Source organism: Eleutherodactylus coqui, chromosome 3 (genome assembly GCF_035609145.1).
Source record: "Eleutherodactylus coqui strain aEleCoq1 chromosome 3, aEleCoq1.hap1, whole genome shotgun sequence".
Classification (NCBI taxonomy): Eukaryota; Metazoa; Chordata; class Amphibia; order Anura; family Eleutherodactylidae; genus Eleutherodactylus; species Eleutherodactylus coqui.
Window position 1 is genome coordinate 18,210,280 of NC_089839.1, and position 63,059 is coordinate 18,273,338.

The following is a 63,059-nucleotide window of genomic DNA, read 5'->3' on the forward strand; positions in this document are numbered from 1 at the left end:
ACACACTATACATTATACCCTCATATCACCTCTACCTCCAGGGGGCGACACACTGTACATTATACCCCCATATCACCTCTACCTGCAGGGGGCGACACACTGTACATTATACCCCTATATGACCACTGCTTGGTGGCACGTACATAGTACACTGTTTATTATACCCCTATATCACCACTGCATGGGGGGCGCATACATAGTACACGGTACATTATATCCTTATATCATCACTGTATGAGGCACATATATAATACACTGTACATTATACCCCTATATTACCTGTACATGCAGGGGGCGACACATAGTACACTGCACATTATACCCCTATATCGCCACGGCATGGGGGGCACATACATAGTAGACTGTATATTATACCCTTATATCATCACTATATGGGGAAGATACAGAAAATAAACTGCACTGTACATTATACCCCTACATCATCACTGTATTGGCGGGCGCACACATAATACGCAATATATTTGCACTGCATGAAAGCGCACATAATGTGCCGTGCTTTATAACCACTAACCTCACTGTACAGGGCTATACATTATAACATTATCACTGCATACATAATCTAGTGTCTTTTATACCCCTATATCATAAGTGTATGGGGGACATTATACCCCTATGACATCTCTGAACCCTATAACTATAACTTTATTATTACTACACGCTGTATATTATATCCCTACATCATCATTATACAGGATTCCCTTTTCTCACCGCTGTACATTATATCATGGCGGTGTATTATAGATGCTGTATATTATATCATGGCGGTGTATTATAGATGCTGTACATTATATCACGGCGGTGTATTATAGATGCTGTATATTATATCATGGTGGTGTATTATAGATACTGTACATTATATCATGGTGGTGTATTATAGATGCTGTATATTATATCATGGCGGTGTATTATAGATGCTGTACATTATATCACGGCGGTGTATTATAGATGCTGTATATTATATCATTGCGGTGTATTATAGATGCTGTACATTATATCATGGCGTTGTATTATAGATGCTGTATATTATATCATAGTGGTGTATTATAGATGCTGTACATTATATCATGGCGGTGTATAATAGATGCTGTATATTATATCACGGCGGTGTATTATAGCTGCTGTATATTATATCACGGCGGTGCATTGTAGATGCTGTACATTATATCATGGCGGTGTATTATAGATGCTGTATATTATATCATGGCAGTGTATTATAGATGCTGTGCATTATATAATGGCGGTGTATCATAGATGCTGTATATTATATAATGGCGGTGTATCATAGATGCTGTATATTATATCATGGCGGGGTATTATAGATGCTGTACATTATATCATAGTGGTGTATTATGGATGCTGTACATTATATCATGGCGGTGTATTATAGATGCTGTATATTATATCATGGCGGTGTATTATAGATGCTGTATATTATATCATGGCGGTGTATTATAGATGCTGTACATTATATAATGGCGGTGTATCATAGATGCTGTATATTATATCATGGCGGTGTATTATAGATGCTGTACATTATATCATGGCGGTGTATTATAGATCCTGTATACACACGATAAACTACAGATTCCCGTCTCGCAGTCTTTTCTGATGACATGACTCGGTACATTCTTCCATCCTCAGTGTTAACACTTTCTGTCCCGCACTGTCTCCCCCTCTCAGTGTACTGGGGTCTCTGGCAGCCCCTGATCTCCCTGCACCCCTCCCCCATGTATTATGTATTGCCGGGATATTATATATAATGTATTCCCCTCCACCGCTGATGATTGATGGTCGTTTCCACGGGCCTCCCTGCAGTCTCCGCTCACACAGGTCGCAAGCAGAATTCCACAGCATTTCCGCATAAAAAGCCGCGCCAGAATCTGCGCTGTAGGTGCGGATATTGACCAGGAATCAGCTGTGTATCCGCGGCTGACTTCAGTAGCTACATTGGAATACACGGCGCTCCGCGACCTCCACGAGCGCCGAATTGTAGCTGATTTTTAGTCAGAATCTGCCTTTACGATGTGAATTTTTTCAAATGCAGAAATGCTGCGGAATCTTCAATAGCGAACATTCCGCAGCGTTTCTGCGCCGCGTGAAAGGGACCAACGAGTACTGACAGGCGCGCAAACGCTTGTTCTTCACCTCGTTTATGTGAGCAGAAAAATGGCCGCCGATCGCGGTAAATCTTGCGTTGTGAACAGGTAGATGTACGGACGGCCTAAGAGACAAACGCCGGCATTCGTGATCGCTCAGCCCATGAAACGAAGGGAGCGGCGATCAACAGGCGCTTATTGCGTCGGGCCGAGGAGTCGGTCTGTCTGAGAGGGGGGAGCCCCTCCGAAGACTTCTGCAGCATCTCAGAGGTGTTGGGGGACATTTATTAACTCTTTACGCCAGAATTTCGGCATAGAAAAGTTGCATATTTTTGTGCAAGTCCTGTTTTGCGACCTTTCTTCCTCCTGAGCCGACCCTGCCATTTTTCCAAAAAGTGGTGGGGTACTGGAGGGGTGGGGGCATGGCCGCCCAGACCGGCAAATTTCTGTATAATCTAAGTCACAAACTGGTGTAATTGCGCCAGAAACGTATGTGCGGTCAGGACGAGGCGTTCGTATACGTGAAGGCGCACGGAAGAGCCACGGGACATCTTACCAAGTCTGGCGCAGGAAATGCCGGGCTTAGACAATTTCCTCCCTTCTCACCATTTTCAAGATCTCTGCTTGCTGTCACTTAATGGCCTGCTTACACAGCTGAGGGTTTGTTGCACTGTATAAGCATTACACCACTGCAGAACATCGCTACCTCCTGCAGATTATTACGCCGCTGAGACCTGCAGCACATTGCATCCCCTCTTAGTACACCCTGATATGCCCTGCAGACTATCACACCTCCAGAGACTTACCTCGTGTTCGGTGGATGTCCTGTGTGGGACTGTAGCGCTCGGCAGCGTTGGGACCCTTGGTGTGGGGGGGCACCTGGCTCTTTATAAGCTGCAGCCCCTCCTGTGTGATGAGGGGGTAACAGCTGAGTTGGGGGAGAGCAGCTGTTCGCTCCGATTAGCTATGGATTAACCCTTACAGTGATGGTCATGGGGGGGTGCGCTGTTAGAGACGGAGGGTATACACAGAGCTCAGCCCTGTCCAAGAGCTTGCAATCTATGAAGCTGGGTCATCCCCCTCTGGGACCCTGTAGCAGCTGTCCTCCAGCATTTCAGTGGCTGTCAGTGTGTACGGAAATATGCAGCGCAGTGAAAAAGTATTTACCCCCCCAGATGTTGCTGGACGGTTTCTGCGTGTTTTACCGTACTTTTTGCGTGCGCCCACGCTCGCGATCATTGAAATGGGCAATTAAGTTAATTAGCTCAATATGTATTATGCGCAGGAAAAGGCTGGCTTCACAATCGCGTATCCATATTTGAGCGTTGCGGAATGAATTCTGCTTCATTTGCGCACAAGTTGGCGTATTTTACTGTACTTTTTGTGCGCGGCAAACAAAGCCGCAGCGATTGAAATGGCTAATTAGTCTTAATGATTTCCAGATGTGTTCTTTTTCTTGAGCAGTATTTCACACATGTCCTTGCGTATTGCGTGCGTATTTGCGCACCTCCCGTTGAGGAAATGTGCGCGTAAAGTACACTTATGTCAACGAACCCATATAATAATGCAGAAGTGGACGCATCACCTGACCAGCGATGGTGGTGCTTTGTAGCAGTGACCAGGTGAGGGATGTGCTGCTGCGGAGGCTCGGTATCGGGAGAGAGGAGCGGCTGCCGGTACGCAGCTGAATACAGTTAAAGTCCGCATCAATTCTGGATATTTTGATGCGGAAATGCTGCGGATCCGCGTCTCCTGGGGCTGATCCGCGTCTCCTGGGGCTGATCCGCGTCTCCTGGGGCTGATCCGCGTCTCCTGGGGCTGATCCGCGTCTCCTGGGGCTGATCTGTGTCTCTTGGGGCTGATCCGCGTCTCTTGGGGCTGATCCGCGTCTCCTGGGGCTGATCGCATCTCCTGGGGCTGATCCGCGTCTCCTGGGGCTGATCCGCCCGTGTTCTGGTCCACCATCCGCCCGTGTTCTGTGTCCGGGACGTGATGGGCTGTAGATTCATGTAGTAGAGAAACGTGAAGCTGCGGAGAGGATTGCGTGAACCTCTGAAGGGGAGCGAGACGGCGTCATCACAGGAACAGACGGTGAGCTAACCCAGTAACTACGGCTGGGAGGGGCGAAGGCTACAGGTGCCCTGAGCAGACCGCCATCCCCATGGAGCTCCGGTGTTATACTGCGTGCCTCATCTCGAATCAGAGGACATTGCATGCAGCAACTAATCGCGGCGGGTTGTGTTGAGTAGAGGTGCGGTTTGCGGTATTTCTGGGCTGCGATTGTCTTCTTCACATTCTATCACAGCTATAGGGCCCGTCTGCAGGTGCAAGGGCCCAGTCCAGAATATGGCGATCCCTGATCCAGACTCTGATCTCATTACTGAAGACGTACCACAAGCTTCGATTGTCCTATAAACCTGCCCGTCAGCTGCCCCCTCTCTTGCTGTCCTCCTGTACCTTCCCCCGTCTACTGTCTTCCCGTACCTTCCCCGGTCAACTGTCTTCCAGTACCTTCCCTGTGAGCTGTCCACTTAATCAGATGCCGCTAACGATTTGATCAGTGTTAGCAGACATGAACAATGTATAATACATCGACCATCTTGGATTCTTTCTCCTGGAAACAGCTGACGGGCGAGGAAGAAGAGCTGACAATTTAATGCTGCTCCAATAACTGCCATCTAAATGTGAATCCTTGTCTGGCTGTCCTCCTGTACCTTCCCCCGTCTACTGTCTTCCCGTACCTTCCCCGGTCAACTGTCTTCCAGTACCTTCCCTGTGAGCTGTCCACTTAATCAGATGCCGCTAACGATTTGATTAGTGTTAGCAGACATGAACAATGTATAATACATCGACCATCTTGGATTCTTTCTCCTGGAAACAGCTGACGGGCGAGGAAGAAGAGCTGACAATTTAATGCTGCTCCAATAACTGCCATCCAAATGTGAATCCTTGTCTGGCTGATAACAGAGAGCACAGTCTCCAGGGTCTTATTGTCTGCATAGCACACAGAAGAGGTCACACAGGTGACGACCCCTTATGGCCTCCATTATGGTTTCCAGCCTGTGAAGCGTTATTTAGGGTTGTCCCCTTACTCCATCTCTCTTATTGCTGTGTGTGTCAGTTTTCACTGCAGCTATGGCATTATAGTCATGAACTAAGAGGTACAGGATGAGCAAATCTATAGGGCCTTCTCAGGATAGATGGTCGTATCTTCTCATCCTACATTTCTCTGGCAGCAGCATGTATAAAGGAGAGCAGAGGCGGGCGAGATACGGGCACATGTCGCCGCACACAATGCGCCTCCTGTGCAGGGTGCGTGGCCCGGGCAGCTGCCAGCACCTGACTTCACCACAAGTGCTGGGTATGAAGAGCACAGGATCCCCGGTGCAGAGCGTCACCCACGTTCCAGGCATTCACCCCATACCAGGCACCATCATTCATTCCCAGCATAACACGAGGATGGCATGTGGCTTGTGACGAATGATATCAGCACTCCCCGATATACATAATACTGTATATCAATATAAGATAAACAGGAATTAATGTCACTGCCCTTCACCTATACGTTATACTTCACAGGGGGTGATATCACTGTTTTGAAGATATGTTATATTATACAGCAGTGACATCACTGATATCCAGCTATATTATACAGGAGATGACATCACTGTTCTTCAAGCATGTTTTATTCTACAACAGTGACATCACCACCCTCCGGACATCAGTTATACAGAAGGTAATATCAGCGCTCTCCAGATGTGTTGTTATATAGGGTGGGGCATGGAAAAGTAGCCCGACTGACAATACTGCGACAGGAAGAACGAGCAAGTGGATTGTTTTTTCTAAAGCTTTATTGATTTATCCACATTACAACAGATGCTGGGAGGGGTCCCCGTTCATATCTAGGCACCTGTGAGCTGGTTACAACATGTTGGCTGATACTGCCTGCAGCTCTTCAACGGTGATGCTGCGGATAGTGTTCCTTGAGTATATCCAGGTTATTGGCGTACACTTTCTGCTTTAAATTTAACCACAGATAAAAAGCGCATGCAGACAAGACCGGGGAACGTGGCGGCCATAACCTTTTGTTCACAGTTCGTTCTGCCGTAAACACTGCATGAATCCGAGTTGCAGGAGGCGTGGCATGTTGCGCCATCTTGTTGGAAAAAGCAGTCCATTCTTTCTTCGGGTGTTAGGCTACATGCACAAAAGCGTGAAATTCAGGCAAATATGAACTGAGTCATGGAGTCATACACAGGAGATGCTGCGAGGTAAAAAAAAAAGTTGCTGCATGACCTATTTTTTCGCGTTCCTCGGAACGCAACGCCAATTGTTTTTTTAATAGGACCGTACGATGTGCACGCAAGTGCGATGCTTCCCATTGAAATCACTGAAAAAACACTTGCGATTCTGCAAGAGAAACACCACACAGCCGCGGGTAAAACACACGGTGAAAAGCGCTACACCGCGCTGAGTTTCTCGGGCTGATATGGCGCCCGCCTGTGTGAATGTAGCCTTAGTTGGTCGAAAAAAATGCTCATATATTTCCAGATAAACTGCCGTATTCACAGTTGGCTTGAATGAAAAAAAATTGGGCTCACTATTCACGCTCCGGCCGCTGCGCACCAAACGCCAGTTTTTTTGTTGGCGCAGTGATATCTCGCGAGTCTTCAGTAGACCGGTACCTTGTATTGTGAATTCACGTGACCGGATAAATGAGTCCGCGCTGCGTCTGTTATAGAGCGCAGCAATGGGTCCACAAGTCATCTAGCGATCAGAGTCCGCCGCCATGGAACGTAATTTACGCGTTTAGCTCCCAGTTGCTGCGAACACGTTATTTGTTATGGTTTCAGGCTTAGAGATTTCAGCGCTCACGGAAACATCGTTTATCATACACCACCGCGGCGGGAGATGCTCCAAGCTGATTTTTGAGGGCTACTTGCACGCCACCTCTGAAGATCATGGACGTCCGGACGGACGGCGGTCTCACTTTTTTCATGCTTGCAGCAAACACGGTTGGGCACCTTTTCTGAAGCAGGCTCTGACTACCATGACAGTAGCAAGCGGTTTTGTACCTCGGTACTTGTCGACAAAGGCCTCTTGTGTTTCCCTAAGGCGGGCTGCACACGACCGGATTCCGCAATAGTCACCCGCGCAGACATTCCACATCCATTAACAAAAATAGAACATTTGCGTGTTCGCTCACACGAACGGATTGCGATTTGCGCTCACGGAAATTAAATTGCAGCATGTTCTATTTTTGTCCGGAACCCACGTGGACGGCTTCCATTGAAGTCAATGGAAGCCGTCCGACCCTCAGCCTATCTGCAATGTCAGTTTGGATTGGCTGTAGGAATCTGTGTCATTGCCTAGCGATGGCGCGGAAAAAAAAAATCTGTACTGTGCATGTCCGACAGCGAGCTGCCCGCTCCATCCGCAATACAGATACATACAGGTACGCGCGGGCGCAAGGCAGATTGGCGTAATTGACCCATGTCACACATAACTATTCGCTGGTGCGGGGAGAACGCCATGGGGCAGTTTATAAAAGCAGATCTGCCCTTGTTTCCCATAGCAACCAATCACAGCACAGCGTTCATTCCTGATACTGCTGAGGTAAAATGAAAGCTGCTCTGTGATTGGTTGCTATGGGCAACCAAGGCAGCTTTAATCAGTGGTGGCAGGATGGGTGTGGGCTGCATTTCGATGGCCCCCCTGTATTATTGCTCTCCAACATTGTGAGGCAGTTCTCAGTATTGGGGGTCTCTTCCCCCATTATCTCGACACAACGCCCCATGAGTTAGGCCACGTATTGTACGATGCGGCGACTGCTAACCTACAGAGCTGACGCTCATCCATCTCGTCAGCCGCCCCGCGGCAGAGCGTTCTATATTTACACCCCGCACAGCAGCTGAGGGACAATGGCAGCATTGTTCTGTCCCCCTCACAGCTGTCCCGAGAGCAGCAGCTGTCCCCTCACCGTGACCATCTGTGGAGCCTCGGCCCGCGGGGTGAAGCTGCTCATCACTTCGTAACGGGGGGAATCTGCTGAATGCGGCCCCGGTGCTGCCCAATTATATCAAAGGGGACCACAGAGTATCTGACTCTGGGCTCATTCACACCACTGCGATTTTGGCACATTACACGTATGATGCGCGGGTGACACGCAGTGAATGGAGTCATCGAAAGTACATGGACTTTTAATGATCCGTTCTCATTAGCGTGTAAACACGGCTGAGAAAAAAAGATGGCAGCATGCTCTACTAGCCCACGCATCACGCAGCGTGGGCCCTATTAATTTCTATGGGCAGCGTATGCAACGCTCTCCACTTGTAATACATTGTATATGGAGGACGATGCATACGCAGCCCGCTATAAAACAGAGCGGGGGATTAAAAAAAAAAAAAAAAAAGACGAATTGCGCAAGATCGCGTGTGTGAGATACACACTCATGCGCAGCGCACTCGCTGCCGGCTCATCAGCCCTCGCACAGACCAGTAAAAAATTGGCAGCGTGTTCCGCCCACAGTCGTGTAAATGAGCCCTAAGGCGCCATTCACACAGCCGTATTCCGGCCAGTTCTTAAAACCAAAACCAGCTACTGACCCAAGATACCGTACCCATGCAGATGGCCATAACATGGCTGGATGTAAGCTCCCGACCTGAACTTGCAGCATCGTACACACCGGTTGGGCGAAGACTTACGGACGCTAAAATGTGGCCGCATTACTGAATTCGCCCTTCTGCTGGAACGCTGCTAGAAGCGAAAGCCCCAGGGAGCCGGCGGACATGTCTGCTCTGTAGGACCGGGTTAGATCCCAATGGTCATATATGGAAGCTGTATGTATGCGGTAGAGAGATTAGATTGTGAGCTCTTGGGATGATGGGAGTAATGCATCGGGACAGATTTACTATTGGATATACGCCCGGTTTCTTGCGCAAATTATGACAGAACTTTGTTTTGTACTGGATTTATCATGTACTTTTAGACGCCTTCGGATACTTTTTATACTCATCCCACAAATGGCTTCATGAAAGGGGGAGCAGCCTAAATGTGACATTGTGCGCCAAAAACTCAAATTTTGTCACAATTTTTGGCAAAAACTAAGCCAACTAAGGCCCAATGCAGACGGACGTATTTGCATTGCGGAATCTGGAGCGGGCGTCCGCCTCCGGATTCCGCAGCAGATGCTGCCCATAGACATGCTATGGAAAATTGCTTTTCCATGGCCATGAGCGGAAATCAAATCCACTTGCGGAGGGAAAATCGCAGCATGTCCTATTCTAGCATGGATTCCACGCGGACGGCTTCCATTGGGGTCAATCGAAGGCGTCCGCAGCTGACATTCTGCGGATGGGCCGCGGAATGCATGACGGTGCAGCATTGTCTGTACTGTGCATGTGCGCCTGCACAACGGCTGTCACATCCGCAATAAAGACGACATGACTGCGGACAGGTATGCAGGGGGTCACTGGCCGGGGACAGGGTCTGATTTCGCTGTGGGATCCCCCATGCTGAATCCGAGCCGGCCGTGTGCATTAGGCCTAATAGGTTAGAAGGGAGTCTAAGCCGCCGTGATAATCTAATGCATGCTAAGACGGTCTAGTCTACGTTTGCACTACTCGCCAGTATTAGTAAACACGTCCCATTGTGCGGTTCGCACGTCTCGCTGGTGGGCGTGGGATTTCCTTCTTCTTCGTCTCCTGGGATCACTTTTTACTTCTCCATTGTTCCATAGGTTAAAAATAGCAACGGAAATTTCTGTGAAGTTTTGTGTCCCGCGATCAGAAGTGAAATCATCGACACCGGAGCCTGCAGCAATCCACAGGAGAGCGGACTAGAGGAGTGCTGCCACCTGGCTGTCATCATCGCCATAACAGGGCTGTGTGGATGGATGCGGGCCAACCAGGACTTTGTCAACAGCAGGATCCACCGCCTTACCTTCCTCTACAGAGTATGGGCCCTCATGGAAAACATAGATTGTGAAGTAACAGAACTGTATTAGGGCCAATGCCCACGGATTATCGCAGCGGAATGCGCAGTCAGACACCTTACCGCGAATTCCGCAGCAATATCCGTCCATAGACGCGCTGCGGTAAACGATTCTCCCATGCGCACGAGCGGTAATTAACTGCGATTTTCCGCTCGCGGTGGGAGAATCGTAGCATGTTATATTCTATGCGGAAAATCACAGGGACGGCTTCCATTGCAGTCAATGAAAGTTGTCCGTCCCGCGATACTTCCGCTGTGGGCACAGTGGAAGTACCGTGAGAATCCGCGGCACCGCCCAACGCCGGCGAGTCATGTGCCACACTGCGGCTCACCAGGCATGGTACTTGCGGCGGATCCAGAGAGACGAGTACAGTATAGGGTCTCTGGGGGGCGCCGGGCCTGATTCCGCTGTGATATCTCGCAGGTGTAATCCAACCCGGCCGTAGGCATGATGCCGTAGGCCCATAAATATCATTATACTATAACACCTAATCCTACCGCTATACCATTCAGCTCAATAATAACACCGTCATACTGTAAGCTAATGTTATTGCTATACTATACACCCAATACTACCACCATCCTCTACATTGAAATAATACCACCCTACTGTACACATACAATACTGTACAACCAATACTCCATCCCACTGTACACCTAATGCTACAGGTATACTATATACCCTTAATAATGCCACCATAGTGTACGCCCATGCTACCATCATACTATACAGATAATTCTGCCATATTGTACACCCAAATAATATCAACATGCTATACACCCAGATAATGCCACTATACTGTGCACCCAATACTAGCAATATACTATACACCCAAATAATATGGCTTCCTCCGCACTGCTACGTGGGAAGCATGTCCCCTCACCGTCTCTGATCATCCATGGAATTTATTATGGGACATTTATATCTTAGGCCGGGGAGTGCTCAAATCACTCATACTGCACGGACCCCTAAAATAGTCACAGACCAGTTAGCAAGCAAAAAAGATCTATAGTCACTGACCAACTATAGGCCCTCCAACAGTCACTGAGCATCCATTAATGTATAGAGCCGTCTACAGACACCAAGCTCAGTCTAGAGGACCTTCCATCATCCCTGACCTCTTATGGACACCAACTACCATCTGTAGCAACTTCCATAGTCACTAACCATCATTCTATAGGACCTCCCACAATTACTGACCCTCCATAACCACCATTCTATAGGACCTCCCACAATTACTGACCCTCGATAACCACCATCTATAGGACCTCCCACAATTACTGACCCTCCATAACCACCATCTATAGGAGCTCCTACAGTCTCTCCAACCACTCATCAATGTATAGGTCTTCAGTCACCAAGCACCATGTATAGGTCCTCCCATAGGCTCCAGCCACTCATCTATAGGATCTCCTATGGCCACTGGCTGATCTCTATCATGTCTGATGTACATCGGAAGGTCAGGTAACTGGGCGCCACTGTAGCAATGAGCAGGATGATCTTTATCTTCTTCGGCTTCTTTTGGGGAATTCAAGTGGCATTTTGGGGATCACAAATAAGTGGGAACTTTCTCCTTACAAGTTTTTTTTTTTTTTTAATCAACATGCTCTAACAATCTCCCAAGTTCCAGCGATGAGCGGCGCCCCCACCAGGACAGATGCTCCCCACCAGTCTATGATTGAGCCCTTCACCGGTGGGGTCCTTCAGTATACATTTTGGGGGGCAATGATGGCTCTTCTGTCTGTCACTGTGGGTTTACAATCTCTGCACTACAAAATACTAATATAGGGGCATAAGCAGCTTCTGGGCATCCATTTGTCGCAGTGGGAGGGGCCAGACACCCCATCATGGTTGTATGATTATCTACAAGGCACCGGGAATATCTCGTGTCAGGGTCAGGATTCTGATTGGCTGGTTCTGGGAGTCTGGTTGCAGTGCAATGAGTAGAACGTATTTCTATTTTCGTCTTGTCATGTGATCGGCGTCTTCGTGTTCTGTCTTAGTGATTATGTCCCCTATAGAATGAGGTTAGTGAGAGCGGGCACGGTGGAGAGTTTGGGGGTGCAGGCAGCAGATCTATCCACACATCGTCAGCGTCAACCACTGCGAAAAAATAGAAAAGTGTTAAAAGTGAGTCACTGGCAATCACCACTCAGCCAGAAACGCCATCGCCCGTGGTTACGACAATGAGCCTTCTAGATACAATGTGCTTCAACCAATCACGACACAGCACAGCTTTCAGTTATGCAGGATGGAATGAAGCTGCACTCTGATTGGCTGCTCAGGCCAGACAGTTGCATACCCAGGGCTGGGAGCACAGCAGATCTGTGACGTATACAAGGGCAACAGAAACACAATGCCGGAAGAACGCTGTGGGTGCGACTGTTGTACGCGATTGTGACATCTAACAGTATTGCGCAAGCATAAAAGTTGCAGGAGGCGGAAAGTTCCCAGCAGTGTATACAGTATATACAGCACAAGGGTGGCGAATTGTACTTGTCTGCTGCCCACTTGTGGCTGTTCTGAATAGGACACTCATTACAGTCGCATAGTGGAAGGAATACTTCCACTTTCACTCTTTAGTAAATAGTGCTTGTTGAGCGCTATGTACCAGGAAAGTTGAAGCCAGAAGTGGTTAAAAACCACTTCTCCTTTGTCCTCTGGGTCCCCAGCTGGGTCCAACAGCCGAAAACCCGACCTGCTCCTGGTTGATTGCAAAAGCGGAGGCTTTAATCTCATGCCGTACTCTTCCTATTGGCCAGGATTAAAACCTTGCACTGTATATTTAGCATGCTTGGTATTTATTGGGTAAAAAGGGTTTTTCCAATACAGATATGCCTTATCACTGGGTGGCTCGGCAATCCAGAGATTGGCACGCCCAAATGCCGCATGTATGACCACCGCTCCATTCACTTCTATGGGACAGGTGCAGATTGATGAGCTCATCTATCCCATACAAGTGGATGGAGTGCTGGTCACATAGGCGTACCACCACTCCATTTACATGAGGCATTCGGGTGTGTTGGCTTTGGGACCGTCGGGGCACCCAGTGGCCAAATCCCCAGCAATTAGACATTAATCCTATATCCTGTGGGCAGGAAATAAATTCCTTCAACGGAAAACCCTTTAATGATAACGGACCACCATCGTCATCCCAATCATCTCATGATATGCAAGATAGCGCCCCCATGATAGAGGAGCACTCACCTCCCCCAGGTTCATCTCTGCCTCACCGGTGTCCTCGGGGTCGATACCCCTGAAAAATCCTGGAAAAGAAGAATGGCAGATATTGAGAATGAGGATAAGAGGTCACATGGGGCACAGACATCTATAGGAGAAGGAGACTCACGGAACATGGCCTCCAGCTTCACCAGGCAACACACAAAGTTGTCAAAGTCGATTCCGAGGTCATTGTCAGCGTAACGAGCGACCAAAACCTGCATGAGCTTATTGTTCAGCCGAAACCCTGGAGAGATACGAAGCAGTGACTCCACTTGTAGCCTCAATATACTTACAAACCCCAGCATACCTGCAGACCCCAACATACATGCAGACCCAACTTACGATCACAGCATATCTGTAGACCACACCTACGGCCCCAACATACCTGCAGACCTCACTTACTGTCCCAGCTTATCTGTAGACCACACCCACGGTCTCAACATACCTGCAGACTCCACCTACCACCCCAACATAGCTGCAGACTCCACCCTCATCCACAGCAAATACCACCCAACATACCTGTAGACCCCAACAATGACCATCACTCAGGGCAAATGCCACACGTAAACCCAATACAGCTGTAGACCCCAACTTTGAACCTCACCTAGGATAAACGCTACCAGTGACCCCAACATACCTATAGACGCCACTCCAGGCCTTCCCTCAGGCCACAAGTGACACGCATACCTGCAGACCTCACTCAGAGCAATGCAACCCATTGCTACACCTAGGGCAAAGGCTGCCTGCGGCCCCAACATACCTGCAGACCCCATCCACAGGCCCAACATACCTGCAGCTTCCAGCGCCATACGCAGTTCGTACGAGCTCATGGTTCCCGACTTGTCCAAGTCATGCTGTCTGAAGACCCCCTAAAATGTAACCAGAAATAAATGATATAATAACGAGTTCTACAATTTCCAGACCCGGGGGATGAATTACCATCCAAAAGTTCGCCAGGCAGAAACTACGCCAAATTTACCACTGTAGCTGTATAAGAATTCTATTACATCTCACTCGACTTTTCCCTTCCTTATTTGTTGCTTGCTGTCAGGGAATGGGAGCATTCTTATTTACATTCTGAGGCGGCTCATCCTCACCTAATTCTTCTCACAGCTGAGAGGTCGTTACAGTGTATCAGTGTAGACAATTTTCTTGGCAGTAAATACATCAGCAGCACAAATATCTTTGATCCTGAGAGTTTGTTACAATGTATCAGTCTGACGTCAGATGTTTATCTCACAGAGGTCTGTCCTGACTGGATACATTGTAACAAATCCTCAGAATATGAGAAGTATTAGTCAGGGTGGGTTTTAGCTCTCTGGACTTAAACAATATTCCCAGTCTCTGATAGCAAGCAGAGATCTTGAAAATGGGCAGGGAGGGGGGGGGGGATTGAGACAAAGTCTGGATGAGCTCTTGGTAATCTGTAGGGGGAGGTGGTGGGGGACACAACGGCAGACGCCATAATCCCAGATGAACCATCAGCAGCCTCCAACTTGTGCCTCTCTAAGGCTGGGTTCTCACAGGGTGTAATCCTGGGGAAAAATCGTGCGATTTTGCCGCAGCGAAAAACCGCAAGATTTCCGCCGGGAAAGAGCTGCCTCAAAACCCACGGCACTAAGCCGCAGGCTTTGGAGCGGCCCGGCCGCATGCTTTTCTGTTGCGGCCAGCGCTCCCATAGAGGAGAGCGCGGCCACAATGGAAAGAAAAAAAAAAGGACATGCTGCGGCCGGGGAATCTACGCCGCAGCGCCGGCTTTGCCGCGATGGATTGGCCATCCTGTGTGGACGAGATTTTTGCTAAATCTTGTCCACATGGCTGACTAATTCTGGGATTAGCGGCCGCAGTGAAATTCCGGACCGAATTTTCGCGGGAAATCTGCCCTGTGTGAACCCAGCCTAACTGTTGAAGCTGGGAGTTGTGGTTCGATCGTGGTCTTTATAAGCAGTTAACGCCTTCCTTGGAACTCACCAGCCAGCTCCGGATTTTGTTCCACAGGATCTGGAACTCCACGAGGCCGAGCTTCCCGCTGCCATCTTTCTGCGAGCGACTCGGTTAAAGAACAGAAACAAAGACGTAATAATTGTCCGCAAGAAAACAAAGATGTTCACCAAATTAAGGCCTCTCAAAGACCCGACACAAGGGAGGAACGGAAAATAAGGAGAGCAGGGGGATGAACAGGCGCTCTACCAGCAGGGGGCGGCATGGAATATGGGGCGAGGAAGGGTCAGTTTAGGCCTGCCGATTTCTCATTTGAGCGAGGTCAGAGTTCGCTCACGCAGTCCGTTTACACAGGTGGATACATCGTTGGCTCATTCATACGAGGAATCATTCGGTCGTTCACATTCGCTCTATAAGTGAATGAAAATGACTGAACGATCGGTAATTAAACCAAACAATTCATGAACGAGCCAATGAGGAGGTCTACATAAAATGAACGATGAAGGAAAAGAAAACGATTTAGCGTTCGATCGCTGGCTGCGTTTACACCGAACGATTATAGATTATTTTCGCTTGCTTGAATGTTTTTTGCAATCATAATCGTTGCGTGTAAAAGGGCCTTAAGTTACAATGGCCATCTGCTAGTTGACCGCCCCTCCCCTGAGTCCACAGATCGGACATGATCTGCCACATTTGTCGTGAGATTGGGGGTTTACCAGCTTTGGTGTCCCCTAAACATACTGCCAGCAGATGCTCCCTATAAACAGCATATAGGGGAAGTTTACTAAGCGTTGGATCTCTGACGCCGGGCTAAGTAGGACCCATGGTGTGCTTAATACACGACGAGGCGCATGCCTGTACATGTATCAGGTACATGCCGGCAGCTCCGACCTGGCCTATATTTCTGGCATAATTTATGCTAGTCTTTGGTGTAAATTATGCATAAATCTGTTGGTCTAGGATGGTCATGCCCGCTCCTGACAAGCTCACCATTTGTGGTAAGGGCTGCAGAAAGAAGAAAAGTTGCTGATTTTTTTGTGTGGATAGTTACACAAAAAAAAGTTGTGACTTTTCTGGCACATAAATTGTCAGAAATGTGCCCTATAGTCTACCTTAACCCAACCACCGAACTCCTTTATGTCAGCAACCACTAGGGGGAGCACACCGCATACAGATATACAGGGTCTAGTCAGACAGCCGGATCCAGTACTAAATCTCAGTCCTGGGGTCCTATATTGAAATAATAGAGTACCTGAATAGGAAGGCATGTGCTACATGATAGTATGGCAAACGGGCATAAAATAGACAGACAGTAAAACCCAATTGCAAAAAGCTGAAGAGCAGCAAGTGAGAAGCAGAAATCTGCTTTCCGCGTTCCTGTAAGTCCCGTCAGACCGCTGCTGAGACGGAAGCAAGGAAAGCGTACTAGAAGTTGTCTCCTCCTGCTATGATACATGCATGGAGCCGTTCGACAGCGCAGTCCAGGGCTGACGCTGTAATGTTAGTGAATGGCGAAGCACCAATTCAGTGCAGATGCAATGCATATTACTAGTAAGAGCACGACCCAATTAGAGGCCAATGCAAACTTCAGTGTGAATGCGTGGGTTGGGATTTGGCGCGATCGCCTCGTTGGTCCAGTCTTCATTCCAGGGACTCACAACGGTACCGGAATCTCCTGCAGATGGCGGTGATGACTTCCTGGATGATCCGCCCCTGTCATAGCAGAAGAAGACTACTTCCAGTACTTTTTCCTTACTTCAGTCATAGCAGCGGTGCCACGGGACCTAAAGTGGATTTCTGCTTCTCACATGCTACTCTTCAACTTTGCAATTGGGTTTTAATCGCTCTCATTTACAAGGACCACAACACAAACTTGAATCCATATTCCGGGGCCCCCAGGAGTTTGTGCGCCGTATCATCATGTAGTGCATCCATGCCTTCCTATTCAAGTAAGCGATTGTTATTTTAGTATAGGACAAAGGATTGAGACATAGCGCTGGATCCGTTTTTTTCCCTACAACCTGTACACAACCACCACTAGGGGGAGCTCACTGCATACAGATATATGCAGCCACCACTAGGGGGAGCTCACTGCATACAGATATATGCAGCCACCACTAGGGGGAGCTCACTGCATACAGATATATGCAGCCACCACTAGGGGGAGCTCACTGCATACAGATATATGCAGCCACCACTAGGGGGAGCTCACTGCATACAGATATATGCAGCCACCACTAGGGGAAGCTCACTGCATACACTTCATAAGGAGGAGGATGAGCAGCCATGATAGAATGAACGAGAGCTAAACCGGAACCTCAGATCCGTCCGTCCTATGACAGCTATAGAAGGATACGTCCATAAGGTTGACCATCTGCCGGCACGCCTCCATGCTGAAACCGTCCGTCTTCAGGTCCTTGTCTAATAAGAAAAATAAGGCATTCAGACCAAGATAATCCGGAGTGAAGGTGGAGAGCGGCTCAACCTCTAATCAATCATCTCAAGGGATAAATCTCCATATAAGGCCGCCTTCACATGGCAGAGAAAACCGTGCAAGATTCCTGCATTGCCAGACGCACAAATCTCACACAAATGTGAACCCAATTCTTTTGAATGGAGTCACATACATGAGCGATTTTTCGTGGCATACTCTAATTCTTCACGTTCCTCGGAACGCATCACTAAATATTTTCAATGGGACTGTAGAAGGCATCAGACGGCGTGTGAGGTGCACGCGAGGGCGATGCAAGGTTTCCCAATTAAAACAACAGGAAACACTTGCTGATCCTCCACTGTGGTTGAAAGCCGCGCCAGAGGACTGCAACTTCCCAGAAGGGATGGCGTCTTTGACAGCAAAATGCCTCGCATCTGCAGGTACATCATATGTTCACAAGCGCGATATAGAGCCGAGATTCATGGCCGATGTCACACTCGGCCGTGTATAGGAAGCCTAACTCAAGGTAGCTCTAAATACTTATCCTGTACTGATCCTGAGTTACATCCAGTATTATACCCCAGAGCTGCACTCACTATTCTGCTGCTGGAGTCACTGTGTACATACATTACTTATCCTGTACTGATCCTGAGTTACATCCTGTATTATACTCCAGAGCTGCACTCACTATTCTGCTGGTGGAGTCACTGTGTACATACATTACTTATCCTGTACTGATCCTGAGTTACATCCTGTATTATACTCCAGAGCTGCACTCACTATTCTGCTGGTGGAGTCACTGTGTACATACATTACTTATCCTGTACTGATCCTGAGTTACATCCTGTATTATACTACAGAGCTGCACTCACTATTCTGCTGGATTCCAATGAACACTCAGACTACAGAGCTTTACATCCGTCTCATCCCTCTGCTGGTTTAGTGTTTCTATGATCTGCTGCAGTGCATTGTGAGAGATGTAGGGTTCACAGCAGCACTGTACAGTGTATCCTGGTGCAGACACGGCTGCTTGGAAGTTTAGCTATGGCAATGCCAAGCAGGAACCAGCGACTGCAGCTTTGGATGTGACTGGAGTATAACAACGTGTGATGTAAGAGCAGAATTGTAATTGCAGCTCTGCATGTGACTGGAGTATACCCTTCAGCGGTCACTCACGTCTGGTCACCACTCTGTTGAGGATGGTCCGCAGCTCAAAGACGCTGATCTCCATGTCCTGAGGGAATAAAAACGGAGCAATCACTTAAAATCACCATCCAGTCTAAAGCAGCAGAACTCAGACCGCCCCTCCTCCACTCACGGCTCCTGCCAGCTGCTGGAACATGTTCTTAAAGGAATCGTCCACATCGTCCTCTGTGATCTCCTCCTGAGAAGAGAAGGAATCATGTGAAGCAGCTCAGACCCTCAAAGACCGGTAGAACCATCCGAAGCATGAAAGGTGACATTCAATATATCTTCCACCTGATTGCTGTCAGTGAATGGGAACATCCTAGTTTATATCTAGGAGGCTGAAATCTCTCCTGACCTCATCCTGCTCACGCAGCTGAAGATTTGTTACAATGTATCAGTGGAGCAATTCTCTGCAAGTTAAAGAACTCTAGGCTGACACATTGTAACGATGGAATTCTTTGTATGGCAGCAACATGAAGTCCGCGCCTTACCTCATCTTGAAGATCCGCAGACACCTCTTCATCCAGCTCCCTGGGGGGACATGAAGAACAGCTGGTGAGAAGGTGAACCCCAACAGTCTACACCCCAGTAATACATCCATACAAGGTGTACACGAGGGCAGACGATGAACGATGGCAGCATGTGGGGTACAGCTACTAGTGCGTGCCTGAATAGTTATTCTAAGAAGTCACCAGAAGAACTGTCACTGCAGCTCTGGATGTGCCTGGAGTATAAGATGCGATCTAACAGCAGAATTGTAAATGCAGCTCTAGATGTGACTTGTGTATAAGATGTAGTGACAGCAGAGTAGTAAATGCAGCTCTAGATGGGACTAGATTATAAAATGTGATGTAAGAGCAGAACTGTAATTACAGCTCTGGATGTGACTGGTGTATGGGATATGATGCAACAGCAAAATAGTATATCAGTTCTAGATGTGACTGGAGTATAAAGTGTGATTCTAACAGAACAATTGTGAATGCAGCTCTGGATGTGATCAGTGTAGAAGATGCTACTAGATGTAAGTAAAGCAGGGAGTTTATATCAACCACACTGCATTATTATATGTGGAAGTTCTGGATTATATAGAGTAAATCTCTTGGTTTGGGGGAACAGCCCGTAGTATATAGGTGTACATTAGACTCCACCCTGTTCCAGGACTGGCTCCTCCCACACTCACTCTGTCTCCGACTGTTTTTCAGTGAAGACCCTCAGCACGAAGTCTCCCTCCTTGTTCGCTTCGAAGGTGGATGGGACAACGATGTACTCCCCCGGGGGCAGCCGGATCTGGTTGCTCACTTCTCGTAGGTTTATGAAGGTTTCGGAGCGGGCACAAGATTGGTGTCTCAGAAAGAAATCCTTCTTAAGGTGTACATTCTGGCAGCCCTTGAACTGTGGAGTGAAGTGTGTCAAGACAATGAGAACTTATCCTAGAAGTCAAAATCGTTAAAGGGGTCATCCGGGACTTTAATATTGACAACCTATCCTTAGGATCCGTGAAGGTCAGACTCCCAGGACACTCACTGATCAAATGCTTGATGGCGGCTCAAAGCGAGGGAGAGACCATAAAGTTTGCCTAAGCTCTGCAGCCCCATGTTCATTGGTCACATGGCCTTTCTGGAACTTTGTCTCATTCCAATGAATGGCACAGCAATGTGCAGCACTCTGCCTGGTATACAATCTAGAGGGTGCAACAGCCCCTTCATACAACTAAATGGTTAAAGTGCCGACACCAACTTATCTGCTATATATGATAAGTGTCCTAAAGGAAAGTAATCAGCATTAAAGTTCCAGAAAACAGTAACAAAAACAGCAAATATAAAAATACTGTTGAGAAGGAGAAGAAGCTGGAGCAAAAGAAAAGAGGAAGAAGAGGAAGAACGAGGGAGAAGTAGAGGAGGAAAAAAACAAGGGGAAGAAAGTAGGATAGATAAAATAGGAAAAGGAGTGCAGAGAGTCAGAATCCCACTGACCTGATATCTATGATCTAAATTAAAGTCCCAGAAAACCCTTTAACAAAAGCAGCAAATATACACTACTGTGGGATGAGGAGAAGAGGGCCGGGGGAAGGCAGGCCGGGGAGGAGGAGAAGAGGGCCAGGAGAAGGCAGGACGGAGAGGAGGAGAAGAGGGCCCGGGGGAAGGCAGGACGGAGAGGAGGAGAAGAGGGCCAGGGGGAAGGCAGGACGGAGAGGAGGAGAAGAGGGCCAGGGGAAGGCAGGACGGGGAGGAGAAGAAAAAGGGCCAGGGGAAGGCAGGACGGGGAGAAGAGGGCCATGGGAAGGCAGGACGGGGAGAAGAGGGCCATGGGAAGGCAGGACGGGGAGAAGAGGGCCAGGGGAAGGCAGGACCGGGAGAAGAGGGCCAGGGGAAGGCAGGATGAGGAGAAGAGGGCCAGGGGAAGGCAGGATGAGGAGAAGAGGGCCAGGGGAAGGCAGGATGAGGAGAAGAGGGCCAGGGGAAGGCAGGATGAGGAGAAGAGGGCCAGGGGAAGGCAGGATGAGGAGAAGAGGGCCAGGGGAAGGCAGGATGAGGAGAAGAGGGCCAGGGGAAGGCAGGATGAGGAGAAGAGGGCCAGGGGAAGGCAGGATGAGGAGAAGAGGGCCAGGGGAAGGCAGGATGAGGAGAAGAGGGCCAGGGGAAGGCAGGATGAGGAGAAGAGGGCCAGGGGAAGGCAGGATGAGGAGAAGAGGGGCAGGGGAAGGCAGGATGAGGAGAAGAGGGGCAGGGGAAGGCAGGATGAGGAGAAGAGGGGCAGGGGAAGGCAGGATGAGGAGAAGAGGGGCAGGGGAAGGCAGGATGAGGAGAAGAGGGGCAGGGGAAGGCAGGATGAGGAGAAGAGGGGCAGGGGAAGGCAGGATGAGGAGAAGAGGGGCAGGGGAAGGCAGGATGAGGAGAAGAGGGGCAGAGGAAGGCAGGATGAGGAGAAGAGGGGCAGAGGAAGGCAGGATGAGGAGAAGAGGGGCAGAGGAAGGCAGGATGAGGAGAAGAGGGGCAGAGGAAGGCAGGATGAGGAGAAGAGGGGCAGAGGAAGGCAGGATGAGGAGAAGAGGGGCAGAGGAAGGCAGGATGAGGAGAAGAGGGGCAGAGGAAGGCAGGATGAGGAGAAGAGGGGCAGAGGAAGGCAGGATGAGGAGAAGAGGGGCAGAGGAAGGCAGGATGAGGAGAAGAGGGGCAGAGGAAGGCAGGATGAGGAGAAGAGGGGCAGAGGAAGGCAGGATGAGGAGAAGAGGGGCAGAGGAAGGCAGGATGAGGAGAAGAGGCAGAGGAAGGCAGGATGAGGAGAAGAGGCAGAGGAAGGCAGGATGAGGAGAAGAGGCAGAGGAAGGATGATAGAGAAGATGAAGAAAGGGGAAGAGGAAGAAAGGAAAAGGAGGAGAAGGAAATGAAGAGATAGAGTCCAAAAACAGTTTAACAGTAATGCATAGTTTTCCAGGATTGTATTATATTACAAAACCCAAACTCCTGCATGTACCCCCCAGCATCCTCAACCAGACCCATGGTGCCAATCCTAGCTAAATTTACTAGTATGCATAGGGCCATACCAATCCATCCCCCCAGGTCCCAGATTACCCTGAGCTACTTACTGCTCCAGACCTAGGAAGGGTACTAGTCTGGATATGAGCCCTCTTTTCACATCTTCTGGTATTAAATCTTATCCTGAACCCCCAACATATGCCCAGCTACACAATGCATCATTGTACCCATTACACTCCATACTCCATGTGTGCTGCACGTACCTCATCAGGGACCTAAAGGGAACAAGAAGAAAAAGAAGACAAGGAATCACATGGTGACAAAAATGAAACCCAAACATTAAGCCTCACAGGACGACCCTCCCCCATCCCTGAGACTGATAAAAGGACTATTTTATGAATGCCATGGAGACAATATCCTCCAGATTCTGATCACGAGACCCTTCTACACCTATCTAGAGAACAGGTCAGATTTACTTCCAGCTGAGGGTGAGCAGCACTTTTATGTGAAAACCCCATTATTATACATCTGGCAGGATCTCACCTCATACACAGCAAAGCCGATGGTGTGCATGTCTCCGCCAACCTTTCGCTCTTTCCTCCGGTTCTTCTGCATAAGTGCCACCAGAAAGCTGCAGGCTAGCTCGTTATCATCTGGGTCGTCATCCTCTTCCAAAAGTGTGATCTTAAACTGAGGGTTGATCCAGAAAGTGGCTGCAACCAGAAACAGCATCATGGCGATTATATGGTGCCTATAAAGAGTAGTGGGGTTCATTAACCACCCGCTCCTCCTACCTGGGTTATTCCTGCAGCCTCCAGCAGTGCTCCCCCTCCGCCAGGTCCCCTCATACATGGTTGTGTGCCACTTGCTAACATCATCTTTGCAGAGTGCATCGGGGGTGAGATTACAGATCTCCAGTCGTGAAAACTGTCGCAGAAATTCTTTGAAGGACATCCTGGGGAACAGCAGAGAAGACCAAGTGGTCTACTGTAAGGTGAATGCTAAAGATGGCCAACTAGGGGGACATACTATAGGAGCTCTATATAGCACAGAGAGATCATTAACAGGGGTCCGAAACTCCCAACTCATCACTTTTCTCCATGTGCTCAGGGTATGGGAGGTGTTTGGTGACATTGGTGTCAGCAGGTCTTCTGCCTGTCTATGACCCCAACAATGGGGGACAATTCATTAAATATCAAAGACTAAACTATTGAGAAAACCCTATTAAGGAACATTGACTGACCACTTACCAAAACTCCCCATCTTCCATCTTTAGACGCAGGTCTTCCCGCTCTGAAGGATCAACCTCATTCCATTCAGAAGAGCTGAAGAAAACAAATGACAAAGGTCGTTCTCTACATCATTGGTCCCCAGCTGGTGTGACACTACAACTCTCAGCATGCCCCAACAGCCTCAGGAGTAATAGTTTCATAGCAGGTCGAATAATGAAGAAGAGGAACTTCTACATGACATCTACAGGTCCGTCAACCATCAGATGATCAAGCATAGCGTAAGAAGTCATAGTGAAGCTTCATAGAACATATATAATCAATCTTACTTATCGCTCCAGGCTCCAGTCCACTCCACTTGGCCCCAAGGATTACGAACACGGATAAGCTTCTCCACCTCACCTCGGTAATTTACCTATTAGTGGAGGAAATGACATTTGAAGTCCTTGTGTCTAATGCACTTGATCATTGCAGGCTGCAGCCTCTTCCTGTATTAGTTCTTAGAGAGTTTATCGCTGTTCCCACCTCTTTAAGACCAGTTACAGAATATGCATGGCCTTTCACCAACTTCTTGAAGGTGATGGCTTCCATGTCAAAGGAACTAGTTATCTGAGAAAACCAAAAGAAAGACTCAAGATTAGAAAGATGGTAAGAAGTAAATAATCACAAAACTATTTGGGCACCGCCATGGGAGCCGCACAGAGTCCATTATGCTATAGAAACAAACAGCTCATTTTGGGGAGCCCAGGGCAGCACAGGCCCAGCAGTAATGACTATCTACAGACGCAAGATGTGGTCACATGTTATGAAAGACCCCTAGGTTGAAATATTAACCATATCTAGGTCCTCACAAGGAAACCATATTCTAACATCGATAGGCACAGCTCCAGCAGTCATTTCTACTCTTATGCCTCTTTTACACAGGCTAAGAATCTCACGATTCTTGTTTGCCCAATGGAACCAGCTGGTGATGTCATCACTAGTTTGTTCGCACTTGCACTAGCGCAGTCCTTGGGCACTTATCGTTCATCGTTTCACATTCCTATGTGAAACCCTTAACTAGCACGGTAAGTGCCCAAGATTTTTATGCCGGCTGAAACTGAACGAAAACCTCCCGATTGTCGCTCGTCGTTCAGTCGCCGGCCGCGTTTAGGCTGAATGATTATCGTTCAGTTTCGTTTCAATTATTTCCCGAACGCTAATTGCTCCATGTAAATGAAGCATTAGACATCTGTGAATATGGTTTTCAGTGCGGAGAAGAGTTTTCTAAATGGCTGCTGTGGTTATAGATTAACTAGAACTCATTAAACAGGTCCTCAGCTGACAGATAACAGATGACAATAGCACATTATAAATAGAGAAGCTATTCATATGTGAATGATAACTTGTGTTTGGAAAGATGCAGCTACTTACATCAATGGAGCAGCCCAGCAGGGACCCTCGCTCCAATGCTCGGGTGATGATCTTGTCTAGGTCACGTGGGGCTTTTCGCAGTTCGTACATCATTGCGACACCACCAGTGAAGTCTTCAAATCCCTCGGTGGTGCTGCCTCCTGAGAGCGCCTCATAGTTGCCGTTCAATCTGTAGCGGAGAGGGAGGAACATGGATATTAGATATACTTGCTGCCCAAAGTGGGGGAGGTAACACAGTTTCGCCTGTTGCCTCAATTGGTGGGCGAAGGAAACACTACACTACCTGCTGCACCAGGTGAGGGGCGAGATTGCACTACCTCAGGTAGATGGCTGGGCGACTCCATGCTACCTAATGCCCCAGAGGCAACACTACGATTACTCACTTGGCGTAGGCTTTCTCCAGCAGCGCACTCCAGAACTCTGAGCACTCAGCAGAGTGAACAAAAACCAATTCTCCATCCTTCACCGGCAAGCGGTCATCGACCACCACGTCCACCCACTCTCCGAACTGCCACATCTAGAGACAAGGAGACAACATAAATGGTAAAGTTAGAAGACATGGAGAGAGGGGGCGGAGTTTGTAACTATAACCTCCATCATCATTTTATATTAAGGGTCTACTTCTGAAAAAGTTATGTTTAGCCACTGTTTGTGTGTATGTAGATGGGCCTACGTGTACAACATCATTATGGCATACATCAGCCCCCAGCAATAAAGTCTAGTACTGTATTCCATGGGTGCAGTATGCCGCCATCTATAGGGTTGTGCACTGGGTGTGGATATGGTCACAACATGTGTTACGTCTATACAAGTTACCCATGAAGTGATGACATCATCCAGTCAAGCGACGTGTGTGTCATACCTGGAAATGGAAAATTCCTGCATAGTCATCCTGGAAGCTCTGCCCATGAGGAACAACGCGGTGCAGGAGATCCTCGTTCAATGTCAAAGAACCAATAGCAGCCAAGAGCCAGCAGTCACCTACAAAGAACCAGACCTTGACCATCAGGACCCCAGAATCGGGCCAATGATTAAAGAAATTTCCTGTGCATGGAGACACAAAGTTGGCCGAACTGCTTCTCTGACTACCTGGTGCACACTGTGCATAGTATGCATTGATACTCCAAAAGCCCTTTTACATGGGACAACCTGTCGGGCAAAGATGCCCAGCAGGTCATTCCAGCGATAATCGTTCCTGTGGTTTTACATTCATCACTAGTGAATGGAGGCAGAACAGGGTTGGACCGCTGAGACCACCACCGATCATGAGAACAGGGGTCTGGTGCATCCAGTCCCAGTGACTAGACTTCCTCCGATCAGTTCTTTATGCCCCAACTGACAATTAGAGATGCAGGAACACGATAAAAGGGAGCTCTGCTTCCACATCACGAGCAGGAGGCAGCATCTACTTACTAGACATGTATGTAAAAATCAGTCAATTATTTCCCCTTCAGGGAAAAACTTACTTAAAACAGCTTGTTCGTCAGTGGAGCCACCATGGACCACCCCAAGTACTCTGCTGCTGGGTGCCGAGTAACAATTGTTTGCTTTGAACCCCCTGAACTATGAAATTATGTGCCCCCTACATACAGAATGGTGTATATCGGTGCCCTTTATGATGTAAGTGCTAATTGTAAAAGAAAGAAAATCACCGACCATAGCTGCAGGCCAGGGGCGTAACTAAAGGCTCAGGGGCCCTGATGCAAAACGTGAGCTAGGGCCCCCCCTCTATCTGTACCCATACCCATACCTAAACCATGCTGCACAGAAACAGAACTTGAAGCTTCTGGACCCCAATGCAAAACCTGTAACAGGGCCCCCAACTATAATTCATAGTACTCGGCTCCCTATATGGGGAAGAGAGGCCTTATGGGCCCCCTAAGGCTCCTGGGCCCGGGTGCAACCGCATCCCCTGCACCCTCTATAGTTACGCCCCTGCTGCAGGCCTTATAATGTAAAGCACATTTAGACAAAGGGATGAGGTAGGATTCTTCTTTATGAATTAATTAAACAGCCAGCACATATACAATATGACGTGTTTCGAGAACACAGCCTCTTCCTCAGAAATGGCTGGATGGAGTACTACACAATACAAATATGCAGAGAAAGATGAAAAATAAGTTAGAGGAGCGGGGAAACAAAAAAATAAAATTCAAGAAAGAATAAGAACAAGGATAAAATTAGTAGACTTAAATAATAAAATAGATACCCCGTTTCCCTGAAAATAAGACACAGCATGATTTTCCAGAATTTTTGAGGATGCAAAATGATTTTTCAGGCTTTTTGAGGACGCTTGAAATATAAGCCCTACTCCAAAATTAAGCCCTGCTAACAGTTAATTTAAAAAGTCAATTTAAATAGTGTCCAGGCAGCTATACATGTAAAAAAGTTAAACCTTTTTGAACAAAAATTAATATAAGACACTGTCTTATTTTCGGGGAAACACGGTAGTTAATAGTTGATGAGTAGGCAGGACGGTCGTAACAGTTGGCCTTTATAGAACGTAATATTAATTCATCAAAATTCTACCTTAGTGGCGAAGAGAGCGCTACATGCAATGAATGAATTCATAGGAGTGCGGACAGCTAATAACTAAATAAAAATGATAAACGGACGAAAAAGTAACTTCATTAAAAAAATACATCGTCATAACGATAAAAAAAAAATATATATATATATATAAATATATAAAAATTACTAGATTAGTAACATTAGTAGGATGTATAATTAAAAGCGCCAAGTATGAATGAAACATAAAGCAGTATCGACCCTACTAAGCATTAACCTCACTTGGGTGGCCGCGGATATGGATACCTGGCAGTGCAGGCCATTTCTATGCCGGGAAGGTGGATGGCCGTGTGAGTATTAGTATTGTATAGAAGAACGATGCAAAACATTCTGTCCAGCAATAAAGGAGTTAAGGATTAACCAGAAATGCTCTGTCTATAATTAGTCGCTGAGCCGCTGCGGTTGGGCCCAGGTCACAGTGCAGGGTGGACAGGAGGACCCGCCGATGTCTTATCACTGTGGAGCGCCATCGCCGACTGTTACTAGTACATACTCATAATAACTATACTCTAGTCACATCCAGAGCTGTGGCTACAATTCTGTTGCTCTCCTGTTAGATCTCAGGCTTGATGCCCCCTATTGGGTTAGTGTTTGTGCGGCCCGTGCTCTTCTGCTGCATTGCATTGCGGGAGATGTCGTGTTACACACCATGACACACACTCACCCAGGGCCCCCTGACAGATGTCCGTTCTGGTGGCTCCACCAACAATGAACTGCGGATCCGAGACAATTTCCTACAAAGAGAAACAAAGGGGGTGTCATCATACTGTCACAGAACCCTCTGAATAAAAATGAGAGAAACCCACCCTACATAAAGACTCTCTGTGATCTGAATATTTATGAGACCCCCCATCCACCCTACCAAGTCACCCCTCCACAGTCACATTTACCATCTCTAATAGTAAAGGATTAGAGGACGTAATGTGCTGCATCTATATAGAAGTCCCAGTACACAGGACTCCTTCACTCTAGGCCTCATGGTAGACCCCACAGCGGTACTCACCGTTGGCCGCTTCCATCGGACCCCTTGTACTTTGCTGGAGCCTGGACCTAGTTCCTTGAAGCCCAGGGATGAAGTGACGGCTGGGAAGTGGGGGTCCTCAAACAGAGTGCCGTCCTCCAGGCAGGACTGACGTAAACTCTCATAATCCTGGTTGAGGTATTTTACGGCGCAGTCATGAGATCCCACACCTGCCGCCTTCAGCCTATCGATCTGCAGCTTTGATGCGATCCCACCAAAGGGCATCATCTTCCTGTCTGAAAGAAAATGGGAACCATAAGAAACCCAGGACACATGGCAGCAGGGTATCCATACGGTGCCAAGGGAGCGTCAGATGAATGATGACCAGCCAGGAGGAGGTTGTCGGCAGATTATGGAAGACTGATGGAGTCTTTGAGAGAGATACTACATAGTGAATGTGGGAGTCAAAGATAAGGAAGGTGGCGTCACCAGCGGCAGATACACAACTAATGTGTTATACAATTCATCACTGACCATAGGACACATGATTCTCTGGACAAGAATTTCCTTCACAGACTGGAGTTACCTGCAGTCTTCTCAGGGTAGAATAAATGATGAACTATTGAAGTTTTCATTCTAGCCACTAGATGTCAGCACAACTGGCATGACCAATAAAGAAAACCATCTCAGTTTACAGGCTGTTGCAAAATGAAGGTAATCGCCACATGAGTGGCAGATTATCATAGGAGCCATTTGTGTGGCTATTGAGATCTTGAGGCTCCCATGGCAGCCCAAACCGTCCCAGAATCTTATTATCCTGTGAGGGGCACAAAGTGGAATTAGCAATGTGTTGGCACAAGAAGGCACCAGTACTTACGGTACAAAGGAGGCAACACTTCTTGTAGTGGGCATTATTACTGTGCGGTGGCACTTACTGTATGGGGGACAAAGTGAGGGCTGTAACAGTGTTTATGGCATAAAGAGTAGTCACTATTACTATGAAGAGGTAGAGTGACAGTGGGGTAGCAGCACGATGGGAGGAACGTGTAGAGACAAGGCATGGTTGGAAGAAGTCATTGTAACGGTCTGGGTCCAAATAAGAAAAATGAAGAACACACAACTCCAATCAGAGGAGAGGTCACCTGTAATCCCTGGAGGTAACTGCACTGTAATCACTATCACTGATTACATTATTTTGAAAAGCGTTGCTGACGACTATCGTTACAGTGAAAGGATTGGGAATGGGAGGTGGTGTGAACACTAGTCTACTTAATTGCCCCCCAGCTCAGGATCACTAGTGAGCAGGGCAATATTCCTATTATTCTGCTGGAGCCTAGATAAGCAAGTGTTATAGGAACCGGAAAGGCTGGGTTCACATGGGATGGATTTGCCACGGAAATTCCGTGCGGCAAATCCGCCCGCGGCTCCTAATCCCGGCATTAGCCAGCCATGTGGACGAGATTTTGCAAAAATCTCGTCCACACGGGGCGGCCAATCCGTTGTGACAAAGCCGAGCAAAACCGGCGATGCAGTGCGGAATTGACAGCCGCAGCATGTCAATTCTTTTTTTTTTTCCGTTGCAACCTCATTCCTCTCTATGGGGAGAGAAAGCTGCAACAGAATGCCGGGGCCGAACCGCTCCAAAACACGCGGCGAAATGCTGTGGGTTTTGAAGCTGCGGCTCTCTGACGGAAATCTTGCGGCTTTTCGGTGCGGCCAAGCTGCAGGATTTCTGTCCTGTGGGAACCCAGCCTAACGAGTCCTCAGTCCCAGCTTGTAAGTACGTGGTGCGCGGCATACACCAATCAAATCAGCAGATTATAGGGGTGCACTTATTACAATATGCGGGGAGGGGTGCTGGTAATATCTGCCCCTCCCCAACTCTGACAGCACATAATATAGAATATTTACTCGGGGTCATCGTCTCGCCCTCATCCTAATTACACAGATTAATGAACACACCGGAGGAGGAACATATAAAGGAAGCTCTGCAGGTGTGTACCAAGAGGTGCGAAATAATCTGCAGGAGGTAGATAGAGCAGAGAGAGGTTCTGCAGATCCCTAGAGAGGTCAGTGGTGTAATAATCTGCAGCATATATCACTATATCTATCAGGAGCTATAGAGGACAGAGCGATGTTCTGCAGATCTCTAGAGAGGACAGTGATGCGATCTGCAGGATATATCACTATATATCTATCAGAGGTACACAGAGTAATGGTCTGCAGGACTCTAGAGGCCAGTCATGTAATAATCTGCAGGATATATCACTATGTTGCTGTGAGGAAGTAGAGGGAGGATGGAGCGATGTGCTGCACATAATTCAGTACTGTAATAGTCTGACTACTGTACATATAGAGGAACTACATGAGGTTTTCTCTACACCCACATTTCCATATAACAGCTGATTATGAGATTTAAAGGGACAGTACATGAAAAAAACAACACACTGTGCTCTGCGGGTGTGAGGAGGCGGAGCCTGACAGGGACTCTCTGCTGCACGCAGACCCTGTACTGGCAGAACACAGTAGATTAGTTTTGACTGGACTGTCCCTTTAATAACATCCCCCATGCCATGCAAGAATCCTCTACCTCATTACAGCCTCATGCCCCCCAGGATACCAGGCAGCACCCAGATTCTGCCACTCTGCCTGGGTAGTACCATATGTTCAACGCTCAAAGCCCCTGCTCTTGTCTAACACTGCAGATGCAGATTACATCCAGGCCTCATCCCGGCGGGCGCCCCATCGCTGGGCCCTGAGTCAGCACTGAACCCGAGCCAAATCCCAGCAGTGAATGAAGCAGCGACCAGCGCTCATCTACACTCACATACCATAATAATCCTGCTGCTCTACAACTGATGACATCACTGTGCTGTGATGTCACCACTGCTGACCTTGGCTACGTGTGACCTGTGCTGCTCCACAGGGCGCCGGCCACCAGCTTGTAGGGTGGTATCAGAAAGATGCAGGCTGGGGGCAATCTGCCCAGGCAAATGATGATCTTGTACTGTGTGGCAGAGTCTTGTGGAGATACGCGAATCATCCTACTTCCGGCTCTGTCTCCTCCTCTCTGATGTTCCAAGGCACCGCTGTTAGCCAATCAGTACCCCTGCAACACAATCACTTAGCTCTGCTACTGTACATAGGTTATGCACTTGATTCTGGGACTGTATCCATGTTATAATGTAGGTTCTGGTACTGCATCTATGTACTGACCTTGGGTCTGGTGCTGTATTTATGCTATGTGCTTGATTCGGATGCTGCATCTATGTTATGAGCTTGGTTCTGCTGTTGTATTCATGTGCTGAGCTTAGTTCTGGTGCTGTATGAATGGAGCTTGGTTTTGGTGCCATATTAATGTACTGAGCTTGGCTCTGGTACAGCATCTATGCATTGAGCAGTTCTGGTGCGGTTATGCTGCCATCTTACTGCTTTCCGCACAAGCAGAATACAGGCCTATCAGTGCGTTATACAGGGAGGGTCCGGTATTTTTTGGACATACTTTTTTTGTGGTTTAGGTGTGATGATTTTCAGCGTTTTACTATCCCCTATAAACGCCACATCCTTCTGCGCGATGTTTTATGCCCTCATTGACTCTGGAGGTTTCCAGCTGTCGCCGTCTCTCTAGGATTTCTACATTACCCAGAATCCTCCAGTAAGTTGTGCGAGACGCTAAATCCCGCAATCATCCAGCTGCCTAATAAGGATCGTTAATATGACTAATCATATAAATATTTATACAGCTGCTCCCGCTCAGAAGCCGCAGACCTGTGGAGGCCGGATCTGTGCGGGGCGCGATTACTAACTACGAGGAGGTACAAGAGGTGAACGGTTCTATCTTCCTTGACCGTCACAAATAAATACGGATGCTCAGCTCAACATCACGCGTGTCAATGGGCAGAGGAGGACAAGCTGCTGTCAGACAGGTCTGCTGCACCCCAGGATACCAAAGTTCAGACCCCCGGTCCGACATCTCACCCCAAAGTCCAACCCTCGGTCCGATATCCCCCTCACAGTCCGCCTGGACTGCCCTGCAGGGATAATGGTAGGAGGTGATGGGAGGAGCTTTGGTAATAACGAAGAGCATTATTTTATATATGGCAGGACTTTGGAAAAAAAGTTTTGACCATTACCACCTCGTGACTGATTCTTTGGCTTATGTTGCAACCGATTCAAATCCACCACAAGACACCCTCCTGGCCATATTCTATCCACGCCTGAGCGCCATGCCCGCCTCTATCCTGCCACCTCCAGGCCAGCCCCATCTTTCTACCTGCACTCCATGCCAGTTACTTGATGACCAAGCCCAATTTTAGAACCAATTACGGTCCCTCCACCACTAGACTCGGCCACCTCTGAGGAGCAGATCTGAAGCCTACATACCTGAGAACATCGCCGCCATGTGTGCCAAGCAGCAGTGTGTGTGAGAGCTGGAGCCAGAGAGATGTTGATTGCAGGTAAGTAAAATAAAAAGAAAGAAGATGGTGAGAAAAGTAAAAATTTACAAAATCATGAAGAAATAGTTAAGAGTGAGTATTTGCCGGACATTATAAGGCCTCCCTATAACCACTATAATACCTATAACGCTCTTGCTATTTCCCTCCATTCTCTGCCAATGATATAACACTACACCCCATTCTCACTGGATAGGTGTGGTGGAGTCATAGGAGATAGTATGGACAATCTGTATCTTACAGAAGACCATGCAAAGACACTCCATACCAGAAACAGCTGAAAGCTCGTGTAGGTTTATAATAGAAACAAAACTGCAAAAAAAGCCCTTATAGTTATCCACGCTGTACAATTATATATATATATATATATATAGTCTGGATACATTAGAGACATGTCTGATATACTATACATGCTCATATATGTACTAATCTCCCTGAGTCCAGAGAGGGGGAATTGCTGTGACTTAAAAATGGAACCGCAATGGGCACCCACATAACCTTAAGTAACGTAAACTTATTCATATGTCATCTTGAGGATCCACCACATATCTGGAAAGTAAACTACATGTAAAGTATATAGGACCCAGGAGGATGGGAGAATTTGTATAGTGAGGGATGGTGGTCTCTCTGCCAACTTTTACACTTGGGTTTTCAGTATGCATCAGGTCATAATGTCCTATAAGAGAAACATCTATGAACAGTAATGACAGAGTGGAAAGAGATAGTACAGAGAAACTTACAGAAGACCATGCAAAGACACCCCCACACTAGAAACAGCTAAGAATTAGTGCAGGAATAGAAGAGACAAAACTCAAAAATGACAGCCCCTATAGTTCACCACACAGTACACAGATATACAGCCTGGATAGATTCTAGAAATTCCATATATCTCTAGAATGTATCTAGAGATATATGGAATCCATATATGTACTCATCTTCTCAAATCCAGGGAGAGAAAAATGGGGACTGGGACGTGAAGAACCTGCAAAATGGAACCGCAATGGGCACCCACATAACCCCAAGTAACGCAAACTTACTAGAGATGAGCGAGCATACTCGCTAAGGGCATTTGCTCGATCGAGAATTGCCCTTAACGAGTACCTGCCCGCTCGGGAGCAAAGATTCGGCTGCCAGCAGCGGGCGTGGAGCGGCGGGGGAGAGCGGGGAGGAACGGAGGGGAGATCTCTCTCTCCCTCTCTCCCCCCTGCTCATGGCCGCAACTCACCTGTCACCCGCGCCGGCAGCCGAACCTTTTCTTCCGAGCGGGGAGATACTCGATCGAGCAATTGTCCTTAGCGAGTATGCTCGCTCATCTCTAAAACTTACTCTTATGCCATCTTAGGGGCTACAACATATCTAGAACATAAAGTACATATAGAATATATAAGGCTCAGAAGGATGCAGAGAATGGGGGGGGGGGGGTCATATAGTCCGGTCCCTTTGCCAATCTTACACTTGGGCTTTTAGTAGGCATCTGTCACACTGCTCTGTAAGAGAAGCATCTATGGCACAGTCACTTCTCTATATCCCAGCAGTAGTGACATCACTGAGCATACAGCGCTGATTGCAGTAGTAGGCTGATGCTATATACTGCTTTATATATAATGTCTGTGCAATTGCTTCTGCCATCAGTTCTTGTAAATTCTCACTTCCACAATTACTAGTCAAATATTTATAGAGAGCATTTCCCTCCAGTTATCACACAACACGTCCGCTTCTTATCAGCTCCCGGAAACGGGCGCAGTTCTGGAGAACCGTGTGGAAGTGAACCCTGCTACAGCATTTTACTGCGAGTTCTCCTATCATCCCGTTCTGGAACCAACGAGACCTTGGTCCCAGGAGCTGACAATCTAATGTTACTAGAACAAGAGATTTGGGATTTCCTCTGTTTTGTTGTAGTGGACATTTTTCTAGGAACTGTTGCCATATTGGTACTGCCGCTCAGAAGACGCAGCGGGGACCTCATAGCAACCCCTCACTGTATATACAAAGCTGCGGATATGAGGAGACACATGGTAGCTATGGTTTATCCCCAATATCTGAGCTCTGTGTACAGTAGATCCACCATTAGAAGAGGACGTTCACACAAAAGTGGTGGCAGACCCACTTCTGTTCACACAGCTGAGGGTTTGTTACAATGTATCAGGTTAGACAACCCCTGTGAGCTAAATACATCAGCAGCAACAAGCTCCACTGCCCTGGACTCTAAACTAATACAGATGTAGCAGTGCCAGGCTTGACTGGCACAATGTAGGTATCGTAGGGTGTCTATGCTTTTTGCGTAGAGCCGCAGTTATTGCAAAGTAACGGATATGCAAATAGCGTAGCACACCGGACGTTCAGTAATCAGATGCGGGGCAGCGCCCGTTGGGTGTTGCTACATCTGTAAATGTTACCTGAACTGTTACATTGTAACAAATCCCAAAGCAGTGGTGTCTGCCAAGAAGAGGAGTAAAAGGTTACAGAGCGTTCTGGTTTTATGCACATAAGGATTTAGAAATTGAAAGTTTTGCAACTTTCTTAGTCTTCTTGTTTCTATTGTCATGTTCAAGATCTCTGTTTGCTGTCAGTGAATGAGAACACTTGTCTCGGGCCTCCCTGACACGGGTGTTCAGCAAAGTGCCGTGACTTTACTTTCACTTTCGGCTGCAGCTCCCTGCGGCCGACAGCCGAATTTAGCATACCTCATCATGGACCAGGTGCGCTAAACATCAAAAATAGAACAGACTGCGCTCGAAAATTGCAGCGCGATCGAGGGGAGTCCTTTGAGAACAGTGGGAGCATTGTACCGCGATTAGTGCGGTGCTGAAAACGTTGCGTTAATCACGGAAAAAAGCACCCGTGTGAGGGAGGCCTTAGGGCTAATGCCCACGGGTGGGTTTGAATTTTGGGATCCGCGTGGGGCATCTGTGCGGTTATTCCGGAGTTCAACCCGTGCATAGAAAATTATGGGTGCCCGTAGCTTAAAGCGTGTGCGTCTCTGTCACATGCACAGTAAGTAATGCCGCGGGCAGGGTGGGATTCCGCGGTGGGGCTCTTGCTCACGGCACCCGACCCACCCGTGGACATGAGGCCTTAGAGGCAGTAAACCTGCACACAGCTAGTCCTGCGTGCAACTGAGAAGTGGTTACAATTGTATCCAGTCTAGATAATGCTCTGCGAGCTAAGTCAACCAAACTCTAAACCGACACATTGCAGCAAACTGCCAGAGACTTGTGCAGCGGCTGCGGTATTAGGCCGCTCTCACACAGCCCGCTTTTTACTGCGATTAGGATGGCGTTTCAAATGCCGCACTAATCGCGGTACACACCATCATAGATCTCAATGGGGCTTTGCAGACCAGCGCTCCGTCAAATGGAGTTTTTCTAACAGCTCGATTTTCATGGTTTTTAATGCATCTCAACCATTTTATAAAAAAAATAAAAATATAATAATATATATATATATATATATATATATATCTCATGCATATGACCCCATTCAAAAGAATGGGGTTGATATTCCTGTGAGATTTGTGCATCTTGTATAAATCTTGTGCCAAACTGCCTCTGAATGTGGACAACAGTTCTCATTCACTGACAGCAAGCAGAGGTCTCGTAAACAGTGCAGAATTGAAGTATATTGGAAAGTTGCAGAAGTCTTCCTCTTTTCATGGTTGGCAGGTTATTTACATAAAACCCCTTAACGATCCACCAATCAGGAGAATTGTGGTGCCAATTAAAGTAAAACCAATCGATTCCGACCCTCCTTCTCACGGGCGTATATAACATTTATGTGCGCAGAGAATAGAACCCATTCATTTCAGTGAGTTTGTTCACATTTCCAGATTTTTCACGCACATTTCGGTTGCACAAAGAACCCTGCAGCATGCGCTACTAGATGCCAGTAGAAGTCATCGGGGAAGGGGGGGGGGGGGGGGGCGCAAATGCAATACGCAAGGAGATGTAATATGCTGCATAACTCAGCTGGGAAAAGAGCCCACTGGAGCTCATTAGACCGGCGCCGCTCACACAGGCGTTTGTAAAAATAATGCGTTTTTTCACGCAATGTTTTTGTGAGCATTGGCCTGTGTTGTTACTGCATTTTTAGCAGAGTATGAACACAAGCAAAGCAAGCTGATGCCATCACCACTTCCGTTTCCCCCTTCCGGTGGCATGGAAGGCTGCATTGAAAATAGCGCACAACGTTTTACTGTGATCTTAACGCATCCCGTTGATTTCAATGAGGGACGCACTGCATTAAAAAGCACCGCAACGCCGATAAATTGAACATAGTGTTTAGAACGCGTTAGAAATGCCGCGCTAAAATGAATGGCGGCTCAGTTTCAAATGCCCGCTAAGTGCTGTAAAAAAAAAGTGCCCATGTAAGAGGCCTAATTAGATATTTCAAGCAGGGAGTCTTTTTTCACTCCGTGCCAATGAGCATGCCCTGTGGGCGGAAAAAGTATGGCACAATACGCCGATCAGCACTAAAAAAAAAAGCCTCCTTCAGTGCGCAAAAAGGTTGTGCTGAGGCGCGCACGAACGGGCACACACTTGTGTGAAGGACCCCCAAGCGCCGGATTCTGTACGGTGATGGCGCCGCCTTCAGAGTTTCTGTCTCGTATCTTTCAAATTCTGACCTCCGTCACATGAATGCCCCATTCTTCTGACGGTGACCGCTTGTGTACAAAGGAGCGGTGCCTCACCTGTAACAGGTAAATATTAGCGGACAGGACATACAACAAGGGCTCCACTCCTCACCCAATTCTCATGCCTCACCTGCGACAGGTAAACATTGCAGAACTCTAGCAGCTCTGTCTGCGTACCTATTCACACCCTGCAGGTAATGACTCAGATGGAGACAGAGGTGCCGCTTGCCGTACTCCTTATTGACGAGTCTTAAAGGGGTTATCAAAAGGTTAAAAAAAACATGGCTTTCTTCCAAACACAGCGCTACCCTTCTTTGTGGGTTGTGTCTGGTATTGCAGCTCAGCTCCAATTCACTTCAATGGAGCTCAGCTGCAATACCATACACAGCCCTATGGATAATGGTGGCGGTGTGTTTAGAAGAAAGCAGCCATGTTTTTCTAACCCTTGATAACCCCTTTAAAAGGGAACGTGACAGCAGAAAATGACCAATTGAATAGCCATGATCACAGGTAGAATTAGAATGAAAGGGGACATTATATATATATATATTAGTTCGCAGAGGATCCACCATTCACTATAGGTGATGGTCACAGATCACCTCCTCCCCTCTCTGCACAGGTCAGAAAGTATGCCCACAAGACTCTCCAATAGAAGTCTATAGGCAACAGTCACAGCTCACCTCCTTCCCCCTATTGCACAGTTCACAGAGCATGCCCACAAAACGCTCTCATATTGGTTTATAGGTAATGGTCAAAGCTTACCTCATTTCCCTCCCAAAATAGGTCACTGAGCGGCCCCTAGCACTCTCCTATTGAAGTCCATATTTGACAGTCAGAGCTCACCTCCTTCTCTCCCTGCACAGGTCACAGAGCATGCCCACAAAATAGTCTATAGATGATGGTCACAGCTCACCTTCTTGTCCTCCTTGCAAAGGCCACAGAGCATGCTCACAACACTTTCCCATAGAAGTCTATATGTGATTGCCACAGCTTACCTCATCCCCTTCCCTGCACTGGTCACAAAACATTCTCCAAAACCAATCAATAGGTCCCCTCCTGTCCTCCGCTGTCTCTCGGGTCTTTGAGGCTGCTGTAAAGCAGATCTCTAATGCTGCTAACCGAATGAGAACTGGCTGGCTGGTCAAAGCTTCTCCCAGCAGAAACAGTTGATTGTCGGGTTGCTGAGAGCGGGACTCGGGGCGATCAGCTGTTTACATATTGTTTTAGTCGCCCAGAGGACTTGATCATGTGATCTCTTCATTGACACATTATGCCTATGGCAGGGCGAAACAGAAGTACAGAGATGCCAGACTTGCTTGGGGGCTGATAGGGTGACAGATGACATCCGCTCACCACTGGCACCATTAGGCCCCAAGATACGAGGCACGTGTCACTGGTAACAGGCATGGTGCCCCAAAGCTACTGCCTTGACAGGTAAAACAAAAAAAAGTTTGGTACAGTGTTAGGGCGCATTCAGACGACCGTATATCGCCCGGGTATTCACGCCGGCCGATATACGGCGTCTCTCTCTGTAGGGGGGAGGAGGCTGGAAGAGCCAGAAGCAGTGCTCTGAGCTCCGCCCCCTCATTGCCTCCTCTCTACCCCCTCCCCGCCCTTCTGCACTATGTGCACTGAAAGGGGGTGTGGCTAAGTTCAGGGAATTAGCTCTGCCCCCGTCTCACCTGTCCTCATTGAAAATAGTGCAGGGGGTGGAAAGGAGGAAGAGAGGGGGCGGGAGCTCAGAGCACTGCTCCCGGCTCTTCCAGCCTCCTCCCCCTGCAGAGAGAGATGCCGTATATCGGCCGGCGTGAATACGCGGCCGATATACGGGCGTCTGAATGCGCCCTTAGGCAGTAGAGTGAAATGTGATTGTTCCCAGTTAGAGAAACCAAGTCATCTTGTAGTATGATATCTTTTAAGGGCTAACAAAAATACATGATGTTATAGCGAGCTTTCCAACCTACTAAGGGTTCTTCCTCAGGCATAATGGAATAGATCTGAAGAGGCATATATATTCTATATAAGTATTACACACATATCAAAAGGCACAGACACGGTGTGATTAATCTCCACTTAAAACAATACCAGAACAGGATGAGTAGAGGAGTTAATACTTAAAGGGGTTGTCCCGAGAAAGCAAGTGGGGGTATACACTTCTGTATGGCCATATTAATGCACTTTGTAATATACATCGTGCATTAAATATGAGCCATACAGAAGTTATTCACTTACCTGCTCCGTTGCTGGCGTCCCCGTCGCCATGGTGCCATCTAATTTCAACGTCTAATCTCCCGATTAGACGCGCTTGCGCAGAAGGGTCTTCTGCCTTCTCTTGGGTCTCGGCACGAACGGAGTTCTGGCTCCGCCCCTTCTACGCGTCATCGCGTAGCTCCGCCCCATCACGTGTGCCGATTCCAGCCAATCAGGAGGCTGGAATCGGCAATGGACCGCACAGAGCCCACGGTGCACCATGGGAGAAGACCCGCAGTGCATCGTGGGTGAAGATCCCGGCGGCCATCTTGGTAAGGTAAGTAAGAAGTCGCCGCAGAGCGGGGATTCGGGTAAGTACTAAACGGTTTGTTTGTTTTTAACACATGCATTGGGTTTGTCTCGCGCCGAACGGGGGGCCTATTGAAAAAAAAAAAAACCCGTTTCGGCGCGGGACAACCCCTTTAATTAGTCCACTGATAAGGGATGTGAAAGTTTTATGGTCTCTGAATTGGTGTTAGGGGGTCACCAGGCTAGAGTGTTATCTCTGCTTTACACTCCTCATATTCTCCAGTGATGCATCAATCCACTTCTGATATTCATTCCAGTCTTGAGAGTGTCAAAGATGGTTATAAACTTGTACACCCAAATTCTTCTATGATGTTGAGATTTGAAGTTGCCTTTTAAGGTGGGCTATGGACGGGACCACATCGAAAATTCCTTTGTCTACAGCCAGGCCATCAGATACAACCAGATCTGTTCTAACCCAACAGACAGATGAACATTTACATCTGAAAATCAAGGCTACCATCCCACCTTAATTGATGGCCAAATCATCAGAGCCACCAGGATACCTAGAAGTCAACTACTCCAATACACAGAGAAGGAGGGAAACAGTCATGTACCTCTAGTAGTGACCTACAATCTACAGCTAGAGGTACTAAGGAAGACTGCAAAGAAACTCCATCATACCTACACAAGGATGACCGTTTGAAAATCATATTTCTGGATCCACAACACAACATAGAACATATAAAGGTTACTATAATAAAAGGCAGCTTGAAATCTCCACATCATAGAAGAATTTGGGAGTACAAGTTTATAACCACCTTTGACACTCTAAAGACTGGAATGAACATCGCATTGAAGAATATGAGTCTATAGCAGAGATAACACACAGGCCTGGTGACCCCCTAGCACCAATTCAGAAACTGTAAAACTTTCACATCCCTGAACAGTGGACTAATTAAGTATTTACTCCTCTACACATCCTGTTGGTATTGCTTTAAGGAAATTAATCACACCATGTCTGTGCCTTTTCATATATATATATATATATATATATATATATACACACACACACACCTTCGGATCTATTCAATTAAGCCTGAGAAAGAACGACCCACCCTGTGATCCTATTCACATCATTGTCGCAAGGCCACACCGTGATCTCTGGTCACACAACCGCTGTTGCGACCAAAATTCGCCATATAGCTCTAGCCTCAGCTGGCTTCACATTAGGATTTGTGAAAACAGCGCCGATTCAGTCCTTCGTACAGAAAGCTACAGGGGGACGGTAAACAGCACAAAATCTGGACAACAGCATGGGGGAGAATATGTGAGACTGAGAACTGCCATGCTCAGCACTTTTCTGTCCAGTGTAAAAGACTGATAGGGACATAAACTATGCAAGATAACAACCGAAGACGTCCCATTTCACATATTGTCCCCTATGGTGCAGGCCAGCGCCCTCCTAGTCTCCATCTGGAGGAAGAAAACCAGCAAAGGTGCTACAAAAGATAATGTGAGCCGAGCCGATACAATGTATCCACTTCATTCAGTGTTTTGAATAAACATATAAACAAATATCAACTTGGAATGCTTAAAGGGCCGGTAACCCTGATGTGACTGGAAGAGGAGAGGCTGATATCCATCACATCTTGCATCTGATGTAAATATCTCCTGTGCTGAAGACAGTCAGAGACATCTTAAAGGGGTTGTCCCGCGCCGAAACGGTTTTTTTTTTTTTCCAACCCCCCCCCCCCCCCCCGTTCGGCGCGAGACAACCCCGATGCAGGGACTTAAAAAAAAACCGCACAGCGCTTACCTGAATCCCCGCGCTCCGGTGACTTCTTACTTACCGGTTGAAGATGGCCGCCGGGATCTTCTCCCTCGGTGGACCGCAGGGCTTCTGTGCGGTCCATTGCCGATTCCAGCCTCCTGATTGGCTGGAATCGGCACGTGACGGGGCGGAGCTACACGGAGCCGGCATCCTGCACGAGCGGCCCCATTGAGAACAGAAGAAGACCCGGACTGCGCAAGCGCGGCTAATTTGGCCATTAGACGGCGAAAATTAGTCGGCTCCATGGAAACGAGGACGCTAGCAACGGAACAGGTAAGTGAAAACCTTCTTATAACTTCTGTATGGCTCATAATTAATGCACAATGTACATTACAAAGTGCATTATTATGGCCATACAGAAGTGTATAGACCCACTTGCTGCCGCGGGACAACCCCTTTTTAAGTCCGGCTGCACACGACCAGGTCAGATTCTGCATGCAGGAGCCTGCAATGGAATCAGACATTGCGCCCGGCTGTCGTCCGTGCGTAGCGGTCATTACTTCTTCTCTTCTCTACCTCGGATTATTCACACGGCTCGCCGTCAAACATGCGCACTACAGATTTTTTTTTTTAAACCCTGCTTTTCCCATGTTATTGCCTAGCGGTGACGCGGAATCCGCGACCTTTCTGCAATGTGAATTGCAGACAGGCCGCGGGTTAAACGGCTTCCATTGACTTTGTCCGTGCAAATAAAGGGCATGCGGCAATTTTTCCTCCACGAGAAAGAAAAAAAACCTAAAAATAATATTGCAATTAATTTTCAATCGTGTGCAGGAAAAAGGGCTTTTCCATAGCATCCTACAGAAGGTATTTGCTGCGGAACCCGGAAGCGGTCGGCCGCCCTGGATTCCGCAAAGCAAATCCACCCTTGTGTAGGCGGCCATACAGTAGTGCGTATTTCTACGATCACCTTGACTTTAATGGGAAATTTCGGTATGCATCACGGACCAATCCAGGACAAGCGGCAAGTCTTTTTCACTCGCGTAAATATGTCCGTGAAACCCGCTTGTCTGAATACCCCAATGCACATCAATAGGATTTAAGCTCTCCGTATCACAAACACCCGTGTGAATGAGCCCTTAGATGAACGCCCCCCTATGAGGTCTTCACTAGGCTCCATATTCGGCTCTAGAAGTAATGCTTTAACGCCGCGCACAATGGAGTACGGCACGATTATTCTTCACACACAGCTCTTAGGGAACGGCACATTGACTTCTATAGGTGTTGCATTAGAGTTGGCATCTCCTAGCCTGGCTGATAACAGGGAGCAAAAGATTATATTCACTATCCTATTACCCATAACTGTCCCATCTGAAAGGGAAGATAACAGGGAGCAATAGTTTGGGGTGGGGAGATTGCAGATGTAGTGTCCCTTTAAGGGCCTGTTTCTGTCTTGTTGGAGGGCCCCTGACTGCAGTCCCATCCGTGACGCCCCGCGTGTCCGCTGCGCCACTTCTCACACTCATAATCCATCTCTTCACGGAAGTTATTTAAACACGCTGGGCCCGTTGCCAACTGCCCCTGGGGGTTCTGGGTAATCTGCACCACCCAAAATAAACTTGAAATCCCGCATCCAGAAGGCAGAGCGTCTTCCTTCCCGGCAGGGACAGGGTTAACCGGGTACGGTCAGGGAGAAGTTTGGGGGGAAAGTAATGGGATTTACCATCGGCGATAAGAGGACAGCAAAGGGTTAACAACTGTCAGAGAGCCGCAGCTGGGTGTGTCCCCCCCCCAAAGTCTAAAGGGTTAATAATACTTACGTAGCGCTGCTGGGGTCCTCGCTGCCTGGTGCTGGCGGTCCCGGCCCCCTGTATATAGCTATATATGTGTGTATATATATATATATATATATATGTATATAGGAGGAATCCCTGCAGCTGCTGTCTGATACTTTGTATCAGCCCAGGCTCTCCCTCACTGCTGGTGGGCGGGCTCAGAGGTGGAAGGGGAGGAGTCTCATCTCTTAAAGCTACAGCTGCACACCCTGCAGAAAAGGCTGTCAGGGTCCGTGAGTCACAGAAAAAGCCGCAGCAGGCGAGACGTGCTGCAGCCGCTGCCAGGAGCCGCAGGAGATGCCAGGAGCCGCAGAAGATGCCAGGAGATGCCAGGGCGCGTTCACACTGCGAGTAATTTCATCAAGTCACAATGACCTCAGGATCCAGTATTGTCAATAGACCTACATCTTTTCCGCGTTGATGTAGAAAACGTTTTTTTTAAGTCCTGGAAAATAGGACCAATTTTTTTGTGCAATTTTCACAGAATATTTTGCGCTTTTGGGATTTTTCTGCGCAATTTCTGTGGGCCGGATGATGTAATTAAAGGTTCCGCACACTTTTTTTTATTGTTACCATGGGTTTTATATGCAAAAAAGGCATCACACAAGTATCAATCCGCATTCGCATCAATCCCTTTTATTAATCGCACCCACAGACTTCGGGGGGCGCTATATATATATATATACTGGTCCGATCGTAAGGACTTTTAGCTCAGGACAGAATATCGCCGCAGGACGCAGACAAATTTACAGCTGCGGAATTCCACAAGATCAACCGGTCTAACTGGCTGCAGATTCCCGCGGCCGGCGGTGCATCGTGCGCCTCTTCCATCCTGTCTGAAGGGTCTCGGATCACATCGCATCTTCCATTGTGTTCAATGGGACCATCAAAGGCTCGCGCTGCGTGATGTCATGTCTCCCACTGAAAACCGCGCCAAAAGACCGCTGCTTCCCTGAAGTGGTGTAAGGGGTTTTTAACACAAATACGCCTCACATCCGCAGGGACATTGCATGTTGGCGAGCGCCATACCGTCTGAAATTAGGCTGAGGGTATACTGGCATTTATTTGTGCTGTCGTGAAAAATCGGAACAATTTTTCCTGTGATTTTTTTTTTTTTATTAGTTTTTTTTGCGGTTTCTGTCCGTTTTTTTCTGCTTGACTTTCATCTGTCTTACAAAAAAAATGCAAAATGGTCCAAATGGTATAATTAAAGGTTCTACACACTTTAAAAATAGTTACCATGGTTACATGCAAAAAAAAATTATCTCAATTGTGTGTTTTTTTTCTCTCGCACCCGTAGGCTTGGATGGACAATTTCTATCTGAAACACAACAAAAAAGGACAAGCTGTGAATTTTTTTTTTTTGCCTCGGACTGTCGGTAGATGAAAAAATTGGACGTGTGAATATAACCATTTACCATATACTCACTATAAAAACCAATCCATCTCCTAGAAGGAGAGTATACATATATACACTCACTGTCAGTAACTTCCCTCCCCTAGAAGGAGAGTATACATATATACACACTTGTTGTCAGTAACTTCCCTCCCCTAGAAGGAGAGTATACATATATACACACTTGTTGTCAGTGACTTCCCTCGCCTAGAAGGAGAGTATACATATATACACACTTGTTGTCAGTAACTTTCCTCCCCTAGAAGGAGAGTATACATATATACACACTTGTTGTCAGTGACTTCCCTCGCCTAGAAGTTGTCGGACGGATGAAACTTTCTCTGTGATTGTAACGCTGATAGAAGGAAATCCAATATCAGAGCAAAATGATCATTTATTGTGGAGAACCGACCCCTTATAGGGAGGCTCTAGTACCCTGTTGTACCACCTCTAGCTTGGATACAAGATGTGATACGGGCGGGCATGGAGGCTCTAGTACCCTATTGTACTGCCTCTAGCTTGGATACAAGATGTGATACGGGCGGGCATGGAGGCTCTAGTACCCTGTTGTACTGCCTCTAGCTTGGATACAAGATGTGATACGGGCGGGCATGGAGGCTCTAGTACCCTGTTGTACTGCCTCTAGCTTGGATACAAGATGTGATACAGGTGGGCATGGAGGCTCTAGTACCCTGTTGTACCGCCTCTAGCTTGGATACAAGATGTGATACGGGCGGGCATGGAGGCTCTAGTACCCTGCTGCACCGCCTCTAGCTTGGATACAAGATGTGATACGGGCGGGCATGGAGGCTCTAGTACCCTGTTGTACCACCGCTAGCTTGGATACAAGATGTGATATGGGCAGGCATGGAGGCTCTAGTACCCTGTTGTACCGCCTCTAGCTTGGATACAAGTTGTGATACGGGTGGGAGTAGAACATATCGCTGAGCTGTCATTGTCCCTCGTACCACTACTAGGGTTGACTGACGGCCTTATGCAATGAAACCCCAGACCATCACTCCAGTAGGGGGCAGTATGTCGCTTCACAGCAAAGGCAGGATTGAGGCACTCACCCCAAGGTATCCAGACTCGAACACGACAGTCATCAGTGCCCAAACTAAACCTGGATTCATCGCTGGTGACAACCCGGTTCCACTCCGTAGCGTCCAGTTTCATCGTTCACGACATCACTGCAAACAGAGGTGACGGGTGTCAGAGGCCGTACATGTATTGGGGGCCGTGAGACCAAATGTCCTCCAGCCAAGTGTCTGGAAATGGTTCTGACAGATAAAGGGGTGTAACAATGGCGCCCCCTGTCTCTGGATGGCGGACAACGAAACAGTTGGAGCTGCTGCTGCTTGTCGGAAGATCAGACGCTCCTCTCTACTGCTGGTCTGTCGGGGGGTCCTGAGCCCGGTCACCTTGTGTGCCCCCATCCACGGATCCCAACACCTCCTAACAGTCTGGTCAGAACGGCCGGTGGGGGACAATTCATGAATACGACCATCCAGCTTCTCACATCCCAATAATACGCCCCCTCTGGTAACGGGGTGAAATCTCTTCTCTGCGTCGTAGAGGCGTGTAGTGGCCAACAAACTCTACAAGCGGAAGAAGAGGTCACTGCACACAAGGAGCCTCCGAGAGCCTCTTATAGGCCGGGGGGGGGGGGGGGGGGGACACACCACTTTTAGGGTCTCAGGTGACAAGACCGTCCATCCAATCACCACAACTCCCATCATTTACAGATCTGGCTGAGATGGAGCTGCAGGACGGGTCACAGCAAAACGACAACTCCTTCCGGGGGTGGGATTGTTTTTGTTTTTTTTTTACAAAGAGTGTAGAACACAATTTATAAATGGAGACATGGGTTATTTATTAGTTCCGCTGTGCCAAACGTCTGGCATCAAAATGTGACAATTTCGGCACAAGAGACTGAGTGCACCAAAAACTGACTTTTTGAGTATACACCACCTGTGCCTTTGCTTATAAAAGAGGGCAGAGCCTAGCAGGATCGATGCAGGTGCTGTTTTTGGGTGATATTGCCCATTATTTTATATGCATTGCATGACACGAGAGTTGTATCACTGTAAGTATTAGAACAACATGCAATTCATTTATTTTATCTCCTACGCATGTGACAGGCCAAGGGGGGAACCACTTTTAGGGCCTCTGGTGACAAGACCGTCCATCTAATCACCACAACTCTCATCATTTACAGATCTGCCGGAGATCGAACTGCATGCCGAGCTTTGCAACAATATGACAGCTTCTTCTAGGGGCGGGATTATTTTTGACAATAAGTGTAATTTGCTTTATTTCCATCTAATTTTTTTCGGTGCGAAACTTGGACCGAAATAAATGTCGGACTGCATACACCCCGGGGCTCACTCACATAAGCATATTTGCAACCAATATTTCGTGTATATTTTTTACGCATATATTACAGGCAGCATGAGCCCCATTGATTTGCATTGGGGTATTCAGACCTGCGTTTTTCATGCGCGCAAAAAAAATAAAAAAAATCGCAGCATGTCGTTTTCTGGTTCCTATTATTAACTGAAATTGGCTATTAAAATCAATGGATCACGTAAAACCCAGTGAATATACATGATGTTGTGTGTTTCCGCATGACAGCAGAAGAAACCAGCGGGACCTTCTTGCATGCATGAAAAACACAAGAACAACAGAATCTGCAGTAAATACCTAGTTTGGGGCGTGAAGCCGCTGTGATTTTCTCGCAGACACTTGTGTTAATGAGCCCAGACTCAACACCATGTCACAGGCAGTCCGGGTCTGCGGCACTCGCTTGTTGCACTCGCTGGAATTGTTTTTACAGCATTCACAGTGCAGAAAAAACTGCCAGTAGGATTGGGGGTTTTACCAAATTTGCATATTTTTAAAAATGTTTTTATATTAAAAACTAAATAAAATGTATTCTTAAACCAAAGTTGCTTTACGCCGCCATATCCTGAGAACAATGCCGGTCAGATTGTGTTGTAATGGAATACTATTATACTGCATGAGCGATCATATGATCACAAGTTCAAGCCCCCTGAGGGGACTAAAATCTACGGGAGTGAAAAAAACTTTAATTTCTTTTTAAAGAAATTAAAAGGAGGTAAAAAAACAAAAACAAACCCTTTCCCCATATTTATAATAATAAAACAATGAAAAGCATTAGTAGGAAAAACATATTATGTATCACCATGTCCGTAAAAGTGCAATCTATCACAGCAATGCATAATTTTTTTTCCCATGGCGAATGTCATCTGAAAAAAAAAAAAAAAGAAGTCAGAATAGCCCTTTTCTTGGGATGTAAAGCCACAGAGCAGTGAATGACATTGTATGAATGAACCCTTAATCATACTTTTGAGAATGGACATCGGGGCATTGAAAAGGTGTATAAAGTGACATACCTTATGCTCCGTTCATTTATATGCAATATACCCCACAGCATGTGATATTTGACCTGACCCTTACAGACCCCATTAGTACAGACCCTCAGACCTGACTCTGCCCTACTACACATCCCAGATTAAACTTCAAGATAGACGCCAGACCAGATCTGCAGATCCTCACATCTGCCTGTTCCTGCAGTCTTCTTCACTCCCTGCGCTACTACAGTCCAGAGACACCATCCTGGTGCAGGAATGGCTCCAAGGAGTGAAGGGGGCTGCAGGGAAAGGGGGTACATATCAAAGGGAACGCAGAATCTGGGAGATCTCCCCTTTTCCCAGACATTCCAGGGGAGTTGGCAAGTAAGGCATTGATAGATGTCACCCATAGTGCACACATATTTACATGCACAAATGTGTATATATATAATCACACTGTACCCATACATTGTATGCTGGACCCATAAACTACAGTACACTCCAATCCTCTCTGTGCCCTGACACATCATACTTTCCTATTTCTTGAAGGCCTGATCCCTGAATGCCTAGGAGCTTCTCCACCTCATGCCTCAGTTGTGGTGCAGCATGGAGCGGGCCTTTAATCCCTGCAGTGCAGAATGGAGAGGGCAGAGAGTGATGAGATGATGAGCTCTTCTGTGACAGCATCTCTGTACAGACGCTCTAGATGTTTTCAGCACTCAGATAGCTGTGTACTTATTTTATTGCTGCTAAACTGCTTTCAAGCAGGACAGTCAGCAGCACTAAGGTAACACAAACCATTAATGATAGCTAAAGTGATGCCCGCGTGCTTCTGTACACCCTAGATAGGTACCCTTACTTGAAGGCCCATTTTTGAGAGGTTAAGGGCACCTACCCACTTGCGTTTTAATGTTAATGGGACCTTCTAATGTTAAAAACGTACCGCAAGTTTGTGCTTTGCGATTTTTGTGCAATGTGTTTTTAACATTAGAAAGTCCCACTGACATTCGCATTAAAAAAACGCAAGTGGGTAGGAGCCCCAAGTCTGAGAAAAAGGGAGGACATGGTGTTGAAGACAGCGGACAGACAGTCGGTGATATTTTGGAGGAATGGTACAGAGATGTTACGGGTTAGGGTGTATAGTTGGGTGTTAGCAGTGTAGAGATGGTATTGGAGGCCAAATTTACAGATAGTTTGTCCCATTGGGGCTGTGTAGATAGAGAAGAGAAGGGGACCAAGGACCGAGTCCTGGGGGACCCCAACAGCGAGAGGAAGTGGAGAGGAGGTAGAGCCAGCGAAGGAGATGCTGAAAGAGCAGTCAGAGAGGTAGGAGGAGAACCAGGAGAGAGCAGTGTCCTTTACGCCGATGGAGCGAATGATAGCCAGGAGGAGGTCATGGTCAACAGTGTCAAATGCAGCTGGGAGGTCAAGGAGGATTAGTTGGGAGTAGTCGCCCCTCGACTTTGCAGTCATCAGCTCGTTTGATACTTTTGTGAGGGCGGTTTCATTCGAGTGTATGGGAGGGAAACCGGCCTGGAGGAGGTCGAGGAGGGAGTTGTCAGAGAGAAAGCGTGTGAGGCGGGAGTAGACCAGGCATTCTAGTAATTTCTTCAAGAAATCTAAATCCCATACCCCACTGAGTTTACACCAATTTTTTTGTAATCTTCATTTTATTGCAGAACAACAACAATAATGATAATATATCTGTGTACTGTTTGTATGTGGCAGATCTAGCCGTGGCGCAACCAATGATGCAGCCAGCCAGGTAACTGCAAGCCATACACATTAGCGTGTTCATCCAGAAGAAAGATGGCAGTCGATAATTGCAGCATTTGAGAGGATACGTTAAGCATGGATTGAAGCTTGCTGGGCTAAGCCTGATCATTCCCTTCCTGACAGGAAAAGCACATTAAATGTATTTTGACCTGCAGGTGGACCCAGCTCAGCACTATGGTACCTTAAAAATGCGAGGATATGGCTCGTCCAGGGGTGATGGTTGCGTTTAGAGCTGAACAGGTTCACCAATGGATCTACCAGTCAGACAGACCACCATGGTCACAAATGTATGGCCTCATCCATCTGACAAAAAAATGTCTGCAACCAGAAACTTTGACCGCACCCAAAATTGTGCAAAGAGTTGTCCTCAATCGATAGCTGAAAGCACTGAAAGGTGGGCCAAACAATGAAGGAACAAAGAATGATATTACCGTGACATCCCGGGTAAACTCAGATCCATCTGAAATGTCTTCCTTGAGATCAGAAGATGAAATGGATCCTTTTCCTCCATCGGTTATGTCTGGAGTAACCGACGACCCAGTTCCATGGCTGATCCTGGGGGTCAAGCCTCTGTCTTTTCTGAACCTGGAGGTCAGAAGGGATGATTTCCAGTAAGAGCAACTGAGAGACCCTACTCTTTCCAAGGCAAGAGTAATCAATGGTGTACTTGTAGAGCCAAATGTTAATATGACTTTCCCATACATAATGTTGGAAAATGATTTGCTGTGTCAGGTTGATAAAAAAAAGGGGTCGATACCGTGTAACAGCTAATTCTCCCAAGGTCTTATTGGAGAACCGTTTTGGATCTGGCTCAGGCTCATGTTTTAAGTGGCCACTTGTGGGTCCAGAAAACCGCGACGAGGGTGACCACGAGGAAACAAGATGGAATGTCACGGGTGGCTCTGCGATCTTCCCCATCAGCGGCGCCAGCTTGGCCAAGCCCAGTTGCTCGCAGTATGTAAACATAGTATTAAATAATCTGAATGTCACGTGACGCCAGCACCTTTTTTAGGCCACAGTCCAATAATAAGTTTTTCAGGAACTCAACAGGAGGTGCGCGGTTGTACTTTACTTGCAACTTTTCAGCTTGGATTCTCCAATAAGTAGTAAATTGTGCAGACATAATCTTCTTTACAGATATTCACTTCTTTTCCCCACCTTCAATATTACAGACTTTCTAGGAGACACTCTTCCCTCCAAACTCAAGAAGTCTTCAGTCTCAGTTATCTAATAGACCGTCCATAATCACTCCCAACTCAATAACAGCATTCCTTTACGTTTTCTATGTGGCTTTCAGGCTTCTTAAGTTGCTTGCCTTCCTTCTGCAGTGGCAGGAGACCCGTTACTCTACGCCTGGCTCAGCCCAGGAACGTCCACCACCTCTGACTACATTTTCTCAACTCCTCTCTCTAAAACTCCACCCCTCAACTACCCAAGCTTTTCAGTCACATCACTCACGCAATTAAAGGGACACACACACAGGACTCATCCACAACAGTTAGTAACATACATTCACACCGCAACTTCGGGCCACTACTGTTTCCCCCTACTTCAAGGAAGCCGACCCCAGCGTTCTCTAAACATAGAGACAAACGGCCGAGATGAAAATCCCCCAGAGCACTAACCTCCTGCCCCAGGATTATAACTATTCAGTAAAGAGAGTATACTAACTCCAGTAAAGAGCAGGTTGCACCTTCCAACAAACACTAATCCAGACATGTGAGAACATGGCAGAACCACTACTCTACACCCCCTTTCGGTTTATACAGCAGAGAATTAAAACCATTCAAAGCTCCTCCAGAATGGCACATCCAGTGTTAACCTTTATTTTATGGCACTGTGAGCAAAAGGACTGGCAAGTCTATTTTCTATTCTGCTGAGTCGAGCAGAACTCAAGATACTTCAGCATAACCAATGGGGCCCATACATGATTCTTCTCCCCAAAGTCTGAAATTTAATTATTTTTAAAAAATACAGGTGAGAGCGGCATGAACTTGTGCGCTAAGAAGCTGCACTGCTAACAGTCTCATTAATGAGATTCCCACTTTCAGGATCACTCCAACTCAGTACGCATACCTCTAGCTTAAACAGTAACACTCGTCTCACACTCAACTCCAGCACAATAGCTCTTAACGTTACTAACAATTTACGGCAAACATCTTCTTGGCAGAATTATGTAGAGTGAATCATATTTATGTTGCAAATAAACACATTATTACTTGTCATAGCAAAAGTACGACACATTCAAAAACAGAAAGCAAAGGAAAAATGCCGAAGTACTTGGTCAATTTAGAAGTCCAAAATTTAACCCCTTGGTGACCACACTTTTTTGCTTTTTTCCATTTTCGTTTTTTCCTCCACCCTTTTAAAAAATTATAACTCCTTTATTTATCCATCGACGTCGCTGTATGAGGGCTTGTTTTTTGTGAGACGAGTTGTATTTTTCAATGGTGCTATTTAATGTACCATATAATTTACTGAAAAACGTTTAAAAAATTCTAGGTGGAGAGAAATGGAAAAAAACCCCACATTCTGCCATCTTTCAGTCCGTCTTGTTTCTACGGCGCATAAACTGCAACAAAAACGACATGATAACCTTATTCTATGGATCAGTACGATTACTACGATACCAAACTTGTATAGTTTTTTTTGCTGTACTACTTATATATTTTTTTGAATTTTTAAAAATTATTTTCTTTCTCCATCTTCTGCGCATAATAACTTTTTTATTTTTCTGCCAACGTAGTTGTACAAGGGCTCATTTTGTGCGGGATGTCCTGTAGTTTCCGATAGTACCATTATTAAATAGATACAACTTTTTGATTGCTTTTTATTAGATTTTTTTCTTGGAAACAGGGTGACCAAAAAAAGCGCATTTCTGGCGTTCTTTTTTTTTCTTCAGAAGTTGTTTACCGTGCACGGTAATTAATGCATTTCTTTAATAGATTGGACTTTTATGGATGCAGTGATATCAAATATGTATTTTTGTTTTGTTATTTAGATTTTTTTTATTGTAAATATGGCAAAAGTTTTTTTTAACTTTTATAACTTTTTTGAAAATAATTAATAAAATGTTATTGTTCTTATTTGTACATTTTATTTTAGCCCCTAGGGGCGCCGCAACATGCCATGCTCTGATCACTTCTGCAGTATGATGTAATGCTATAGCATTATATCATACTGCATTCTGACAGGCAGCCTATCAAGCCACCCCATGGGGATGTCTTGATAGGCATTCTGCTATGACAGCCCTGGGACTTTTCAGAACGCCCCCTGCGGTAATGACACCCATGCGGCTCCCCTGATCTCACTGCGGGGACCCCCAAACATCGTTCGGGGGATTTAAATGCCGCTGTCAGATTTGACAGCGGCATTTAAAGGGTTAACAGCCCCGATCGGCAGCGCAGCCGATTTCAGCTATTACCCGCGGGTGTCAGCTGTAATAAACAGCTTGTTTATTGTTGTTGTGAAATCGGTGGAAGTAGGACCACTTCCCCATGATCTGATCCCGATAGAGGAACACACGGACGGCCCCGGACTCCACAGCCCCCGAACTTCTCGCTCCTCTGTAGTCTTTCTCTTTCGCTCTTCCTCAGTCCTGACATCCTGGAAGATTAATGCTAAATATTGATCGCCATATTCTTTTATAAACGGACGTAAATGTGCAGAAATGGCCTGTCGGGCTTTCCGATTGTCCCGTTGCAACAAAATCCAGGGAGGATACTCCGACATTAAGGCCTCATGCCTACGGCCGTGTCAGACTTTACCAGCGGAATATCACAGTGGAGTCTGACACGGCCCCCCCCAAATACCCCATACTCACCTCTCCGGATCCGCCGCGCGAGTCCGGTCTGGCGAGCCAGCGCTCATTCGCAGTACAGTGCATGACGCGCCGGCAGTGGGCGATGACACGGCCGGCGGTGACACATAATCACACGATACTTCCGCTGTGCTCACAACGGAACTATCGCGTGACGGACGGCTTCCATTGACTACAATGGAAGCCGGCCGCGTGTTTTCCCGCGGCAATTAGAGCACGCCGCGATTTATTTCTCGCTGCGGGATTCCGCAGCGTGACCATTGAGCTATTAGGTTCAGTAGATAACACCATGTGAAACGCTGCAGAAATCCGTCCATAGGCATTAGCCCTAACACCCCCTCTGATTAATTAAACACAGAGTTTTTGAGCCGTGGGGCAGGTTGGGTTTCCTCCGACTCCCCCCGGGCAGGCTCAATCAAGTCTCTTTGCCCCTCTGTCATGCCCACAGCAGTTGGGGAGGAACTTTGCTCCATAAAGGTCTTTTGCATCTTTATAGCCGAAACTTGAGTTCCTTCCAGGGAGCGCTCCAAAGCCCCCTGTCGCACTCCTTGGTCACAGCTGGGCACAATAATAGCAAAGAGGGCAGGCTGTGCAGCAGTCTGACACAAGTCCTCAGAGGATCCCGCAGGCAATGGGTAAATCTGGGATACGAGTCTCTGTTCTTCTTCCTCGTCCCCGAAGTACCAATGAGGGTCTACAGGAAGGTCACCAGCTGGCACAAATTACATTCTGCTCCTGGCTGCCATCTGCTCGGTCTCTAGGTTTGTCTCTAACTCCTGCACAACTTGCAGTCTATCAGTGGAACTCACCTCAGACTCCTCCTCCAAGCCGCTCCTGACTCCTCCCTCCTCCAGCTCTGTGGTGGGGGGGTTCCCTCTTCCCTCCCCCCTACTGTGCTCTCACCACTCCCAGATTTCAGGCGGCGGGAAAATTTAGCAGGTTTTTGCAGAGGAGAAGAAGTAGGCGTTGAGTGGGCGCCATCTTGTGCGTCTATTACAGTACCTGTATTTTCAGGCATAATGTGAATGTCCAACAAAGTCACTCTTCCCAGCAGCACCACACAGTCCTTTTCCATCCGATAAGGCATTTTACCAACCACAGGCATTTTATCAGCCATTATTAAGTCCAAGAAATCTTTGTAGACAACGAAAAGTCTAATCTCACCCATTTTAGCATGGCAGGCGCGGAGATTTCATCCTGTTTGTGACGCCAAGGCAAACTGTAGCGACCCGAGCGGGAGGCCCATCGTGATGGGGGTGACCCCGGGGAAACAAGATGGAATGTCACGGGTGGCTCTGCGATCTTTCCCATCAGCGGCGCCAGCTTGGCCAAGCCCAGTTGCTCGCAGTATGTAAATGTAGTACTAAAGAATCTGAATGTCCCGTGACGCCAGCACCTCTTTTAGGCGGCTATTCACATGGTGTGAAATAAAGAGTACACAGTCCAATAATAAGTTTTTCAGGAACTCAACCACAGGTTCGCAGTTGTACTTTACTCACAACTTCTCAGCTTGGATTCTCCAATAAGTAGTAAAATGAGCAGACATAACAATCTTCCTTACAGATATTCACTTCTCTTCCACACCTTCAACAATACAGACTTTCTAGGAGACAGTCTTCCCTCCGAACTCTAGAAGTCTTCAGTCTCAGTTATCTGATAGACCGTCCATGTTGTAATCACTCCCGACTCAATAATAGCATTAATTCAAATTTTCTATTTGGGTCTCAGGCTTCTTAAGTTGCTTCCCTTCTTTTTGAAGTGGCAGGAGACCCGTTACTCTACGCCTATCTCTGCGCAGGAACGTCCACCACCTCCGACTACATTTTCTTAACTCCTCTCTCTAAAACTCTGCCTCTCGACTACCCGAGCCTTTCAATCATGTCACTCATGCAGTTAAAGGGACACGCACACAGGACTCATCCGCAACAGTCAGTTACTTACATTCACACCACAACTTCGGGCCACTGCACACACTCGCACAAATAAACAGATGGAATTGCTATAAAAGGACGAGGAATTAGTTTGTGGATTTGCCAAGTCACTTAACTCACAAGCTCACTTCAAGGGTCCTCGTTGTCTCACAGTCCCTACTCTAACGAGACAACTCAACTAACTCCAGGGATACCTGCCTGCAAGCAGGGCGATCACCCCGATAGGGACGGCCCCGCACTGGAACTTAAGGACCTAACTAGCACTAGGTGGTAAATGATGCAAGCAGCACAGCTATACAGATACAGAAACAGAACTGGTGACAATGCCAGCACAGACAGATCAGAATGCCTACAACAGACGCAGCGCAGAGGAAAACCAGCAGACTCTGACAAAGGAGCTGGTATATATAAGCAACAGATCTGAGAGATTGGCTCACTGGGAAACCACACGCAGCCAGCACAATCAACCACACCTGTGAAACTGAGCTGCTGGGAAAACCTGTAGGACAACAGATCCCAGCAGAACGCTCTAATAGGATCCAATTCCAAAACATAAGATTTTTCCAAGACTCCTATGAAGTTAAAAACTAAACTTTTATTAAAACATCCTCGTAGAAGCAATCGGAAAAAACGGTCTCTTCCTCATAATGTCACTCCCAACCTCATGCCTCCGGTTAAAGACGAACCCCTTCTCCACACATGGTGAATAATCCGTCACATTACGGATACACATGACCTCAGATCCCCAGTTGGTCTACTAGAACATGCGAACACAAAACATCAAAGGAAATCCGAACGGTAATTCGAACCTCCAGAATGGCGGCTGTCCAACTATTATCCAAAAGGCTTCTCCATTTCTCAACTTTGCCTCCCTGTCGCCACCTCTATGAGGCTTGTTAACCCTCTCAAGACCGAGAACCTGAAATCACGTGAGATTGCCCGAATGTACAGATAGAAAGTGTTGCGATACTGCGTTACCAGCATGGGAGGCATCATATATATGCTCCGCTGTACGTTTTTTAGCGGTCTTACGGTTGATCCCACGTGTTGTCATTTACATGAGGAACAACTGATGGACATACACTGCATGCGAGGTACAACAGTTAGGCCAACTTCACACGGGAAAGCGCGATATGGAGCCGTAAATCAGAGCCCCATATCACATTTCCCACCATGTGAACTCACTTTGTGGATGTAGCGATCCTGCGCCGCGGCTGTCAATGGAAGACCCCATATTGTGTGCGCCCAGCATGTGGCGCAATGCTGCCGCCAGCCACAGAACGATAGAATATGCTGCAATTTGCTTCCTGCATCACAGAGTCATGCAAGAAAGCATCGCTTGTGTATGACCCCATTCAAAAGGGGGGGTCATAGTTGTGCGAGCCTCACAATGCACAAATCTCGCACGATTTTCTCGCCGATGTGAAGGCAATCTTAATAAAGGAGAAGATTTTTAAAGCATTGCACAGTATCACTTCTCGCATCTACCTTCAGGTCAGATTAGCCATTGACTCCCAATGGGCTAGTCAGGGCCGCTGCAGGGCGGGCGGACATACCACCTATGCAGTTGGCCCCCCGAATAAATGTTTTTGCAAGGCAGTGAATTTCCTAAAATTAAAAAAGCCCCAATACTCACCTGTGTCGCCCCTCCCCTGCAATCATGTGGTAACAATATTTGGACAGGGGACGGGGGACCGGTAACCATCATGTGACCCCGATGTCAGCGTGGAAGCACAGTGTCATAGACTGCAGAGACCGGGAAGAGCGACTCAGGTGAGTACTGGTGCTTTTTTATTTTAGTGCAAGATAACCGAATGGGGGGGCCATCAATGGGCACCGACTAATGGGGCCATAAGAGCACAATTAACTAATGGGCCATATGTAGCAAGATAATTGAATGGGGCCACAAGGGGATGATGATGCAATGAGGGGCATAAAAGGGGGCATTATTACTGAGTGGGGGGAATAAAGAAGACACTATTACTGTGTTGTGTGAAGGGCACGAAAAGTAGCACTTACTGTGCGGCACAATATATGTTGACATCGTGTGGAGGTGAGAAAAATGCAGGCAGGAGGCTGGAAAATTTTGGAACCAAAGTTGTCTGTGTGCCATTCTGCAGAAACAACTTGTGACCTGAAGAAGCTGTCCTGGCCGGATGGAGAAGAAGAGGGAAAGTGAAGAACTGCAGTCAGAGAAGACGTCACCTGCGATCATTGAAGAGAACGGTACTATAATCGCTTATACCATCTACAGAGCGCCCGTGTAGAGCTGGTATCTACCGCTATATGGTCACTGTATGGGGTAAGATTGGTCCTTGTGTAGTGGCTCAGAGTTAACGGTGCCCCTCCATAATGTTAAGGGTTTCTCTTGTGCATTTGATGTGTATTGCACCTCTGCAGCACTGAATAGGTTAATGTCTGGGTTACGTCTGAGAAATGTATCTTGTTGTGTGTCATGTGCTCATGCCATATATACGTGTAGTGCAAGGTTGGTCTTTGGGTCTTCTTGCAAAAGGGAGTCTAGATGAGAAGAGAGAGAGAGAAAGAGACAAAACACAAGATTTCTTCTTGCACTCATATGAAGTTGAACGCAGAACATGCGAACACAAAACATCAAGAAATGTAAAGCAAATCCGACCGGTAATTCAAACCTTCAGGATGGCGACTGTCCAACTCTTATCCAAGAAGCTTCTCTATTTCACAATTTTGCCTCCTCTATGAGGCTTGTTAACCCTCCAATGACCGAGAACCTGAAATGATGTGAGATTGCCCGAGTGTACAGATAGAAAGTGTTGCGATGCTGCAGACATTCCTACCAACATGGGAGGAATCATATCTATGCTCCGCTGTACGTTTTTTTTCAGCGGTCTTTTGGTTGATCCCACATGTTGTAATTCCCTTGAGGAACAACTGATGGCATAGACCAAATTTCAAAAGGACGGGTTTTATCGAGCTCGCCAATATGCGATTTCACCGCAGATGTGAGGCATTTTTTGAATCAAAACCACCTAGCATCAGTTCGGGAAGTAGCGATCCTCCGTTGTGGACGTTACCTGGAGCAGAGGGTTGCAAAGTTTTTCCCCATTGTTTTCAATAGGAAACCTTGTATCACACCGCAGTGCGATGCCGCCGGGCCCATTGTAACACAGGGTGATGCGAGGACATGCCCAAAAATAGGACAGGCTGCAATTTTTTGCAGACAGCCAAGATTCTCACATGAGATTTGTGTGCAGAGCGACGCACAAAGCTTTCAGGAATATGAACCCCATTCTATTGAATAAGGTCATACATCGCATCGCCTATTGTTTTCAATGGGGCAGGCGGCAGCATCATACTGCATACTAGGTGCCCGCGGTTCGATGCGAGGTTTCCCCATTGGAAACAATGGGAGAAATGCTGTCACCTCTGGCAGAGGATCGCGACTTCCCTAACGTGCGGGGAATTCGCATGTTGGCGATATCGCACTCGCCCGTGTGAAGTTAGGAGAAGATCTTAAAATCCTTTTTGTTAACATTGGAAGAACACGTCTTACCGGGTAACATATACTTGTAACGGCCACAAGTGGGCGAGCCACACCTATATGAACCCTTGGGAGTCAGCCACGTGTTCGCATTAGAAATCACTTCCATAAGTGAAGGAAAAGGATATTTCTTATGGTCATACCCCTCTTCATAGAAAAATGACAAGCTGCGTCTTATATCCTTCTGAGCTTCTTATACGTGTGCAAGATAGCATCCTTTAACCCTTTCCAATCCACTGTCTGACCTCTGAAGACATTACGATTTAAGGCTGTACAGCTCCGATGTTGGAAGACGTCCGTCGGGGTTCTCTTACTGTATATTGCCAGCCTCTCTGCTGTCGGAGCCTATCCAACGTGTCACCTCATGCAGTACTGGCTTTAGCCAGCAGATAGCGCTGTTGTATAATGGCAGAAAAAGAGTAAGCCCCCTAGGAAAACCAGGATACAAATTGGATTGGAAAGGGCTAACCATAGAGACTACGCTGTAGTAATCTGTGGAATACTGTGGGGATACCTCGCCTATGTGACCTATTCTTCCTTCCTCCAGGTGAGTCTAGTTGACCCTTACTGTAACTTTCCAATGTGGTACGCTGTGGTTGGATGGTTTTCTGCCACCCATAGTAAAGAAGCTTCCTAGATGTATTAGGGACTCCCTGGACAGTTTGCAGAACATAACATGGCAGCATAATTATATGTGGTTACTTGTGATATTACAGCGCTCTGTCAATACCCCACAAGAGGACATGGTCTGCTTGTCACGTTGCTTAAACAGATATACTCCTGAAAGAATGTCTTATTTCTGTTACTTCTGTATTGTTACAGAATACTTTTTTCATGTTTGATCGGGATTTTTACCTCTTTGCGTAATCGGCTGTCATAGGGGTTCTTCTTTCTCCCCCTCCCTGGTTCATCTGTATGTTGCAGTATGGGAGGAGTTTTCCATATATTTGGAAGGTGCTGTCCATGTGGAGGACATTGTCTGGTACGGCAGATACATAGACGACATTATATTTATTGGGGAGGGTCGCCTGGCTGCCCTGCTGGACTTCATCTCCTACATGAACTGCAATGACAGGAATCTCCATTTTATATATAATAGGTCAGCAGAGGTTCTCCCCTTTCTTGATTTGTTACTTACAGGTAAATGTTCAAAAGGGTACAATTTCAACCAAGTTATACAGAAAACTAGTTACAGGAAATTCTTTGTTAGGGCTCTCACTCACTTACGTTTTTTTAACATGGACGTCAATGGGACTTTCTAATGTTAAAAACGCATCACACAAAAAAAACAAAAACAAAGCACAAACCTGCAATGCGTTTTTAATAGGGATGAGCGAGTATACTCGCTAAGGCACTACTCGCTCGAGTAATGTGCCTTAGCCGAGTATCTCCCCGCTCGTCCCGAAAGATTTGGGTGCCGCCGCGGGGCGGGGAGCTGCGGGGGAGAGCAGGGAGGAACGGAGGGGAGATCTCTCTCTCCCGCCCGCTCTGCCCCGCTCCCCGCCGCAACTCACCTGTCAGCTGCGGCGGCCCCCGAATCTTTCGGGACGAGCAGGGAGATACTCGTCTAAGGCACATTACTCGAGCCTTAATTACAGTAAGGGTCAACTACAGTCATCTGGAGAATAGAAGAACAGGTTACAGGGGCGAGGTATCCCAACGTTTACAACACAATATTCCACAGATTATTACAGAATCAAAATACTAACGACCAGCTGTCCGTGAGTGAGTGACTGTGTGAGTTACATCATGTGATCAATGACCAGAGCTCTTAGCTCCGCCCCGCTCACTTCATGGTTACGTCATCACAGGTCCTTCATCCCTGTGCAGATTACGGCCAGACTACCTCCCCTACAAACCCCCGCAGCTTCAGTTGCTAAGGAATACTAATGACCACCTGTCTGTGAGTGATTGTTTAAGTTACATGTGAAGATGCCACCATCATGGGATCAGTCACCGCGGCTCCGAGTTCTGCTCTTGATCATATGACAGTGACGTCATCACCGGTCCTTCATCCCTGTGATCCTCATAAACCTCCATGGCCTCGGTTGCTATGAGTACAGCAGTACTCAGTCTGGCAGTTTGTAGCTGGTTGTGAGACAGCTGCACACCTGTGTGGAGACTCCAGTAAATGACACCTCACAAACGTACACATAAATTGCTTGCGGTGGATATTGACCAACAACATTGAAGCATAGTCCTTCACATCTCCTGAACGTGATATCATGTCATCTCAAGTGCTAATGCCGCCAACACCAGTCCAGCCTTCATCTAACTGTCACGTAAATATGTCACCACAGAGGGTTCCACGCGCCGTGAAGCTAATGCAGCTTACATGATACAGCGACCAGCCACGATTTCACCTCAGTGAGCTGCTGAAGTTTGTAAATCTCGTGCAGCAGATATGCGAAAGCAACGAGCCAACATGTCTCCTCAGTGAGCTTCTGAAGTTCGCAAAGCACATGCCACTTATATGCGAAAGCAACGAGCCAACATGTATCGGTATTGCTATTTTGTACATTTACTGATGTTTTCTTATTCATGGATGTTTGCACTGTTCAGCAAAATTGCAAATAATGGCAATAGCTAAAAGCGCTAAAATAAACGTATAGCAGAGCATATACACGATTCCACTCATTTCGGTAACCGCAATCTCACATCATTTCAGGTTCTGGGTCTTGAGAGGGTTAACGAGCCTCATAGCGGCGGCGACGCTGAGGCAAAATTGAGAAATAGAGAAGCCTTTTGTATGACGATTCTGGACAGTCGCCATCCGGAAGGTTTGAATTACCTTTCATGTATTAATATTTTGTTTTTGCATGAGGTTGGGAATGACATTATGAGGAAGAGCCCGGTTTGTGAGGCTTGAAAGATGTAAATCGGTCCCTTTTTCCCCGCCTGCTTCGATGAGGACGGCTTTAAGGAGGCTATACTAAAAGTTTAGTTTTTAACTTCATAAGAGTCCTGGAAGAAATCTTGTGTTTTGGCATTGGATCCATCTGTGGCTGAGGCGCTTCCTTCCCTGCACCATGCTACTTAGATTCCAGGATAGTGTCCGGGGTGGGTGAGCTGGCTCCACTTTTTCTACAAGATACAATGTAACAGTCCAAAGAGATGGGAGCCAGCAACAAACTTATTTAGATTTCCCTAAATGGACAGAAACGTTTGACACAACTTCTGCGCAGCCGACAGCCAGCGTGTTTATAAAACAATCTTGTAATGTACTTGCAAAAAAATTTTTGGGTTTTTACCACTGAAAATCAAGTTTAAAATTGCTACCACTAGGGGTCTCCCTTCCAACACCTTTGAAATCCACTGCCTGTTGTTAGGCATTTGGCTTCTGTAGTAAAAGGGACATGGAGACACTGCTAGTTACTATATGCAGCACACAGCTGATTGGAGTGGGGCTTGAAAGGCAGCATGGTAAATGTGGGAGAGGAAGTCCTGGGCAGAACTGTAATGGCAGAGGAGCTCCGTATGATGCATTTTCTAATGAAAGGGATTCAACATT

The 63,059-nt window shown here is 47.2% G+C and overlaps 1 protein-coding gene across 6 annotated transcripts; it reads right to left on the reverse strand.

Moving 5' to 3' along the window:
- Positions 1-5,950: 5,950 nt before the first annotated feature.
- On the reverse strand, positions 5,951-43,859 carry CAPN11 (calpain 11). Of its 6 annotated transcripts, XR_010791143.1 has the most exons (24): positions 38,622-38,669; positions 32,926-32,972; positions 28,585-28,834; positions 28,246-28,315; positions 25,876-25,994; positions 25,397-25,530; positions 25,014-25,182; positions 24,126-24,209; positions 23,930-24,015; positions 23,622-23,696; positions 23,166-23,326; positions 22,915-23,084; positions 22,635-22,646; positions 20,076-20,287; positions 19,387-19,426; positions 19,026-19,091; positions 18,884-18,941; positions 17,630-17,694; positions 15,304-15,372; positions 14,123-14,201; positions 13,460-13,576; positions 13,318-13,376; positions 11,337-12,213; positions 5,951-11,293 (listed from the first exon to the last, which is right to left on the reverse strand). XR_010791143.1 is itself a non-coding variant. In XM_066595228.1 (23 exons), exons 2-23 carry the CDS (start codon positions 32,942-32,944, stop codon positions 12,187-12,189), a joined length of 2,145 nt encoding a protein of 714 aa, XP_066451325.1. In that variant the 5' UTR covers positions 32,945-32,972; positions 43,717-43,849; the 3' UTR covers positions 5,951-12,186. The 6 variants fall into 6 exon arrangements, 5 of the variants coding, with proteins under 5 accessions (XP_066451325.1, XP_066451323.1, XP_066451324.1 ...); XM_066595228.1 differs by lacking the exon at positions 38,622-38,669 and adding an exon at positions 43,717-43,849 and having other exon boundaries at positions 5,951-12,213; positions 28,585-28,838; XM_066595226.1 differs by having other exon boundaries at positions 5,951-12,213.
- Between the last annotated feature and the right edge of the window lie 19,200 nt (positions 43,860-63,059).

Bases quoted from the DNA above. Each gene is read 5' to 3' on its own strand.
- CAPN11 (XM_066595226.1), bottom strand. From the start codon at position 38,654: ATGTTTTGTGACCAGTGCAGGGAAGGGGATGAG. The intron at 25,183-25,396 runs GTGAGTAATCGT...TCTCCGCTACAG, and splicing joins CTGGAGAAAGCCTACGCCAA to ATTGAACGGCAACTATGAGG. The intron at 13,577-14,122 runs GTATGTTGGGCC...GTATCTCTCCAG, and splicing joins TATGGCGCTGGAAGCTGCAG to GGTTTCGGCTGAACAATAAG.